The following is a 69,113-nucleotide window of genomic DNA, read 5'->3' as shown; positions in this document are numbered from 1 at the left end:
AAAAAGCAAGAAGTGGGGCTGTGGCTCAGGGGTAGGGCAGTAGCCTTGAGTGAAGGACTCAGGGACAACGCTCAGGCCCAGAGTTCAAGCCCCACAACCCACACACACACAAAATAAGTAATGTCCCCACTACCTGATGAATGTAATTGCAACCCCTCTGTATATCACCCTAACAATAAAATAAAATTTAAAAAAGAAAAAGATATAAGATATATAAATTTCAAATATAAAAATAAATGTGTCTGTTCCCAGTGTCATGATTATCTAATAGGAAATTCGGTGCTTGGTTTACCCCCGTAATCCTCAGTGAATGGGACCAGATATTAGAAGGTTGGTGTTCTGAGGCTGTCTCAGTTTTAAAAAAAAAAAAAAAGAGGCAGCAAAAAGGACTGGAGATACAATTCAAATGGGTGAGTGCTTGACTAACCCTGAATTCAAATCCTAAAGAAACAAAATGAAAAAGTACCAACAACAACAACAGAGAAAGAAGGAAAAGAAACCCTCCCAAATCATTAATAGTGTAAAAAAAAGCTAGAAATAATTTTAAGTATGAGGTTAAAATACAAAAATACACCTGTTTCCTATGCATTCTAACAAGAGATAACTGAGAATTTGAAATAAAAGTATAGTATCTTTTATAATAACATCCAAAATAATTAACATCAGAGGTTTATGTTTCATGAGTAGTACATCATCTGTATGCTTAAAAATATAAAACTTTGATAAAAGATATTGTTTAAGGGAGTGTTAAAATACAAAACTAGGCACTTTAAAATTTTTAAGCTGTGTATTTGAAAAGACAGCAGTTTATGAACTGAATAGTTTGTGCCCACCAGAGATTCACAAAGGGAAGTCTCAGTGGAGTAAATATCATGTTAGGACCAAAAAAAAAAAAAAAAAAAAAAAAAGAGCAAGCTGCATTGAATGAGGAAGAGCAGGATCTGAGAAGCTTAAAAATTAGAGTGCCGGGCCGAGAGTTTGGCCTAGTGGTTAAAGTGCTTGTCTAGCTTGCATGAAGACCCGGGTTTGATTCCTCGGTACCACATACATAGAAAAAAAAAAGCCAGAAGTGGTGCTGAGGCTCAAGTGGTAGAGCTCTAGCCTTGAGAAAGTCCAAGGACAGTGCTCAGGCCCTGAGCTCAAGCCCAGGACTGGCAAAAAAAAAAAAAATTAGAGTGCCAGCGATACACACCCATAATCCTAGCTACTTAAGGAGCAGAGATCCGAAGCCAGCTTTGAAGCCAGCCCAGGCAAGAAAGTCCACAGACTTATCTCCAATCAATCCCCCAAGAGCTGGAAGTGGAGCTGTGGCTCAAGTGGTAGAATGCTAGCCTCTGAGAAAAAGAAAAAAAGCTCAGGGACCCCACCAAGGTCCCGAGTTCAAGCCCTAGGACCGGCACGCATAACCTTAACACCTTGACAGGACCAGTCTGCCATCCCTCTCCATTTTTTTATTGTGTTTTATTGTCGGCATAATGTATGCAAGGGTTCCAGTTACATTCATCGGGTCATGGGTACATTACTTCTTAAACCTTGATATCCCTTCTCATGTTTTTGTCCCCTCCTTCCCTCCCCTCCCCCCTCCCAATTCCATTGTTTTTCCCCCTCCCTTCCCTATCTAAAATAAACGCATAAATGGATACACAATATACCAGGTAACAAAGTCAGATACAGTAACCACATGAGATTACTCGTAAGTGGGTCAGCCATTCCTCTTAAGACAAGGGTGGAGCAGGGCGGCCAGCAGAATGTTCTGCTGTTGTACCTGTGCCCTGGGAAGACAAATGGCATTCTTTTTACACGAGAGAGGAGGCCCACTGAGGTGCCTCTCCACACCTTTTGTAAGGGATGTGAGAGGAGACGAAGGCTCTATGACGGAGTCTTCTCTTAACACCATTAAATGGGATTCGCTTTAGACACAAACTTGGAAGTGTCCCATCAGTGCACAGGGTGACACTGCACCATCAGTGCACGGGGTGACACTACACCATCAGTGCACGGGGTGACACTACACCATCAGTGCACGCGGTGACACTGCACCATCAGGTCAGAGGTTAATCTGCCAGCCAGTGCAAGAAAAAGTAAAAGGAGTTTGGGGATACGATCTGGGCGCTACTGAGCATCATAGGGTTGTTTACAAGCCTTCTACTATGAGCAAATTTAATCTCAGCAGTGTGGGTAGCAGGCAACCCATAAGAAAGGCTCCATTGGTCCACTTAAAGGTATGGAATAAAGACAATTAATGTAGACACATGTGTGACACATGGAAGTTTGACATTTGTCTATCCATCTATTCATATATCTTCCTGTCATTTATATTTCTATTGTCTATTGTCCATCTCAGTTATTACTACTATATCTAGTTACCTGCTTACCCTTTTTTTTACTTTGCTGGCCATGGAGCTCAAACTCAGGACCTGGGTGTGTCCCTGAGCTTCTTTTGCTCAAGGCTAGTGCTCTGCCACTTGAGCCACAGCTATACTCCCAGACTTTTCGGAGTAGCTTATTGGAGATAAAAGTACAAAAAGTGACTTTATGTAAATTACCTTCCCACAAAATTTTTTTTTTGCCAGTCATGGGGCTTGAACTCAGGGCCTGAGCACTGTCCTTGAACTTTCTCAAGGCTAGAGCTCCACCACTTGAGCCACAGCACCACTTCCAGCTTTTTTCTATGTATGTGGTACCGAGGAATCAAACCTGGGTCTTCGTGCACGCTAGGCAAGCACTCTACCACTAGGCCAAACTCCTGCCCCCCCCAAAAAAAATATTTTTTAAATAAGGTAAACCAAGAAGCCCTCAACACTGGCTAGAACAAGTCATTTATTTCTATTAATGCGTATATTCAACACCAAATGCCAGAGGGAAAAGAAGCTGTGTCGTTCGACGTCTCCGGAAGCCCCGTCTCCAGTCTCCACCACCGATGGGCCATCACTCGTAGTCATTCACCCCACAGGGCTCGATTGTCACACAGCATTTCAAGCCCCTCTGGCAGAGACCAGTGAGCTCTTCATTTTTGTAGCAATAATTCCCACATCTTCCACTAAGTCTGAGGCATTTCTCATCAAAAAATGCATTCTTGGCTACACCAGGGAAAGGATCCGTGCAGGGGTTAGGCGGGATGTGCTCTGGGGACGCTGTCTTCCGTGGGCAAGTGCACCCCCCCACTCCAGACCCAGCTTGCCAGTACCTACCCGGAGTCCCCTCCACGCACCCCAAACACCTACTCTGAGGAGAAGCTCATGTCATTACCTGGGGCCAGAAGGAAGAGGACAGCTAAGAGAAAGAGGAAAGTCTTCATGACCTGGAGACGTGTCCGCACGATACCCTGGGGGAAGCCAGCGACACCCACATTTATACATTTCTCCAGACAAACGATCTGGACCAGTGAGGCTTGTCCGAAACAAGCGTGTGTCCACGCTGCCCTGCGTAACACCCAGGCTCCTCTGTGAGTGCCAGCCCACAATTCCATTTCTGACCCTGGAAATCACCCAAGGAGGAAGACGGGTATGAGAGACCAGAGAAGGGCAGGGACAGATGTATTTACTTACTCAAGAGGGAAAAAATAAATAAATAAACATCTCGCTAATGGTTTGGGGAAGTCTTGACAGTGCGTCTCCTCACGGTAAAGAAGACATTTCTTTTGGACAATGTCACCCTTGGTCTCTCCCTGTTTTTCTCTCCGATCCCCACCTACAAGTGGTAGAGTTCATTTTTGACATAGCATCCAGTGAGTATCACCCCTGCATTTGTTCAGCCTTGATTCCTCCATGTCTGTGCACCCCCTTTCCTTCCCAAAGACAGATAAATGAACAAACACACCCGGGGGGGGGAGGGAAACAACAAAAAATAAACCTTTTGTTTTTATTTCCTGGAGTTCATTTCAATAAATATTATTCTGGTTGATCAAAGGCACACCGACCTTTTTCCTCTCTTCAGACCAGATTCGCTCTGTGAGCAGTGTACAACAGTGCTTCAATGCTTCACCTGAACCTACATGTCACTGCAAACTCTGCAACTTGCTGTGTGCTTTCCCAAAGTACGACACGTACTATGTTCTTTAATCCTAGATTGTTTTCAGCTTTGGGGATGTTTGGTAAGATTTGGTACGCGCTTGGTGTGTTCTTTTAAGAATTAAATTTGTGCAGAACTCGCATACCTCAGAAAAATCCTAAGTAAAACCCAGGAGAAAAGCACACAGAAGTCCCAGGGCCCCGTGGAGTCCTGGGCTAAATCCGCACCACATCAGCTCCACATCAACCACTTGGATTCCTCTCTTTTGTGGGACAAGGCATGAGATGCACTTCTCTTGGAACCCGGGAGATGAGGAGAAGTGCATTCTGCTTCTCCTGTGGTATAGTCCCCCAGCAATGGTTAAAATGCAAAGGCAAATGAGCAAACAAATGCAATGTCCTAAAATACAACTAATCACCGTTCTTGCAAACTCGGTTTTCATGTGTGATCTGAGGAGCTCGTCAGCCTGCCTCTGCCTGTCACATATCCCATCGACAGCCATTGAAGAAACATATAAATGTAGGGGAGAAAGGGGGAGCTTTAGCAGCGGCATTTCAATTGGCATACAACGACAGCATTGAATTCTCCTCAACCTACCTGAAAATGGCCTGCCTCTCCAGAACTGGGTGTGGAAGAAGAAAATGAAATCAGCAGCTGACAGCAGAGAAACTTGGCAGTATCACTTAACCCTCCAAAGTCAAGAATGAGAGTGTGGGCTCTGTGTAGGAATAAGATCCTCAGACATCCCTGGAACACGGACGAAATGGAACATTTCAACCGCGCTTTTCCTTTCTTGAACCCCAGCCCCCTAGTACAATCATGTGACCAACAATTATGTTTGAACATGTCTGGGCTTTTATAAATGCATCTCGTGGGTACACAGGTGTAAACATAAGGGAGAGAGAGCACGTGGAAGGGTATATGAAAATGCTGTAGTATCTTAGGAATTTTCAATGTCTCTAAAATACTCAAACATCAACCTTTCATTTAAAGAATGACGAAAGAGCATCTCTATTTATTCCTTGTCTCCAGGATCATGTTTCCTATTTTTAATAATTCAGTTGAAAATAATAGATGGAAAGCATAAATATTCTTTTTAATTTAATTTAATTGTAAAGGTGATGTACAGAGAGGTAACAGTTATATAATGTAATGAGTACACTTCCTTTTTTTTGTGGGTCCTGGAGCTTGAACTAGGCCTGGGTGCCGTCCCTGAGCTCTTCAGCTCAAGGCTACTGCCCTACCCTTGAGCCAAGCCTCACTTTCCATTTTCTAGAGGTTAGTTGGAGATAAGAGTCTCAGGTACTTTTGTGACCAAGCTGGCTTTGAACCCTGATTTTCAGATCCCAGCCTCCTGAGTAGCTAGGGTTACAGGCGTGAGCCACCGCGCCCGGCTATGAGTATATTTTTTATTCAACATTTTTACCTTTCCCTGCTTTTCCTCTCACTTTCCCTTCCCCACCCAGAAAGTATAAATATTCTTGATTCTCATTCAAAACTCACTTAAAAAGAGAGTCCTAAGAAAATGTCAATTTTGAGGGCTGGGAGTTTGGCCTAGTGGTAGAGTGCTTGCTTAGCATGCACAAAGACCGGGGTTCAATTCCTCGGTACCACATACATAGAAAAAGCAAGAAGTGGTGCTGTGGCTCAAGTGGTACACTCTAGCTTTAAGAAAGCCCAGGGACAGTGCTCAGGCCTTGAGTTCAAGCCCCAGGACTGGCAAAAAAAAAAAAGTCAATTTTGAGGCATTTTTCCTTACACGATATTTCATCTTAATTTTTCCTAATACCTTCTTTTCATTCTTGTTATTGTTAGCAATGAGTCTGATTTGCCAGAAAATTGAACTTACAAACCTAAGGAAGTCCTGTGATAGGAAAAGTCAGTGGAAATTCCACTTCAGGTCCTGTTTTCAAGCGGCTTCACCTTTAAACTCAAAGCAGACTCTAACTCACAGGACGTGCGCCTCCTTAGGTTGTATCAACCTTAGCTATTACTGAGGGGACAACTCGAGTCTGGAGCCCGGGAGCGGGGAGCTAAGGAAGTAAAGGCAATACCGCCAAAACCAAGGGCCATGAGGACCCAGGTAGGTAGCGAAAAGGCCCGAGACTCCTCACGAGCAGACAGTGCTCTCGTGTCCACAGGAGCAACCATCATTTCAGAAATATGCAAAACAACAGGAAGGGGGTGCATTCAAATGACTAAAATTGTCTTTTACCTTTGGACATGGTATGGTTTCTTTTTGTCCCGTTCCTTAGGGTACAGAGCCCTTCCAGCGGCAATGGATGCCTACTGCAGACAGGCATTCGGTACGTTCACGTGTGGCTCATTCAGTGCCATTATCTCTCCCCTCCAGCCTCTGCCCCTGTGGACCGCACCAGGCCTGACCCAGCCATCGTCTCTCCACTGAGGCTGGGGGGTTTGCAGGGCTTTGCTGCCTTGGTCTGAGATGCACGAGGCACTGAATTTGGAGTAAGTGAGAAGTTTGTGCCTTCCAGGCACCCAGACACTGCCAGCCATCATGATGTCTTATCTGAGAAACCCAGGATGAAGAATCTCAACTGTAAAGCTGGGTATGGCTCACGGCTGTAATCCTAGCTACACAGGAGGCTGAGATCTGAGGACAGTGGTTCAAAGCCAGCCTGGGCACTGAGGTCGATGAGACTCTATTCTCCAATTAACCACCAGAAAAACCAGAAGTGGAGTTGTGGCTTCAGGGGTAGAATGGTAGCCTTGAGCTGAAGAGCTCAGGGACAGTGCCCAGGCCCAGAGTTCAAGCCCCACAGCAGAAGAGGAAGAAGAAGAAGAAGAAGAAGAAGAAGAAGAAGAAGAAGAAGAAGAAGAAGAAGAAGAAGAAGAAGAAGGAGGAGGAGGAGGAGGAGGAGGAGGAGGAGGAGGAGGAGGAGGAGGAGGAGGAGGAGGAGGAGGAGGGGGAGGAGGAGGAGGGGGAGGAGGAGGAGGAGGAGGAGGAGGAGGAGGAGAAGAAGAAGAAGAAGAAGAAGAAGAAGAAGAAGAAGAAGAAGAAGAAGAAGAAGAAGAAGAAGAAGAAGGAAGAGGAGGAAGAAGAAGAAGGAAGAGGAGGAAGAAGAAAGAAGAAGAACAAGAAAGAAGAGGTGGTGGAGGAGATGTTCAAGAAAACCCGATAACCTGATGAGACAAGCAGTCCATCTGCGGTGGTCCTTGTTTTCTCCCCCAGATAACTGGAGGTGGAAAAGATGATCCTCAATCACTGGATCAGAACTGTGCCTTCCTGCCAAGTTCTCCTATTCCTAGACGACGCTTCATGCCATTAGACGGTCAGACAGTCCGACGCTCCAGAATGCAAGGCTTTAGGGATGCCAAGGTTATTATCTGTGAGAGCAGCTCTTGATCCTGGGAAGTGGAGCATGCAATCATGTTTTCTTGATTCACTCCACTGACCAAGAACATACCCCGTTACATCCAAATATAAATGAGCCCCTGTCCTTCCAAACAAACGTGGAGTCTCCCTTCAGATATGGTCCCAAGCAGCCAGGTGTTTTATCTACTCCTCAGTTTGTTCTTCATCGTGGCTCAAATGCCGTCAGGTAAATGAGAATGGATGGAGTCCACGGGGTCAAATCACGGTGCCAATGGTTCTTCTGGGCACCAACTAAAATTAAGAGTCCTGGTCCGCTAACCCCAGGGCTTCTCCTGGGAATTGCTCAGACCTGCGCTGGCATTGTCTAAGAGCCAGCAGTTGTATGTGGTCCATTTTCTTCCTTTTCTTTTAACTTTGTCTTCCAAATTGCCAAGACACCTGGCGTTGAAAAACAGATTTTATCCAGTATTGTTCGTATGCCATTTTTTGCATTGGTATTCTTTTCTAAAATGTGTTTTGCTTTAAATTTTAGGATGTGAGGCAGGACTTGAGTATTCTCAGTCATTTCCTGGAGGTGAGTTCAGCTGGCTCAATTGATTTTCTTCTTGGGAACTCTGGCCCATGCTGTGTATGTCTGATGAGTCAAAAAAGGAAAATAATAGTGAATGTAAAATGGACTGAATTGCAGCCCGTGAATGCCTGTCCTTTCTTCCTCATGGTGACAGAATCATACTTGGATTTTCCATTTACAGAGAAATATCTTGGCTGTGGGTATATAACTCTGGCCATCGGGATTGGGCTCCACTTTCCCCACTGGCGTCCAGCACGCAGGTTCAGGTTCACTGTCGTACCAGCTGGTCTTCATGGCCGCAGGACCCAGGAGCATGTCTGTTCCTCACAGACTAAGCCGAATGGGGTCCATCCAGACTGCGTGCACCTGGCTTACACCAAGTCATCTGAGTGAGTGACGAGAGCTCGGGGAGACCTAACTCCTCATTGAGGAAAGCTGTCTGGTGGACTGCGTTATGCCTCCCCTTCTCACAGATTGCCCGCCAAGGGGTCTGAGCCACTTTTTCTTGGCACAGGTGAGTTTGCTGTGTGTGAGACGTGCAGACTCGGTCGGGGTAAATGCAGAAAGTCATGTATGGAGGACGAGACAGTGGATGGAAACTGCAAGCTGAACATTTTCTGTTGCCGACGGAGGATCTGACTATCAGACTGTCCCTCTCCTGGCCTAAGAGCTGGGGGCAACAGATCTCTAGGGAAGACCAAGAGAAGATCACACATGGAGTTTCCATTCTCTCTTTGGTTTTGTATCTTTGCCTCGTTTTAGTTTTAAGATGATCTCTTCTTCAACAACCAAGACATGAGTAAATATCTAAGGACAACTCAGTCGAGGACTGCTGTATATTTGTAGAGTGCCTTATATTTTATTCTTTAGCAGTACTTTTCTCCTGTCTCAAGATTGTCTGAGAGGATAGGTATTGTTATCTTCCAATCTAGTGAAAGGAATTGAGATCCATGAGCTTTCTATTTTCTCAGAATGACAACTGGCAGACAAAGAAGGATGTGCATAGAACTGTAATATTCTTTGCATCTATCTTCATGCACCGATTCTTATAGAACACAGAGAGAGACAGAAGTAATATCTCATCTGTGTGATTGGAGTAATGAAACAGGACCCAGAAAATGGATTTAATCCACTTGATTTCTCTCTATAGTAATAAATTGCCAGGTACTGATCCCAGTACTCACTGTATATTTTATTAACCACTCAGTGAATGTCTATGACACTGATTTTGCATCTCTACTTCCCTTTAAGGAAAATGGTTGGGTATTAATTTAAAATACTTGTCACTAAATGTAAACAAATGATTGTGTTACTTTTTCTATTTAAGGAATATTTTGTAGCTTCTCAAAATAAAGGACAGTCATAAAACTCAAAAACGTGGTCTCTGCCAGGTGCAGTGGCTCACGCCTGTAATCTTAGCTACTCAGGAGGCTGAGATCTGAGGATCACGGTTCAAAGCCAGCCCGGGCACAAAAGGACCTGAAACTCTTATCTCCAATTAACCTCTAGAAAACGGGAAGCAAGGTTTGGCTCAAGGGTAGGGCGGTAGCCTTGAGCTGAAGAGCTCAGGGACGGCACCCAGGCCTAGTTAAGCCCCAGGATCCACCACAACTGCCCCAAAAAACAAAAAACTTGATTTCTTCATTTTAACATCATTTATCTTTTGTGTCCCAATTCACTTCTTATTCTTTTACTTTTCTCTAACCAATTCGCCATGGTTCTCAAGTTCTGGATGACAGTCAATAAAATGTCTGATAGTGAAGTAGTTACAGGAGAGAAAGGAGGAACTCAGGGTGCACCTCCGAGGTTATGTGCGAGAAAGGAGGAACTCGGGGTGCACCCCCTCCCCACCAGGTGCATGACCCATGACCAACAAAAAAATAAAAATAAAAAATAAGTAAAGCCACCTCCACAACCACGTTCCTTGCTGCACGATTTACCATATGGTAAAAGGTATGGAAGAGCTGGAAGTAGAGCTGTGACTCAAGTGGTAGAATACTTACTTAGAGTTCATAAACTGATAAACTGACTTGTAACCCCTTGTCCAACTGCTTAGAGATAACAAAATTTTAATTAAATGAAAAGAATCCAGGCCAAGAGTTTGGCCTAGTGGTAGAGTGCTTCCCTAGCATGCATGAAGGCCCGGGGTCAATTCCTTGGTACCACATAGGTAGAAAAAAAGCCGGAAGTGATGCTGTAACTCAAGTGGTAGAACGCTAGCCTTGAGAAAGTCCAAGGACAGTGCTCAGGCTCTGAGCGCAAGCCCAGGACTGGAGAAAAAGAAAATCCTATCCCTGAGTTCAAACCCTAAGAGCAGCACTAAAAAGAAAAGAAAATGGGATATATATATATATATATACATGGAATTTTACTTATCCATCAGAAAGAATATTTCATCACTTGCAAAGAAATGTATGGACCTCTACTCAGGAGGCTGAGATCTGAGAATGAATTTCAAAGCTAGCCCGGGCACAAAAGGACCTGAGACCCTTATCTCCAATTAACCTCTAGAAAATGAGAAGTGGGGCCGAGAGTTTGGCCTAGTGGTTAAAGTGCTTGCCTAACATGCATGAAGACCAGAGTTCGATACCTTGATACCACATACATAGAAAAAAGCCAGAAATGGTTCTGTGGCTCAAGTGGTAGAGCTCTAGCCTCGAGAAAGTACAAAGACAGTGGTCAGGCCCTGAGTTCAAGGCCCAGGACTGGCAAAAATGAAGGGAAAAAAAGAAAAAAGAAAAGAAAATGGTAAGTGGGTCTTGGATCAAGGGTAGGGTGGTAGCCTTGAGCTAAGGAACTCAGGGACAGCACCCAGGCCAAGTTCAAGCCCCATGACCCACAAAGAGAGAGAGAGAGAGAGAGAGAGAGAGAGAGAGAGAGAGAGAGAGAGAGAGAGAGAGAGAGAGAGAGAGAGAAGGAAGGAAGGAAGGAAGGAAGGAAGGAAAGAAAGAAAGAAAGAAAGAAAGAAAGAGTGTATGGATTAGCAGGGTACCCATGGCTCACACCTGTAATACTAATTACTCAGGAGACTGAGATCTGAGGATTGCAGTTCAAAGCCAGTCAGAGCTGAAAAGTCTGTGAGACTCTTATCTCCAATTAAACACCAGAAAATGGGAAGTGGATTAAAATGGTAGAGAATTAGCTTTAAGCAAAAAAAGCTCAGGGACAGCACCAGACCCTGAGTTCAAGTCCCACAACACACACACACACACACACACACACACACACACACACACACCAAGCACAGGTGCATGCATGCCTGGGGGGGAGGGGAGGGAAGAAATGGATAGACCTGGAAGAAATTAAGTAAAGTAAAGCCAGAGAGACCATGTTTTCTCTCATATGTGGCAGTTATAAACATATGCAGGGTCATATGCACATGTATACCAACATATTAGCTGAAGTAGGGTATATTCAGGGAGAATGCAATGGCACAAACTTACATCCTAACAAAATCAATACCAGGAAGCTGGTTCTTGAGGATTGTGCAAGGGAGGCCAAGGAGGGCGAGATAAACAAGTGAAAAGAAGAAGCAGCGAGAATCTGGTCATAGTATTCCATGCACACACTACAAAACTAGGAGAGTTGCGTGGAGGGGTGAGGTGGGGAGGTCGGGGAGACTGAGGAAGGAGGTGGAACAACGAGACACAGAATGGAGCACTCCAGACAGGAAGGCAGGATTCTTTCTCGGCCTTATCCTCTCACACATGCTATTTATTTACACTCAGCCTTGATTAGCCCACACACATCCGGTGGAGCGTGGAAAATTACGACCTTTTAGTGAACATTACGAAGCAAAATGGGATTTCAGGCGTGGCCAATTCCAAGCAGTCGGCTTCTCTTGATAAAGGAGCAGAGACTCCACCACTTCTTCTTCATCTCCTCCCAGGTGTCCGGAGCCATGAGAATCTTTTCCTTCATTTTTATTGGCCTCATTCTTCTTCAGCTTTTCCCAGGTAAGAGGACATCCTTAGAGACATAAGGCTGGAAATCCATCTAGAATCTGTATTTCAAGAACTTAAAAAAAAAAGTCAAACTTGTAACTCATTTTTGTTAACGAAATAGGCCAAATCAGTCACCAGAGTGTTTCTTCTGATCTGAGAAATAAAAGAATGAGGGCACACCCATCCAGCTCACCTTTGACTGGAAGGGAATCTTTAAAGTGAGATGGCTTATTTTTTAGATGACTGATTAAAGGCAACATCAAGCCCATTTGTTAATTTAGGGAAGGAAGCCCTTTGCAGCGTAGATTAAAGTGTATAGGTTTGTGATGAGCTATCTTTCTGCTTCATCGCAGTGAACACCAATCACTTATCCTTAAATTATTTCAGCTACTGAAATATATTTCACCTAGTGAAGGAAAATTGTATCATTGAAACCATGAAGATCTCGGTTTGTTTGATGTTGAAATTCCTTAAACTGAGCTCTCCTTGCTGAGTACAGCCAGGATCCCATTCTGCAAAGGTCTTCGCAGCCAGTTCTCCATGCGAGCAAAATTCCTTTCCTCTTCCTCAGGACTGCAGAATTTTCACTCTTTGAAGTTTTCCTGGGTAGTCTCAGCAAGCCAACAAATACTGGATGTGTTCTCGCCACCCACAAGAAATTGTTCTGGGGCTAGTGAGTCAGATGAAATGACCAGACAGAAATAAAATTCAAGTCTTTGCCCCTAATTGCTTAAGGTTAATGACACTGGTAAGAAAAAACGGGTTTGAAGAGAAAACACATTCAATAAGTTTGAAATGTATACAATGAGATACCAATCCTTTCATGCAACCTAATTTTCATAACAGATACAAAGCGTAAAGAAAAGCCACAGAAATGGGAGCTTGGTTCTAAGAGTTCTGGAAAGTTGTCCTGAGCAGCGGTATTTGCACTGAACTTTTGAAAACCGCAAGGACAAAGTATTAAAGAAGAGCCTGAGAAGAATGCCTCATGCTTGGAGCACTCACTTAGAAAACCAGTGACTGTCTCTAGTCTCTTCCCACAGGTGTTGGACAGTGGGTTAAGGCAAGAGAAAGACTTTTTAGGCCGTCTTCTCCATTCCTTCCTTACAGGACTACAGATTTTGGAGAGAAGTAGATGTTTAATCACATGCTTTCTTCAAAACTGCTCGTCACTGGCCGCTCGTTACCGTCATCGCTGCCCTGACGGTCAGAGAGGCTCAGAGCTGGAAATAAATTGGATGACCAATAAAAGGAGACACAAGTTATTAGGGCACATCACTTGGTTTGAATCCTAAGGCTAATCCTCACGACCTGAACGTTGTCTTGCAATTTCCTCGCCCTAAATTGGAGTGATAATATGGCTGTGGTAAAGACTAGGAGAGCTATTCATTAGAATAAAGAAGAGAGAAGCTAAGGTATTATGGTAAGGATACTGAAGAGCAGAAGTGACTGAAACGAGGTTGAAGTCTGTTTTTTTTTAAATATTAGAGTCAAAAAGGCAAAGCCAGTTGATTGTGCTGTGTCAAAAACTCTTCATCAAGTCATGGTGGGACAAAGTCTACGAAGGTCCCTGGAGTGGCCATTTTCTGGGTTCCCAGGGACTCCAGTGGGGGCTCAGAAGATGCGGGACGTGACTGCAGAACAGAGTGAGGGAGACTAGCGTGTATTTATTTTTGCTTTGTAGAGAAAAATTATAAAACTCCACGAACACAGACAATGTGCGTGATCTATCACTTATCTACCTATAATGTAAATTGCACACCGTTACATCTTCCTCTGTATCAGACACTAAATGTGTAAATATGTGCAATGTGTTGGAATAGACTGTTCATTCAAATTAGAAACTATGTGGCCAGTGTTACAGCAAGAAGCGCGCTATTTCTATCACACAGCTAGTATTCTATATGTTTGCATTGCATAGCTTTGATTTATTTGGAAATTAAAATTTTCTAACTTTTCCCAATTGACTAGTAAGGGTATTGCAATACATACTTTTCTGATCTTTTGGTTCATATTCTGTGCGAGGAACTGTGATTGGGGACTGGTGCCAGAGGCTGGCTTCCCTGTCTACTACCTACTAACCAGCTGTTTCCTTGACATAGCCAGGGAAGGAGCCTACCGAAGGATACGTTGTATAAAAATGGGTGGTCGGTGTGAAGTTGAATGTCTTACCTTTGAAGTGAAGCTTGGAGGCTGCAGATCTGACTGGACTCCGGTTTGCTGTAAGAAAAGGTCACTCCTGGAAAACTAAGTACTTGCTGCAAGAACGAAACAAGCGAAGACACTATGAAGATACTGGCAGCATCCGTGGAGCGAACCCCTCTGGATCCTCTCCTTGACCACAGAAATCTGAGTTGCTTGATGTTGTGTCAATCCAGACTTGACCGTGGCAGGGAGATACTCCTCCTCAGCCACGAGCTTCTCCAGGATGGAGACGCTGACTTGTCTCGTGTCCTGTCTCTGTCACAGAACCTCATTACTTGCTTACCTAAGTAAGAAAACACATCAAAGGAATAGGATAGAAAAGCTAGACTGGAATTCAGGCAGTGAGTTCGAGAGTTGTAAAGACCTGGCTTTAAACAGGGTTTGCCTTCTTTGGGGCCAAACTTTGGTGCCAAATTCTTATGTGTGCAATAGAAAGAGGTTGACCTGCATAACAAATGGATTCCCTGCTAGACACTAACTGCTCCTGCCCCAAACATAGCCCTGCCCTCTTACCTCTCTCTTTCTCTCTTGCTCTCACAGCTAGGAAATACTGAGAATTTCTCCCATCTCCAGTATGATCTATAATATCAAGTTTCACCAAGAAAGAGTGCATATCAAAATTCCGGTTGGTTACATAGCGAGTAACATTGCACGTTCCTGCTGGTCTTGTGGCATCAATGCAGGGCTTATTCAAGCAGCCAAGTGCCCGAAAGTCACAAAATTCAACATCTTCACGACAGATGTCTGATGAAAAATGTCAGGCAGTTACTGCGTGAGTTATCCCCATATTGTGTCTCAGGTTTTAGTCTCATGTTCTCAGCACATCTGTAAACCCAGATAGAACGGAGTCCAGTCCTACAGATAGAAGTCTAACTTAGGTGAGCATCTGGATGAAGAGACACCTACACAAACCCTCTCCTAATGCTGTGGTTCTATCCTTTTGAGGGTATAACGATTTGGAACTTGTTCTTTGTGCTACTTTTGTCCAGGCTCCGAGTCCACGTTTCCAAACACAGCACAGTATCTTTCCCAGACCATTCTCATCACCAGCCATCTGCTTCTCCTATAGCAGAAGTCCCCAGCTCTCCTGGAGAGGAATTCCTTTCCCAACCTGCCAGGTGGAACCTGCTTGCTATAGAGTTGTAAAGACATCCAAAGGAAACAATTTTTGGAAGCACATCAATCTGTATGATGTTTTAAAATTAAAAATATGAAGAAAATTTTCAAAGATTACTTTAGCACTGGTCTGATGTTGTGATTAATTTTGTTTTCTTGTGTGTGTGTGTGTGTGTGTGTGTACATGCATGCGTGTGCCTCTGTGTGTGTCCACACATGTGTGAGTGAATGTATGCCCGTGCACGTGCTGGTTCTGGAGCTGAAATCTGTGCCTGGGCCCTGTTCCTCTGCTTTGTCACACAAAGATGAAACACAGCTCCAGTTCTGGCTTGTTTCTGGTTAACCCGAGATCCGAGTGAAAGGGTAGACGCCAGGAGCAAGACACAGGCAGTGGAAAATCAGTGAGGTCTCCAAGTTCACATGGGCTCAGATGCCCGACCTGGCACATGACTGTACACATACAGAAATATGTACACGCTTACAATGCAATTGTATTAGCCCTTAACATTGTGTGCCCCGAGCCATCTGAACATCCTGGGATACAGTGAGCCTGACCAATCACCCCATCATGCCTCCCATCTGCTCATGTATTCCACAACACTTTGTATACCTCCAAATCTACAGCAGAAACGTAGAGTTGGAGCACCACCTACTGTCAAGAGAGTGGAACAAAACTTCAAATGCTACTACAAACTGACAGTAATAAAATAATAATAATAATAATAATAATAATAATAATAATAATAATAATAAACAGCCTGGTACTGGCACAAGAACAGGCCCCAGGACCAATGGAATAGAAGTGAAGACCTAGAAATCAACCCACACACCTATGGCCACCTAATCTTCAATAAGGGAGCCAAAAATACTGGCTGGAAGAAAGGTGGCCTCTTCAACAAATAGTGCTAGCAGAACCAGCTAAACACCTGTAGAGAACTAACGCTGAATCCTTATTTGTCACCTTGCACCAGAATCCCATGTTCTGAAAATTTTACAGGAAAGAATAGGAAGTGCACTTGGGCTACTCGGGTCGAAACTTTCTTTTAGGTCCAGAAAAACAACAAATCAAAGAACGTTTGGACAAATGGGACTGTATTCCATTGGAAAGCTTCTGTATGGAAAGTTAAAAAGAAAGCATACAGAGTGGGAGAAGATCTTCACTAGCCACACAACAGGCAAGGGCCCCCTAGCTAAACTACACCTACAGCTCAAGAAATTAAATCCCTCAAAAACAAAGACACAAAGAAACAACCATGCCTTTAAAAGGTGGGCTAAAGACTTAGAGTCTTCTCTGAAGAAGAAACAAAAATGGCCTATAGACACATGAAGAAATGCTCGACATCTCTGGCCATAAAAGAAATGCAAATCAAAACCACTCTGAGATTCCACCTCACTCCACTTAGAATGGCCAGGATTAAGAATACTAATAACAACAGATGCTGGAGGGGATGTGGCCAGGAGGGATCACTACTACACTGTTGGTGGAAGTGCAAACTCGTTCAACCACTATGGAAAGCAGTATGGCAGTTCCTCAAAAGACTAAACATAGAGCTCCCCTATGACCCAGCAATTCCACTCCTAGGCCTTTACCCAAATGTCCAAAAACAAGGACATACTAAATCCACTAGCACAACGATGTTCATTGCAGCATTATTCACCATAGCAAAGATATGGAACCAACCCAGATGTCCCTCAATAGATGATTGGATCAAGAAGATGTGGTATTTATACACAATGGAATTCTATGCTCCCATCAGAAAGAATGACGTTGCCCCATTTGTAAGAAAATAGAAAGACTTGGGAAAAAATCGTATTAAGTGAAGTAAGCCAGACCCAAAGGAACATAGGCTCCATGGTTTTCCTCATTTGTAATAATTAGAATACGTCTAGGACTCTCGTAGCAGAGGATCACAATAGCTCAAAAGCTATGTACACATGGCCATGTAGGATGAGGCTAAGTGAAATGAACTCCAGGATATGGAAAGAAGGGCTTTATCTTTATGATTGTTATTTTAATGTACTATGTGAAGTTATTTCTTTTCTCCTTTATTTCCCCTAATGGTTTATCTCGTGTTGTTACTGTATCTGCTTTAGTACCTATTATACTATATATACGTTTATTTGTTTATTTGAAATAGGGAAGGGAAGGGGAAAACCAGATGAGTGGGAGGGGTGGGGGAGGGAAAGTGGGAGGAAAAACATGGGAAGGGGATGAATGTTCAAGAAGTAATGTCCCCACTACTATATATCTATATATCACCCCAACAATAAAAATACAAGCAACAAAAAAAGAGTGGACCAATTTCCAGCTTCTCTGTATTCCCACCGTACAATTCCCATCAAATTATATGTTCTCTATTGAGAGTTTTGACCCACTGAGTGGCTGAGATGCGCGCATGCATGCACACGTGTGTGTGTTATGGAAACCAGGGATGCTGTTGCTATAAGAGCCCTCAGCCCTTTCCCCAAGTTACATGGCGTGGCTGGTGCTGGCCCACCCCTGAAACTGCATGCACCGCTGGCCTCCAGAATGCTGTCTGCCAGGTCTGATCAGAGTTGTTGACCCCTCCCCACCCGGAGCTATGTGTGACCTCTGAGGTCCCGCAACAGCTGCAGAAGTGCCCCCTCCCCCAACGGCTCCAGCTGGTGACCTCATGAAATTGTTTAGGAAAATTGCCCAAACTGCTTATGAGAAGGCTAACTGCAAACTTTGCTTCTGTAACACTGCTTGCTCGCTTGCACGCACCCACAATGTGCATGTGGATTGTTATTTGTAAACCGTGCCCTTCTAGAGGACAGGTCTGCTCGTTGTTGCGAGACTCCCCGAGGAGTCCAGGACAGGACAGTCCCTGGCCGGCAGTGCTGGTGAAAGGCATGGAACAGTTCTCAAATCTGTGTAGAGGAATTTCCTGCGGCACAATGCTTTCTGGCCAGAACCATCGGACCACATCTCCTAGGCCCTGAGGGGTCCATCAAGCAGGTACTCTCAGTTCTCCCACAGAGGCTGGTCAGCACACCAAGAGCACCTCTGTCCCCAAGGGTCCCTACGTGAGGTACAGAAGGACTCTCTCAGCCCAGACAAGGACATTCTGCTCATTCTAGACAGCCGCAGACAGAAGAAGCAAATGAGCTTCTTCTTTCCACCGCCATGAAGACGGCCACTCTCCTTTTCACCATTCTCTGCCAAGTTCTACCAGGTAATTAAACGAGGTCTGCAGGAGCCCAGGCAAAAGTAGAGGGCCAGTGGCCTGGAAGGATTTCAGGAGGGAACAACTCCCACCACCTGGGCCATGAAAGGGGAGGGGGTATCCCCAGAAATTCGGAAGGCCCGTTGACTACAGTGGCAGTTTTACCCACGTCAACAGACAGGTCTGAAAGTTTCCCACAGAAGGTGTGATCTGAAGCATGACTATTCTTTGTGAGTCCAAGGTTCTTCCTCAGTGTGTGCAACTCTGATTCCCTCCTGTCACTGAGTAAATAACGCTTCTGGTCAGTAACAAGGGGCAGTTTCAAAGGCAATTCTGATTTTGCAAATGGAAAAGGCAAAAGAGGTACTGAGTAGGAGAATGTCGTCAGGAAGCTAATGTCTACTACAAAATTAACAAGTGAGTGGGGAGGGGCAGGATGGCTAAGAATGTTGAAAGGGTAACATTGATCAACATACATTGTTTTCTTTTTTTTTTTTCCCAGTCCAGGGCTTGAGCTCAGGGCCTGAGCACTGTCCTTGGGCTTTCTCAATGCTATCGTTCTACCACTTGAGCCACAGCACCACTTCTAGCTTTTTTCTATGTCTGTGGTACAGAGGAATCGACCCCAGGTCTTCATGCATGCTAGGCAAGCACTTTAACCACTAGGCCAAACTCCCGGCCCCTCATATATTATATTCTTAAATTGCTCTGTTAGGCAGCAACTCCTTTACCATTTAAAGATAATTAGATAATTATAATGATATACTGAAATGTAGAGAGAATGGAGATGGAAAGCCAGTTTTGTTTATCAGATATTTGTTAAATATCTACTATAGGTTAGAAAGCAGGTGCATCAAGAACAAACCCATATGATGATTTTGATTTCTATGAAGCGATAGTCCAATCACTTTGCTTATAATCCAGGTAGAAGTTGACACACTTCTAAAACAGGGCACTAGAAAAGGAAGAGAGAATTTCTCTGGTAAGATTTGTGGAAGAACTAGCACATGACTGCCAAACTGGAGTAAATCTAGCTACTCAGGAGGCTGAAATCTGAGGATCATGGTTCAAAGTTAACCTGGGCAGGAAATTCTGTGAGACTCTTATCTCCAATTAACCACCAGAAAACCAGAAGTAGTACGGTGGATCAAAGTGGTAGCTCTCTGGACTTGAGCTGAATCGCTCAGGGACAGCACCCAGGCCCCTAATTCAAGCCCCACTAGAAACAAAAAGAACAGGAAAAGGAGGGAGGCAGGGAGGGAGAAAGGGAGGGAAGGAGGAAGAAAGGAAAGAAGGAGAGAATGACCACATGACGAAAATAGAAAAAAAAAACAGAAGGAACATAGGATTTGAAAGACTAAAACTAAGTTGAAAAGATCTTGTAGGTACAGGCTTCTTGTAGGTACAGAATCATGCTGATTAACTTTTAGCGCTATGAGTATCATATTTGCACTTTAATGTGTTTGTGTGTGTGTGTGTGTGTTTGCACATGTGTGAAGTACATCTTAGTCTGTTACGTCACGTGGGTTTTAAGATATATATATAGAGAGAGATATATAGATATATATATGGTGACCTATTATATAAGAGAGGAGGGAGTGTGGACTGAATTTCTCTTCTCCAAAGGGGGAAGAAAAACAACATTCTACTCTAGGAAACTCAAAAGTAGCAAATGATACTAAACTAATCCCTCTTCCATCAGTCTGAAGAGATAGTAGGGGCAAAGAAAACAAATAGAATGTAAAATAAGTACAGAATATGAATATAAAGTAACATTCATCCTAAGCCTGGGGGAAGGGCAGAGGGCCCGGGGTGCAGGGGTCCTCCGTTTACCCCCCACACCACTCCACCCCCTCCGCCCCCTCCACTCCAGCTTTTTGTTACTTAAGAGCACCCAGTCTCGCTGGGTTTTTTTTTTCATGAAAATATAAAGTTTTTAAAGAATTGGTATAAGAAATCTAAAACAAGGGACAGGAGTTTGGTCTAGTGGTGGAGTGCTTGCCTAGCATGCACGAAGACCCGGGATCCATTCCTTGGCACCACATGCATAGGAGAAAGAAAGAAAGAAAGAAAGAAAGAAAGAAAGAAAGAAAGAAAGAAAGAAAGAAAGAAAGAAAGAAAGAAAGAAAGAAAGAAAGAAAGAAAGAAAGAAAGAAAGAAAGAAAGAAAGAAAGAAAGAAAGAAAGAAAGAAAGGAAGGAAAGAAAGAAAGAAGAGAAAGAAAGAAGAGAAAGAAAGAAGAGAAAGTAAAGAAAGAAAATCCAGAAGTGGTGCTGAGGCTCCAGTGGTAGAGCTCTAGCCTTGAGAAAGTCCAGGGACAGGGCTCAGGGCCTGAGCTCAAGCCCCAGGACTGGCAAAAAAAAAAAAAAAAAAAAAATTACAAGGGCTGGGAGTTTGGCCTAGTGGTAGAGTGCTTGCCTAGCATGCACGAAGACCCAGGTTCAATTCCTCAGTACCACATACATAGAAAAAAGCTGGACGTGGTGCTGAGGCTCCAGTGGTAGAGCTCTAGCCTTGAGAAAGTCCAAGGACAGTGCTCAGGCCCTGAGTTCAAGCCCAGGACTGGCAAAAAAAAAATCAAGCATGCATACAAAATTGTTTCCGAGTATAAAGTAAACCTGCGCAGAGACTGACACGTGGCTCCCCACGGCTCTTCTGTCAGTCAGAGGCAGGCTCAGGGAGATCTGCGAACCCCCGAACGGCACCTGCCACAGATACTGCATCGAAACGGAAATCTACGTGGGGAGATGTCTGGATAACAGGTTCTGCTGCCTGCCCCTGGGCAAGCACCCCAGAATGGAGAACACCACGCCCGGGAGGGACTGAAGCTCTTCCCTCCCACGCCTGCCCAGCTTGCCTCCTTCCCCTCTTCCCTTCTCTCCCCCCTGTCTTTTTTCACTAATAATTCCTCAATAAGCAATAAAGAAAAACCCAACAGAAACCTTCGGTAAAATTCATGCTTTAACTCCAGTGCTCACTTCCATCTTGAGAGCCCTGCGGCCACGCCCAGTCCAGCTGGGCCATCCTACTCTGCTTCCTGTCTACTGCTTAGCCAGGGGAGTCAGGCACCATCCTAGCTGCTGCAGGCCCAGTTCTAAGAGCCTCCATTCCAAGCCAGTCCAGGCCACAGAGTCTGTGAGACTGTTATCTCCACTTAGCCAGCAAAAAGCCAGAAGCCATTCCGTGGCCCATGTAGAAGAACACCGGCCTTGATCTTGTGGACTTTGTACTCACAGTAAGCTAGATATTCTCCACACCTGATATACTTGAAAAACCCCAATGGTTATTGCAACACTGTGCACAAGAGTTAAGACAAGGAATGCATCCAGCGTCTACAATGGATATACATTTAGAATGAAACACTGCTCTACCCATTCAAAAGGATAAAATCCTGTCACTTTTCAAGAGTATGAATGGAACTGGAGAATATACAATTAAGTGGAATAAACCAATCGCAGGGAGACAATACTACAGGAGTTCAATCCACTCGGTTAGGTTCTTTTAATGAATTAGCTACTTTATAGCAAACTAACAACTCTATAATTAATTCTTGTCCCATGGTGCTTTGCCGAGGTTTCTGAACACTGTTTTCACTTGAGAGAGCATAGATAGAACTTGAGAATGTGATCAGTGAAAACAACCAGGTACATAAAGATAAATGTGGTTATTGCCCCTCGTTGGCTCAAGCTAAAATCATTGATCACAGTGTTCGTGTGCCACACAGGTCACTGGAGGTTAGGAAGAGAGTGAACAGTAAAGTGATATCAAAACGCAGTTCTGGGGAGAAGTCATTCTAATGTTATACATCACAAAAGAGTACTTGCTTTAAACAACTCATTATACGTCTCAAAAAAAAACTGGAAAAGCGCCAGGTGCCCAGTAGCTTAGACGTGTAATCCTAGCTACTCAGGAGGCTGAGATCTGAGGATCCTGATTCAGAGCCAGCCCGGGTAAGAAAGTCTGTGAGACTCCTATCTCTAATAAATTACCAAAAAGCTGGAAGTTGAACTGAGGCTTAAATGGTAGAGTGCTAGCCTTGAGCACGAAAGCTTAGGGATAATGCCCAAGTTGAGAGGTCAAGCCCCAGCACCCATGCCAACCCCTCCCACCGTCAACAACAAAAGAATATTGACAAAATTGATTCTTCCCAAGATAGAAGGGGTAGTATGTGAAGAAACGGAAATGATAATTGCCTTGGTTACCCTGATTTTATCATTACTCATTGTATACTTGTACCAAATTGCAACACTCTCATTATAGCATGTCAGATAAAATAAAATAAAATTGGGAAGAAGATATAATTTGAATTATATTTAGACGTTTCACAAAAAAAAAAAAGAAAACTGGTAATACTACTGACCTCTGGTTACATTAACAGTCCATAAGAAAGGAAGTGATATACCCATTTGGTTTCCTGTAATTAGGTTAATTTGTCACCAAGTTTCAGGACTCTAGAATTTGGAAGCATTCCAGCAGACGTGGTTTCACCTTTTTATGTGTTCAGCTTCACTGACCAAGAGGAAGTTGAGCCCCTGGAAGTGAATAAAAGCTCATGGTCCCCTCGAGGTCACTGGCCGCTCCTCTGGGCGCCTGACCATGAGGCTCCATCCCCTTCTACCCATCCTTCTCCTCTTTGTGACCATAGCACCCAGAGGTAAGCAGGTGGGCGGACGCCAGACTGTGGAGGGGGGTCCTGGGTGCCGCGCTCTACACATCATACTCCGAGGGCCTCCGACGGCCCATGGTTCATAAACGTCTCCTTTAGAATGGAAAAAGACAAAAGCAAGCAGCAGGGCAGGGAGTTCTGCCAACAGAAAATAGGATTCGGGATCTCTGTGAGTAGGAAAAGGGAGCCAAGTAGAAAAATGGGTGTGCAGAAGCCTTGACAAGAATTCTTGAGGCTTAGTGTATAAAGCAATAGCCATTGCTAGGGTCCCAGTTCCCCAGAAAAGAGCAAACAAGGGTCTCTTAACCAGTGTTGTGTGTGTGTGCGTGTGTGTGTGTGTGTGTGTGTGTGGTGGGACCTGAACTCTGGGCCTGGGCCCTGTCCCTGAGCTCTTCAGCTCGAGGCTAGCTCCCTACCCCTTGGGCCACGGCACCCACTTCCAGTTTTCTAGTGATTAATTGGAGATAAGAGTCTCACAGACTTCAGTGCCCAGACTGGCCTTGAACTTCAATCCTCTGATCTCAGCCTCCTGAGTAACTAAGCTTACAGGTATAAGCTACCAGTGCCCAGGGGGTCTTCACTTTTGATTGATGAGTGAAAATAAAAAGAAGATCCTCACGGGACATGAGCAATAAATGTAAAGCTGTCCATGAGGCAAATGAGAAAACTATTGCACTGAGTTATAAAACACAAACAGAAATTTGGGAGCAGAGGAAATGTGAGATAATTGTAAACAGTAGATAGAGACTTTAATGGCAAAAATTATAAAGTAAATAATGTAGGAAGCATTTAAAACATCTTACTTTTACCTTAGGCCCATAATCAAACGTTTGAATTTTCAAGTGCAGAATCAAAATGAAGAGTTACTATATCGTTACCTTGTGTCTGCTTCATACAGAGCCTAGTAGGAACTGATAAAATTCTTGTATTCTGAAATAAACACAGCTCGCAGAATACCATCTGCGATCACGAAACATCCATGTCCTCCTTTGTTCATCTCTTAAATGATTTCAGTACTATCGCTTATTAGCTCTTGGTCTCGGCTCTGCTTGACATAATTGTCATTTCCTAAATGAACTATATCCGTGTCTCAGCTTACTTCTCAGAATTAGACAGAAGAAACAACTATGGGATTGACATACACTTGAAGCAACATCTCATGTAAAATTATAATGATAATTATTTCGATATAAGAAGGCACTTTAATGATCAAATTATTTTAGATAAAAAATGGTCATCAGGCCAGGAGTTTGGCCTAGTGGTAGAATGCTCACCTAGCATGCATGAAGCCTGGGTTAAACTCCTTGGTATCACATACACAGAAAAAGGCAGAAGTGGCACTGTGGCTCAAGTGGCACTGTGGCTAGCCTTGAGCAAAAAGTGTCCAAGGACAGTACCCAGGCCCTGAGTTCTATCTCCAGGACTGGCAAAGATTAAAAAAAGAAGAAGAATGATCACACCTCTTAATGAATCTTGCTGAGATTATACAAGTGGTAGCAACATGGCAAACTGAGTCAATTCTCTCTCATCCACATCAATGATGTGTTCATCAATCCACAGATTGGGACATGGCCATAAAAATGTTATCTGAGTCCTGTTCAGGTGACTCACACCTGTAAGCCTAACTGCTCAGGAGGCTGGGATCTGACAATCAGAGTTCAAAGCCAGCCTGGGCAGGAAAATCCCTAAGACTCTTATCTCCAATGAACTACCAGAAAACCAAAAGTGGTACTGTGGCTCAAGTGATAGTGTGCTAGCCTTGAGATGAAGAGCTCAGAGATAATACCCATGCCCAGAGTTCAAGCCCTATAACAAAGAAGAAAGAAAGAAAGAAAAAAAAGAAAGAAAGACAGAGAGACAGAAAGAGAGAGAGAGAGAAAGAGAGAGAGAGAGAGAGAGAGAGAGAGAGAGAGAGAGAGAGAGAGAGAGAGAGAGAGAGAGAAGGAAGGAAGGAAGGAAGGAAGGAAGGAAGGAAGGAAGGAAGGAAGGAAGGAAGGAAAAGGAAAGAGAAAAGAAAAAGAAAGAAAGGAAAGAGAAAAGGAAAGGAAAGAAAGAAAAGGGGAACATGTGGAGCCAGGCACAGGTGGCTCAAAGCTGTCATCCTAGCAACTCGGGAGGCTGAGATCTGAGGATCACAATTCAAAGCCAGCCCATGTAGACAGATTTGTGAGACTTTTATCTACAATTAGCCAGCAAAAAGCCAGAAATAGAGGTACACGTAGTTGAGTGCCAACCTTGAACAGGAACGCTAAAAAGAACATGAGTCCTGAGTTCAAGCCCCAGTATGAGGGAAAAACATGTATGGATACATTTAAGGAATAATAACTTCCATCTCTGAGAAGCATTCTCTTCATCCATCTCTAGACATGGGGAACTGAATAACTAAGGACATTGTTTTTTTAATATGAGTTTATTGTTATTACTAATGTGTTGTACAGAAGGTTCACAACTCCCTAAGCCAGGTAATGAGTATAATTCTTTTCAGGCAATGTCACCCCCTCCATTCCATTCCCCAGTTTTCCCTTCCTGTCCCTGCCCACAAGTTGCATAATTCAATTTTTACATAGTGATATTGAATAACACAACTGCAATTGTTCACCTCCCTCCCTCCATTTCTGTGCCCACCCTTTGCCCACCCTCCTAAAGACAAAACAAAACAAAGTCACACAATAGCAGCAACAACAAAAACCTCATATTCCCATCAATTGGAATTTGTTTTGAGAATCAGTATGTTAGATATTCAGAGGAGTTGTGCCTTTGGGATCGGCCTTAAGAGTATCCTCCTTTAAGCTGGGTGTAGTGGCTCTTGCTTATAATCCTGGCTACTCAGGAGGCTGAGATCTGAGGATCAAGGTTCAGAGCCAGCCCAAGCACTAAAGACTGTGAGACTCTTATTTCTAATGAATCACTAGAAAAGTGGAAGCGGTGCTGTGGCTCAAGAGATAGGACAGCAGCCTTGAGCTGAAGAGCTCAGGGACAGCGCCCAGACCCAGGTTTCAAACCCCATGACCCACACAAAAGAGCACCGTCTGTAGTCTATACGTAAATTCATAGGCTCCCGTGTTAGTTTCCATGACCACGTGTAGTTTAGACCTAGCTTCTACATATAGGAGAAACTGCGTGATGTTTTCTCTCTGAGCCTGGCTTACTTTATTCAACTTGATTCATTCTCCGTCATCTCCCTGCCGATGACATAAGCTTATGCTTTCTTATGGATGAGTAAAATCCCATCGTGTATGATTAGCACTTTCTTTGACCCACTCCTCTGTTGTAGGGCATCTGGGCTGTCCCCCTACTTGGCTATTGTGACTAGTGTGGCGGTGAACATGGGTGTGTAAGTGTCTTCACTGTATGGTGACCTGTGCTGTTCTGGGAAGATGGAACAGCAGGGAATTTGTTTCTGAAATAGCTGTGACTTGGGGAAAGGAATGCAGGCGTCTCTGAATGGCTGGTGAGGTTTCCTGAGAAGGAGATGAAGATGGCACAAGAACCCTGAGAGAAAGAAGGACGATGATTACATTCAAAACAGCACCTCCTACATCGTCGTAGGATTGGATGCACTGCACAGGAAATTTAGCCCTGCCATGCCCTCCCTCGTGAATCTCGAAACCACCTCTAGTCCTGGCAGCAGCCAGTGGTGTCCCAGGTGAAGGTCAGATCACACCTCTTTACCATTTTAGAAGTCAGCCGGCTTCTCCAGGGTGTGAGGAGCCGCTCCTGGCCCCATCTCCACACAGAGCCCTGCTCTTGTGTCTGCATCTGGTCCTTTCGCCTGGGGACTATTACGTTCAGATCATTCTTCCTGGGAGGGAGGAACGGGCTTTGTGATTATTTCCAGTGTGTGGATGGTGAATGAACAATGCCCCATCTCCTCCTGCACAGGAAACGCCGGTATGGTCCCAGGGACAAAGAGATGTGCCCAGTTGAGAGGAGACTGCGTTAGCGTAGCATGCACGAGCACGGAATATAAGATGGGTGTCTGCGACAAATCCACTGTGTGCTGTCGGAAGTGGTGGATAAGTCATCCCTACCCAACACCAGTGCCCAAGGCAAAACCTCTCTAGACCCGGCAAACAGGGACGACGCGGCTCCAGAACATACAGACACATTTTGTAGACTTCAGTTAAGCCAAACTTCCTCTTAGACTGGAAATAAAAATGTTATCCTAATTTTATAAGTACTGGTCCCTGGGATATTATTTCTTCTTCTTCTTCTTCTTCTTCTTCTTCTTCTTCTTCTTCTTCTTCTTCTTCTTCTTCTTCTTCTTCTCCTCCTCCTCCTCCTCCTCCTCCTCCTCCTCCTCCTCCTCCTTCTTCTTCAGCTTTGGCTTCAGCTTCTTCTTCTTCTCCCAGTCCTAGGGCTCGAGCTCAGGGTCTAAGCACTGTCCTTGAGCTTTCTCAAGGCTAGAGCTCTACCACGTGGGCCACAGCACCGCTTCTGGGCTTTTCTGTGTGTGTGGTACCGAGGAATCAAACCCAGGGCTTCACGCATGCTAGGCAAGCACTCTACCACTAGGCCAGGCTCCAGACTATGAGGCATTTCTTGCTAATGCATACACTGGCCTCTTCAAAACTGTAAGATTACTCTGAGTCATACACTATCACCTCATATCCTGAAAATATGTTTACAAAGTATGAATAACTAAGAAAAAAGACAAAAACTAAACTGTACAAAAATAATGAGTATAAGATAACAATAGGTAGTATCTGATTATTTGACATCAACACTGTTCCTTAAGTGGTTCTGGAAAAGCGCCATTGTTAGAGCTGAGGGGACAGCTTGGTGACAAAGCATCTACCTAGCATGCACAAACCATGAATAAAGCACATAAATCGGGGCCACGATCCCAAAATACACAACCCCAAATGACAGAATTGCACTTGTTAAAATCAAAAAAGAAGCTGGGTACAGTGGTTCACGCCTGTAATCCTAGCTACTCGGGGTGGGGGTTGGGGGGTGAGATCTGAGGATCTCGGTTCAAAGCAAGCCCAGGCACTAAAGTCTTCGAGACTCTTGTCTCCAGGTAACCACTAAAAAACTGGATGTGGTGCTGAGGCTCAAGTGCTAGAGGGCTAGCCTGGAGCTGAAACGCTCAGGGACAGAGCCCAAGCCCAGAGTCCAAGCCCCACGACTGACCAAATAAAAAAGTAATTAAATCAAAAAAGATTAAAATTCCTGCAAAAGGAGTTTGTTTACACAAGACAGAATTTATTTGGAAAACACAAAAGCATGGCAGAACACCTGACAGGGCACTGCACAATAAAATAGCAAGGGTGTTTGCAGGCATAAACGGATACACTGACGGCAGCTGCATGGACATAGCACCAATGGACAAACGAATAATATTCATGGAGATAGAAGTCAAAAATGGAATTTATAAATGTGTATCATTGTTGCTGAGAATCGTGTGCAAGCAGCTTTGTCACCGCAGCCATCGGAAGCATCCTGTCGCTCCTCTGTCTGCCACATGGTCTTGATCACCTGGCGGCTCTCCTGCAATGCCGCTGTGTGGGGAGTGGAGCTCAGCCTTAAGGCTGGCCTAAGGGAAACAAAATATTTGCAAGACTCCATCTCAACAAATAAGCTGGGTTGGCGTGCCCACCTGCTGTCCCTGCTGCACAGATTTAGGTAAGAGGATCGCAGGTTTAGGCTAGCCCTATGCCCAGACATAAGACCCGATCTGAAAAATAATGAAAGGAAGAGCAAAGAGCGGAGGTATGACAGCCGTGACCCTGGTGGCCTGGCCAAGGCAGGAGGGAGGGGAAAGCAGCAGAGCGGAGCAATTCTAGCTACAGGGGAATCGGTCCTCCATAGGCTAGCTTCCCAGTGAAGGGGGCTGGGGTCTGCACACATCTCTGCCTCAGAGAAGGTCCTTGCTGGCGTGGGACAGTGCCATCCTGAGAGCGGTCACTGTTCAGGTCCCACACTACCACAGGACCTCACGAGACTTGCAACATGCCTGGGACCCCAGTGCCCTCCAGAACAAGGGGAAAACACAGCTCTAAGTCAGTTCGTGAGGACAACACATCTAAACCATTGTCACCCCTTCCCTTCCACAGTTTCCCACGTCCCTCCAGCCTGTCCCCTCCCTCAGCTATCCTGGCTTCCCAGGATATGCCCTGCATATTGTGGTTGCATTCTCCACCCCTGATTTTCCTCTTCATTCATCTTCCTAATTCTCTTTTGTTCTCTTAGTTTTATTAGCACAATTTCTCATTTTTATACTCCCTTTTCCAAACCAATCTGTATTAACATTCTCCTGTCAACAAAAGGCCTACAGACTAAAGGGCCACTCATTCTATTTAAGCATGGTACTTCAGCTCCAGGAGCCACGTGTCAGGGTACACTCAGAGCAACGCCAACTATATGAGAAGGATTACACCGATTATGGGATACCCATTACATAAGTTATTACGTAGAAATTAAAATAACCACTTTACAGTATTCAGAAGGGCGGAAATGATCAAAGCAGGATATACTCATGGATAAAATTATGTGGGAAGCCCCTTATTTTGTACAATCAATAGGCATTAATCATTATAATTTCAAAGTACCATGCAGGGAAAAATGACATGGGAAAATAATAAAGTGGTATACACAAAGCAACAAGTGAATTATGAGAGAGAAAAAAAGGTTAGAATAAATAAAGCAAAATAGTAAGGATTATTTAAGTGGTAGAGCAATACATTACATTTATTTATTTATTTATTTATTTATCTATTTATTTATTTAGTCGGTCATGAGATTTGAACTCTAAGTCTGGGCACAGTCCCTGAGCTCTTCAGCTCAAGACTACCACCCTACCCCTTTGAGCCTCAGCACCATTTCCGGATTTCTACTGGTTAATTGGAGATAAAAGTCTCACATTCGTTAGTGCCCAGGTTGGCTTTGAACCTCAATCCTCAGACCTCAGCCTCCTGAGTAGATAGGATTACAGGTGTGAGCCACCGTACCCAGCAATACACTGTATTTATTATCATGCAGATTTAATGGCTTTCTGACTTTAAAATAAAAATATGTATTTAGAAATGGAATAAAAATATTGAATACATGATTTATCTATGTCTATTTATGTTATACAGATAAAAATTTACTACAGATTTAGCAAAACTGTAATTGATAAAAAGGTAAGGGAAGCCGGGCCTGGTGGCTCACGCCTGTCATCCTAGCTACTCAGGAAGCTGAGATCTGAGGATCAAGGTACAAAGCCAGCCAGGGCACAAAAGGACCTGAGACTCTTATTTCCAATTAGCCTCTAGAAAATGGGAAGTGGAGCTTGGCTCAAGGGTAGGGTGGTAGCCTTGAGCTGAAGAGCTCAGGGACAGTGCCCAGGCTGAGTTCAAGCCCTGTGACCCACAAAAAAAAAAAAAAAAAAAATAAGGGAAGCTATAGGTACAGGTCAAGTGGTAGAGCTACTTGCTGAATAAATCAGGAGGCCCTGGGTTCAATCCCTAGCAATACAATAGAAGCAAAGAGGGAGGGAGGGAGAGGGAGAGAGGAGAACAATGAATACTTGATTATAAATGGTTAATTGACTAGTGCCTCTGTGGCAAGCTAATCTCAGTGAAACTCAAAATTCTTAGGTCAAATACATTATCTGATGGTGAATGAACTCCTGTCGCCTTTGTTGTAACAACTTGTACTGAAGAGTTTGGTCGCTGTCTTTCCCCTGCGTCGTCCACCACTGAAGCCCTGTACAGTGTGAGGGAAAGCACGTTTCAACACTCACAGGGTTCCAGCCTGGGCTAGGTACCAGCCTACCCCAGGGTCAGTGGCTGCCATCCCTCCCTTCTTCCCGGCTCCAATCACTGTTCTCAGGCTTCCTAGGAAGCGGGCCGCCTGCCTCTAACTCTACACCCATCAGACCCCAAAGCAAATGTTTGCAGATGTCAAAAGATCCTTGAAGATTTTGCTCTTCCTGTTCCATGAAGGACTTCAGTGATTTTGTCTCAGAAATGTTACTGCCTCACAATATAAACGAAACTTCCTAAATCTTCCTTAAATAGCTAAGAGCTCACAGACACGTAAGAAAAACTGGAAACGGCGGGGTGAGGTGGCTCAGGCCTGTAATCCTAACTACTCAGGAGGCTGAGATCTGAGGATCGAGGTTCAAAGCCAGCTGGGCACTAGAGACTCTTATCTTACAATTAATGACTAGAAAACCAGAAGTGGTGCTGAGGCTTACAGGGATAGGGTGGTAGCCTTGAACTGAAGAGCTCAGGGACAGCGCCCAGGCCCAGAGTCCAAGCCCCACAACTGACAGAGAGAGAGAGAGAGAGAGAGAAAGAGAGAGAGAGAGAGAGAGAGAGAGAGAGAGAGAGAGAGAGAGAGAGAGAGAGAGAGAGAGAGAGAGAGAGAGAGAGAGGGAGGGAGGAGGAAAAACTGGACAGTCTGCATTTGTATGCAGTGCTGGTGAAGATTCCAGATCAATTCTGGTGGCAGTGAATGAAACGATCTCCAACAAGTTTCCCACACTCTGTGGCCTTCAAGTCATCCTTTGTTCTTCTAGAGCCCTGGGGAGGCCAGGCCCAGGTGCCCTGGCCCTGTAACCTGATGTGGGGGGAAGGTGTCCAGGACCCAGGCTGGTGGCCCAGCATCTCCATTAACCTGTATAACTTCTTGCCGGGGCCTACCGGCAGCAAATTGGGGTTCCTGAAATAGGAGGCAGGGACTGGAAAAAATAGAAGAGAGACAAACACATCGGGTCCGGGAGGTCTGCAGCCCAGGCAAAAACTGCTGCTCCCCGTTTATTCTCAACTCAAAGCTTATATCCCTTCTTGAGACCAGGGCACTGCCAGGTGTTACATCCAGATGGTTAATCAGGGAACTGTTGGGGGTTACATTCATATGGTAAATCTCAGATCAATTGAACAGGAGAAGGCCAAAAAACAATAAGACAATCAAGCAATTATCTGATGCAAATCAAAGTACAGTTTGATTCCACTCTTGCTCCCAACAACTTCTAATTTAATCATTGTTTAATTATGTTCCCTTTTCCCAGGAGGAGGGAGGTGGTAAAGGAAATAAATACTTTGACTCTCTAGATGTTAACTTTCTCAGCTCCTCCTGAACCTACAAGGTGATGCTGATGTTTCAACAGAACAAATCTCCCAGCCTGCACCACATCTGCTTCTTCTAACTGTCTATGCTGAGTATTTCCAACCTTTGTCCAAACCCTGCCGGCATGTAATAAGTGTACCTGGAGTGACGGCTGGTCACATCCACAGCCTCTGCCTTCTGACACAGAGCTTCACTGGAACACAGAAATGTTCTTGCTACTGAAAGGTTCAATAAACATTCCGCTCCCGGCCTGGTGCGGATTGCCCGTTACGGACTAGCTCTCTGCATGGCACCTGCTGGCTCTGGAATCCATCCACTCGCCATGAGAGTCCTGCTTTCCTTCCTCAGGGTCCTCACCCTGTTATCTGTGCTTTCTCCAGGTAAGACAGCAGCTGTGCATTCCAGATTTAAGAAAACAGAGGGGAGAGAGAATGCAAGGTCTTCCAAGAGTCTGAAAATATAAGAAAAGGGCAGATTTTACTGTCCAAAGAAGGGCATATGAACAAAGGCTAGAGAGCTGCTATCAAAGACAGTATTTATCAGGTGGCTCTTTTTTTTGTCAGTTTAGCACAGGAACTTTGACTTGGAGTTTGTGTTTGACCTAAGGGAGGCTGGAGGACACACAGAGAGTCCAAGAAATTTGGGGAGATGAGGAAAGTGGGAGTTGGCAATGAGAAGAAGGCAGAGGGTGTGAGGAAGAGGTGGTGAGCTCACTGGAACTTCTAGAACTGGTGCCAAGTACATCGATGGGCCCTCAGAAAGAACTTTCACTGAGATTATAGGGGAGCATACAGCAGATATTAATTCATATGAAAAGAATCGTAGATTGCAGTGTAGTACAGGAGGGGATTGATATTTCAAGCAGTGGACAGATACAAATTCAATGAGAGAGCAGTGCACGGGAACCATAGTTTAGAGGAAAAAGCTCAAAAGCTCATGTGTAAAACAACCCCTCCAACAGCAGAAACACGCACTGTCCGCGAGTGCACCTGGGTCATGAGCCAAGCCACAGCACATGTGAGGAGACACATCACACCAGGCACGTTTTCCAATCGCAGCGATATGAAACTATAAATCATGTAGGAAGAACTTCAGAAACGTTACAAACTCATGGGAAGTGAACACCATGCTCTTAAGCAGCCGCTAGGTCCAAGAGAAACTGAACCAGCAATGGTAAAGGCTCTTCAGCCCTCACGCCACAAACACTGCAGCCAGTCAGGAGGCTGAGATTGAAGGGTAGTGTGAGGCTGCTGCCGTTTCTGAAATCCAGCTTCTTTCCTGCATCATGAATCTCCAACTTCCAACCCAATCATTCGTTTCAGCAGAACTAGGTAGGGGCAGTGTTCATGAGAACCACTCCTTAGCCTGGGGTCGGGGCTCACACCTGCCCGCCCAGCTACTCAGGAAGCTAGGATCTGAGCATGTCAGTTCAAAGCCAGGCATCAGTCTGGAGACTCAGCTCCAGCAGAAAACCGGAAGTGGTGCTGGGGCTCACAGGAGGAGAGCACTCGCTTTGAGGGAAAGAGCTCAGAAACAGTGCTCAGGCTCTGACTTCAATCCCCAAGCAACAATGAAAAGATGGGCCCGTCTCAGTATCACCTCATTCCTCCTCCTCCTCCTCCTCCTCCTTCTTCTTCCTCTCTCTCTCTCTCTCTCTCTCTCTCTCTCTCTCTCTCTCTCTCTCTCTCTCTCTCTCTCTCACTGGTTCACTCTCTCACTCTCTCATCCTGGAGCTTGAACTCAGGGCTTGGGCACTATGCTTGGACATTGTCTGCTCAAACCTAGCACTCTACCACTAGGCTAGGCTCCCGGCCCTCCTCTCTTCTCTTCATGGAAGAATCATTACCTGTCTGTACTCCATGTCCCCACTTTCTCGAGTGGATTTGTTTTATCTTTTTTTTTTGTAGGTCATGGGGCTTGAACTTGGCCTGGACGCTGTCCCTGACTGAGCTCTTCAGCTCAAGGCTACTGCCCTATCCTTGAGCCACGCCTCACTTCCCATTTTCTAGAGGTTAATTGGAGAGAAGAGTCTTAGGTCCTTTTGTGCCTGGGCTGGCTTTGAATCTTGATCCTCAGATCTCAGCCTCCTGAGTGGCTAGGATGACAGGTGTGAGCCACCCAGCCGGGCTTCAGGAGAGTTAGTTCTTTGTTGTAGCTGTTTTTTGGCAGAAGCATTGCAGAGATCAAAGCAATATAGTATAACACAACTTGTCTTCTTTTTTCAAAGCCACAACCTTCATTTTTAATGTTGGCTGCTCCACAAGATACTACAGCTGCAGGATGAAGTGCAATGCTGATGAGTATTCAGTTAGATATTGTGAAGACTGGAGCATCTGCTGCAAGACAAAGAAATCAGAAATTAAGAGGAAAAAGAAATGGTGAAACGTCTAATGATATTCTCTTGGGATTCCAGGAAAATAAACAAAAGGTGACCAAAATGCCCTTATCTATCCACTAATGGTTAATATGATGGGTATAATAAATGTCCCAATAACTGCATGTCTAAACAATCAGGATAAAATAAACACACATTTTACAAAACCTCACCACTCTATTTTCATATGTACATCTTTACATTTACTTCCCTCACGTCCACGGCACATTATGTCTTAACCTAGCCTACTATGTCTCAGGCCATTAGCAAAATGAACTGGGCGTCCTCTCTGGGGAAGGTAAGATCAGCCTGAAGACCCAAACCATCTTGGAAAGTATCTCTTGAATCGGGCAGCATTCATTATGCAAAGGTATCACTTTGGTTCGGGTTGGAATGTGGAAATGACTATTTGCTTTGTGAATATACCAGACTGTGTAAAACTTAGGGCTAGCAAACAAAAACAGAAAGACTGCTGCTGACAGAAGCAGGCTGGTCTCGAAAGAGCAACATGTCTAGAGTCTGCTGTGGAATTCTACCCTTGTGGTTGTAACTAGAAAACACCATATATGGGGGAATATACTATATGAGTCTATTGCATTATTCTTTCACTTTTGTGCATCCTGTTAGTCTTTTTGTTTCTGTGAGAATCTCCTTTTCAATTTAAAAACTAGTGACGGTTCATATTTATAGGGTACAGAATGTTGGGATACATATATACATGGTGCAAACTAACACAGCCATCACCTCATGTGCCTCTCTTCATGGCAAGAGCATTCTTAAAAAGTTGAAATCGTGGAAGTAGAAACAGAGTGTGTGGCAGTAGGCAAACAGAGACATTGGTCCAAGGGTGCAGACTACAAACTAGGCACAGGGGAAGCTTTCTGAAGAAACACAGCCCCGTCCCTGGGGGCGGGGAGTCAGGGGTCATGTGTCCTTTCTAATATTTTATGGGTTTTCTTGACAGACTCCTAATTTACATTGTCACATAAAAACTAAACATATGAATTTCACTCATCTGTGAATGTAAAGGCACATTGGCCTCTGGCCTCCCTCCCCCACACCCCCACATCTGCAGAGTGGGAGGAGCTGTCAGACAGGATGGCACCTGCCCAACAGGGAGCAGGGAGCGTGCCTGCCCAGTGCTCAGTGCCCCCAGGCCTGAGAGGTCTGAGAGTATGCACAAAGCCACCCAAGCCCACTGCCAGGAAGCCTCTCCTCCCTGCATAGCCCTCCCTCCAGTGTGAGCAGTAGGAGGAGAATCACCCTGAAGAAGCGCCATCTAGACAAGCAATTCTTCACTCACCCCCGAAGACTCTTTAGTTTTCAAAACAGAAAAGGCAACACTCCGCTGTGATGTCAGCAAGACCTAAGCTTATGTCTTGGCTCTCTAACTTGCTCATTGAACAAAGCTAAGCTTCTGTGATTGTTTCTTCAGTTTAAAAGAGAAAAAGAAATTTTGATTACATTCTAGAAATTAAGAGCCTGTGATTGTATATAGAGATTCCCTTCTTGAATACTTGTTTGCTAAACATGTCATTTGAAATATGATGTAAAAAATCAATGTTAATAAATTCTTTAATTAAAAAATGAGAAAAAGGGAACTAATACTAAACACAAGGCTTTGCAATGGTTAAAGGACACCACTGTAGAACGTGCCAGAGTATAATGTGGAAAGGCGCCTGACTCGTGAGAGCTGGCACTATACATGTCCTTCCCAAAGTCCTATGCTGCTGTCGCTATCCATTTATCTCTAATCTACGAATATAACTATATATAATAGCCAAAATCAACAAAATCATGAGAAAACAAAGGAAGCTTTTAAAGACTGCTTGCATTCTTAGACGTGAGCTTATAGTTGGTTTCTAACTGGTGAATCCCATATTAACAAGAGAAAACACATTTGGACATCCTTGAGCTTCCATGATGATTTATAGCCAATGATTCACAGCCTGAGACAATCAACACATTCTCTTGAGTCCCTGACATGTTCTCATGGCTTGTCATTGGCCGAGGAACTTCTGATTCGTTGTAGAGCTATTAGGCTTTAGCTTCCCAGAGTGCTTCCGTGCCCCTGGCCTTCCATCTTGCCAAGTAACCACACATATAAGATGTAAAGTGCCTGGCTCATGACAGCTGCCTCCCCACTCTCATTAGTAAAGCCCCATCCTGTAGACAGTGTCCATTCATTTACTAAATAATCATTCACTCTCTTTACTTATTAATTGACAGACCACTGTACATCAATCCTGTGCCTTGGGGATTGCTAAGGTACATATATGTGCGTATGATACAAGCTTGACTCCAGCTTCAGCCTGGAGGACAGTCGTTTTCCTCGAAGGTCAGTTCTCCAGGACTTGATGACTTGGATTCAGCGTGTGTTGACTCAGAGCGTCTATGAACAGGCAAATCCTGTGGCTATTTTCTAACACTGTCTCATATATGAAAATAGAGAAACATTAAGATTTGTTCACTCTGAAGCTTGTCTCCAAGCTTGTGGGCCTAACTCAAAGGCATTGAGTTACAGTGAGACTTCTCACCTGCTTGCAAATTTACAAGAGCATTTCATGTTACAAAGATGTAGTAATATTTGTCTGTTTCTACTCTCAGGGACATTTTATGCTTCCTTTATTTGTTTTGTCTAGGCTAGAAATTCATCATAGTTAATATCTTTACCATACTCAAATCAGTACCTCTGCAGTCTGAGTTACAGAATTTATAGAAACTGGCCTGAGAGCTGGGAGTTTGGCCTAGTGGTAGAGTGCTTGCCTAGCATGCACAAAGACCCGGGTTCGATTCCTTGGTACCACACACTTAGAAAAAGTCAGAAGTGGTGCTGAGGCTCAAGTGGTAGAGCTCTAGCCTTGAGAAAAATCCAGGGACAGTGCTCAGGCCCTGATCTTAAGCCCAGGACTGGCAAAAAAAAAAAAAAAAGAGAAAGAAACTGGCCAGAGAATAAATGACTAATCAAACAAATAACTAGTGAGCAACTGTCTGTACGCACTCATTGGATTATACTATACTAATCGAACTATTCAGACCAACATTGGAGTTACTTAGCCCAGAGTGTGATAATGAAATACTATAGACTGTATGGTTCCAATAAGTTTTATATCCTCAAAATTATGAAAATGAGGAAAGCCACCACGTGTCCACTGATGCTCCTGATTCCTCTTTTTGACCATTATGATTGAGTTGTACAAAGGAGTCACCATTCCTAAGTCAGGTGATGAGGGTGGGGCATCTTGAACAAGGTCACCGCTTGCTTCACTTTCCTCCCACTTTCCCCCTGTGTCCCTGCCCACAAGTTGCATCAGCTCCATCCCTGGAGGTCCTTGTACATGTTGGATATTAGGCCTTTGCCAGATGGATTGAGACCTGCTGAGAGCCAGGTCAGCAGAAAGCACAGGAGCAGAGAGGAAGAAGAAGAAGAAGAAGAAGAAGAAGAAGAAGAAGAAGAAGAAGAAGAAGAAGAAGAAGAAGAAGAAGAAGAAGAAGAAGAAGAAGACGAAGAAGACGACAACAGACGTGTTCCCCGATGGCACTTACCCTGGAGAGTGCCTCAGCCAGAAGACCCGCACCAGATCAGAGACTGGTGATGAACAGCGATGCTGGAGGAAGGAGGGGTCCAAGAGAAGGAGGACCTTGAGTGTGTGACTTTGTCACAAGAAAGAATGTGAGGAGACAGCAAGGTGGACACCAAGAAAGTTTATTAGTAAAGCAAAGTCAGGGAAAGGCAGAATAGCAAGGGTGTGGGCACAGCTGACAGCAGGCATGATGTGGAATCAACATAATGGATATAGATGAGGAAAAGTGGGTTGGGGGTTGGGTCAGATTCACCCTGGAGAAGTGTTTTCCCTTTTTTCTAACTCTGGGTGCATTTCGTTGTTCTTACTGCTGCTTTTTAAAATTTTGATAATCAAATGAGCTCAAAGTTGACCCGCTAAATTTTGACCACTGATGTCTGGATTTTCTTTTAAACTAGAAATGTATGGTGTCACATGCTCCTTCAGAAAGAGTTGTCCATCCGCGTGTGTGTGTGTGTGTTTTGCGAACACCTTTTTGTGTCCAAAGAAGTCACTTTCCCAGAATAAGTACATATTTTTAAGACTTTCTTGCTCTGTCCCATAGCCCAAGAATCAGTCAGGCATGCGGGTTAGATCACAAAGAGAAAACTATTCTATTCCCACCCCTCCCCCCAAACACACACAGTGTTGCAACTGATAAGAGCATGTAAGACTTAAAACACAAAGGGTGCGTGTAGCGTTTTAATCAAGCTAGTTACAACACAGCACTTAACCATTCTGCACCTGACTTCATCGATCTAAGATGTCGGGATCCGTCAGAAGAGGTAAATCTGCTGTTTTTATGCAGCACAGGTCTACATCATCACAGAGAATATGAAAGAGTTCACCTGTCGAACATGTTTTCTTGCAAGAACCCCTTTCTGCCCAGCACAAATGGTACATTCGTCTGATGTCATTATTAATTCCGCTTCTAACTGCCAAGAGAAATAAAGGTGAATTTACAGTGAGCATTGTGCTGGATCAGGTGGTCAGGGTCAGGTTAGACTCAGGGCTATCTGCACCCACGCTCCACAATGGCACCAGTCACAAATCCAGTCCACACAGGGGTACCAGAGGGCTGGATGCTTCCTTGGTGGTGGAAAGGCCATTCAGATGTGGGTCAGCAGAGCCTCATGCAGCAGGCATGCCTCGTCTGAGTGAGCAATTTCCAAAGCATGGGCATAGAGAAAGAAAGACCGCTGGACTACCATTGCAGAAGCTTCTGGTTCTATCTAGAGTTCCTTAGCCTATGTTGTACAATGTTTTGCTAAGTGCCTCACTGTCTTCCCAGCTCAGGGACTCAGAAGAGTTCTAGGGGATGAAAGAATGAGACGGTTTCAGATATCGGAAACCCACACATCAATCTCATTGGTAATTCTCAGGCGTGAAGACCTGAGTGCCCTGGAAACCCAGGAGTAAGACGGGGACAGTGGGAGGGCATGCTGTGAGGATGTGGGGGCAGGGGGACAGTGGGAGGGCATGCTGTGAGGATGTGGGGGCGGGGGACAGTGGGAGGGCATGCTGTGAGGATGTGGGGGCAGGGGGACAGTGGGAGGGCAAGCTGTGAGGATGTGGGGGCAGGGGGACAGTGGGAGGGCATGCTGTGAGGATGTGGGGGCGGGGGACAGTGGGAGGGCATGCTGTGAGGATGTGGGGGCAGGGGGACAGTGGGAGGGCATGCTGTGAGGATGTGGGGGCAGGGGGACAGTGGGAGGGCATGCTGTGAGGATGTGGGGGCGGGGGACAGTGGGAGGGCATGCTGTGAGGATGTGGGGGCGGGGGACAGTGGGAGGGCAAGCTGTGAGGATGTGGGGGCGGGGGGACAGTGGGAGGGCATGCTGTGAGGATGTGGGGGCGGGGGACAGTGGGAGGGCATGCTGTGAGGATGTGGGGGCGGGGGGACAGTGGGAGGGCAAGCTGTGAGGATGTGGGGGCGGGGGGACAGTGGGAGGGCATGCTGTGAGGATGTGGGGGGGGGGACAGTGGGAGGGCATGCTGTGAGGATGTGGGGGTGGGAACCCTGAGTCACACCAGCCTTGTGGGGCTGTATCTTATTATTTTCCCCACTGGCTGTTTCCATACATGAATTGGGCCTGTGTAGTAGAATGGTCACTATGTGAAAATAATCGTGTCAAATTTGTCCCGCATGCTCTCTGGGGAAGCAGGTAGTGCTCTCATCACTCGCTGCCTTCTACAGATGTCATACCTGGCCATTAAGTGACATCATAATTCGAATGTCTAAGTCTGGGGAGGAAGGTAGGAGCCGTCTGCCAAAACCCACAAGCAGCGCCATTTTGAAACCCCTCATGCTAGGACCGTAAGTCAGCTCTTGGTTTCTGTCCAGTTACTTGCTTCTGTCCACAGAACAGAAATGCTGAAAAGTAATAACAGTGCCAGATGTTTGTTGAATGCTTTGTATCTTCTGCTCAGGACATTTTCCCTAGAAAAGATTCCATAGCTAGCTGACTTGAGGAGGGGAAAGTTCTGAGAGTCCTCAAGAAAAAGTATCCACAACTCCATCAAACCTACCGGTCCTGTTTGGTTGGTTGGTTTTTTTGTTTTTGTCTTTGATTTTTCCCTCAGTTCTAGGGCTTGACCACGGGGTCTGAGTGCTATCCTTGAGCTTCTTTATGCTTAAAACTAGCGCTCTACCACTTGAACCACAGCTCCACTTCCTGGGTTTTTTTCTGGGTTGTTTATTGGAGGTAACAGTCTCACAGGCTTTCCTGCCCCGGCTGGCTTCAAAGAACGACCCTTAGATCTCAGCCTCCTGAGCAGCCGGGATTAGAGGCATGAGCCACCCTGGCTAAAGGGTCTCATCTGCTCTGCTCCCTCTGTGCCAATATCAACCTGACCTTTCCCACAAGCTTAATAGACTCTCCAGATGAAAATCCAGTGTCTTCTCAGAAGAGATCCATCTTCTGTTGCTGTAGCCTTAGCAAACTGTCTCCAGAGCCTCTGCTGCCCCCCCCCTTTGTCTCTCCCAGCGTCCCTGTCTCCCCCCTCCCCCCGGGGGGAACTCTCTCGCTCTCTGTCCCGTCGCTGTCCTTCATCCCTAGGGAGAGGCATCTACTTTACCTGCTGGAACAGAGGAGAGCAGCGCAAGGACGGCGAGGACCAGGGGCAGGCTCGTCATGGCAGAGCCGTCTGCATAGGTCAGCCGAGATGCCAGCTGGGCCCGCTCTATGTACTCTCGCGGGCGGGGGAGACACATGGCTAATGAGCCTTGGCGAACAAGAACAGCTGCGTGCTCCACTGAGCAGCCCAATGAGCAGAAGGCCCCACTTTGAAGACGGTATTTCATGGCGAACACACACTTGCTGGTGCCAGCTGTGTGCTGGGAACTGCATCCCCAGAGGGGCGTCCCACCGCCCTTTTCAGGCAACACGCCGCCCGTGTGCACAAGCACAGCAGCTACTTTAAGTCTCACACACACGAAACTTGTTGGTACACATGCACAAACATTCATCTGTAAAAGGCAGAACTGCAATTCTCAGTGGAGCTAGAAAATCAGTAAGTAAAAGAGGATGTGAGTTTGGAGGAACCCAGACGGAAGGATCAGGGCACACGAGGGTTCTAAACAACACTTGCGGAGTTAGTGAAGCTCACACCCACCCATTTCTCCACCACTGCTGCCCAGTGAAACCCACCAGCTCACTCAATAGGCAAAGTCACTGTCTCTCCTAAATGTTTACATCTTAACCATTAACCACCACTCACTAATCAATACAGCCCTCAAAAAACTCAAACCTCAAAATGGGACCTTGCATTTTCCTTACAGAGAACCCTTTAGTGATCTCACCATAATCACCATTAATTTGCTAATTAACACAGTCTAGTCATTAAAATAATTTGAAGACCCTCCCTGGCTTTCTTTGGAGTTACAGTATGCGATCAGCCTGGGCTCTGGTCTCTTCTAACCCAGTTTCTTCCATTCATTCTCTCTCTTTACTGAAAATTAGCAACTAATTCTATTCTCAAACATTCTTCCCTCAAGGCTTTCACATGCTCTTCCTGTGCCCTGCAAATCTTTATCACTCTCCCCTCCATCTTCCAAAAAATAGATAATTAAGTAGTTGGGGTTTTGTTGTCGTTGTTGTTTGGGGTTGGTTTGTTGTCAAGTCTTGAGGCTTCAACTCCGGGCCGGGTGCTGTCCCTGCGCTCTTTTGCTCAGTGCTGGTGTTCTATCACTTGGAGCCACAGCACCACTTCCGAAACAGTAGATAGTTTTAAAACGTCATCATCTACTTCCCAAATTCAGCTTCTCTTTTGTAGCTTTTTCTTATAGACCCCCTTCTCGTGACCGGCATATAAAGTATTTCATGTATTCGTGGTTTCTGTATTTCTTGTTCTCTCCACCTGAGTGCAACAAATCCCAAACTCGTAGGGATCCTCATTTTCTAGGATCGCTAGGGCAGCATGCCACCAATTCATGGTTCAAACAGAAATGTGGGCTCACAGTTCCAAGCTGGCACAGGGGTGGCTTCTCCTGAGAGCTGCTTGAAGGATCCGGTTCAGACTCCATGCCCCACATTCGGTGGCCTCGGGCACTCCTTTGGCCTGCAGCCGGTGCTCCTCGAGTCCTCAGATCATCCTCACGCTAGGGTGAGTTTGTGCCCAGTTCTGCCTTTCTCGGCAGAACACTGTCATATCAGGCGAGGGAGCAGCCTAAGGCTCATCTTCACCTGATCATTTGTTCAGACCCTGTCATCAACCAAGCTCCCAGTCACAGGGAGGGGAGGGGAGGTGGCAGCATCTTTTTCAAGCCATAAGCCAACTCGTGACAAATATGAAGGCTCAGCCTCCTCAGGTAATACGTATCTATTTGGCTATTTTTCCTCTTCTGTAACTTATCTATTGGAGAACCTAGAGCGCTAGTTCTGCAGTTTCCCACAACATGTTTTCTGATGACTGTATATTCACTCAGGATGCCTTGGACTATGAAACTCTGTCCTCCTGTTTGTTGGAAACTAGCAGGTAGATCTAGAAGCTTGTTGAGACTCAGGTTCAATCCCTTGGACTTGGTTGTCATTTCATGTGTCTTCTCAATAGAGACTTAGAATATATATATTGTCAGCTTGAACTCTGGGCCTGGGTGCTGTCCCTGTGCACTTCAGCTCAAGGCTACCACTCTATACCTTAAGCCACAGAGCCACTTCTGGTTTTCTAGTGGTTAACTGGAGATGCCCTGGCTGGCTTTGAACCGAGATCCTCAGATCTCAGCCTCCTGGGTAGGTAGCTAGGATTATAGGCATGAGCCACCGAGACCGACCTAGAATATACTTTTGATTAATTAAAGTTAAGAATCTCACAGTGTTTCCTACCCAGGCTGGCTTCGAACCATCATCCTCAAATCTCAGCTTCCCGAGTAGCTAGGATTACAGGCGTGAGCCACCAATGCCTGTCTTGCTGTTTGATTTTTATCTACTTGGATTTGGGTGTCTGTCACCCATCAATGGTCACCAAATCCCAAGTTTACCTAATTCACAGGCCCAGGAAAGCCCCTTTTAGGGGGCTTTTTACAGAGAGCTGGCTATGATTAACAAGACATACAAGGAAATCTAAAATGGGGGATAAATAAGGTCACACAGTTTTGGAAAAACAACATTGTCTTGTTTCTTAAGCTCAATAGCTCTGTCCAGAAGAGAGACGTGCCTGGGTCCCCACTTGGCTCGCTCCCTGTGGCCTCATCTGTACCACAGGCCCCATTCTAATAACACACCAGAATGCAATCACACACATGAGCTCCTGCATCTCTTTGTTGATGTGGATTTATTAATGGCTCTAGGACTCATCTTTCCTGCGTAATGTCTGTTTAGCCCTGAACATAATCGTCCAGGAATCTTCCCTGCCGCCATACCAGCCATTGTGGTTCTCTGCCACGCCCTCAGTGATCCTGGCCTTTGAAGTGTGTCCACGCTGGCCACGAACCTTAGGCTGGGAAGAGTAGCAGCTAGAAGTGAGTACTCAGGCTTGTCACGGCTAGATCCACCACGGGCACTTCAGAACTTCCTGCCTCCCACGGTCCCCTGAGCTGTGACAACTGCGGTAGAAACCTGAAGAGGAAAGAGATCACTAAGTAAGTTCAGTGGCCAAAGAATCATGTTCTTATAGGATTCTGGCAGAAGCAAGAAAGAATGTCTAGGTGCCTTGGGCACTTAGTACAAGGCCATTAAATCTTGAGAGCAATTGTTCAGGCACAGCCAGCAACCCGAGACTATTTGTCTTGACACAATGTTCTCAACCCTCCAGTATCCTCAAATCTTATCCAAGGCAATAAAAATGGTGCACCTGGCTCTTGAGGGCCTCTCAGGTGTGTGTGTGTGTGTGTGTGTGTGTGTGTGTGTGTGTGTGTGTGTGAGAGAGAGAGAGAGAGAGAGAGAGAGAGAGAGAGAGAGAGAGAGAGAACATGTTGTGTTTTTTCAATCACTTGGGACAGTCAGATCTCACTTCTCCCTCCAGCCTGTGCAAGCACAGACAGTGATTTTCTCTTGTTTTTGTGTCTTGGTGATTGCCGTGCAGATGCAGCTCAATTCTTGCCATTTGTGTGAAGGTCAAAGTTGTCTCTCTTTGACTACAGCGCCTCAAAGACACTGAAAATGTGGTCTTCACCCTCACTCTCAGTCATATTGCCAAATACATTAGACAAACACCAGTGGAGGGTTCTGTGTGAGATCTCAGAAAAGCCAGAGTCTTACCTAGCTTTGTCTGAACCAGAGGAGGCCTTTTATTCCTGTCCTGCAGAAAAGGGGGTGACTTTTCTGCCCAGGCTGGCTTGGAGCTCCCATCCTCAGCTCTCAGCCTCCTGAGCAGCAAGGATGGCAGGCGTGAGCCACTGCCATAGCTCTTGTAGCTTGTTGGGATGCTGGCCGTGTTATTCTTACCTAGCAACGTCCTGCTACTGGCGAACTATAACTTAGAACCCATGAACCAACCTTTCTGCACCCTCCCCACCCTGCGCCCATGAGCCCCTCTCACCGACCCTCTTCCCTCACCCTGCCATCTCAACTTCTATGAGCTCCATGCCCTCAGGCCCCACCTACAGATGAAACCATGTGCTACTTGTCTTTCTGTGCCTGGATTATTTTGCTTTAACACATGGTTTGCAATTCCATTCACGTTGTGACAAATGGCAGAATACCATTTTATCTGTCTGAATAAAATTCCATTATGTACATGTACCACGGTTTCCTTACCCATTCAGCCATTTCCCCAGCGCCAGGTTTTGGAAGCACTGTCCTTTCTCCAGAATGTTCTGAGTACCTTCGTCAAAAATCTGTTGTCGGGGGCTGGGTTGTAGCTCAGTGGCAAAGCACTTGTCTAGCAAGTGCAACGTCCTGGGTTTGATCTCCAGTACCAAAAAAGAGAAGACAAAGAAAAAAAAAATCTGTTGTCGGGGCCAGGAGTTTGACCTAGTTGTAGAGTGTTTGCCTAGCATGCACGGAGACCCGGGTTTAAATTCTTGTATCACATACATAGAAAAAGGCGGAAGTGGTGCTGTGGCTCAAGTGGTAGAAAGCCCAAGGACAGTGCTCAGACTCTGAGTTCAAGCCCCAGGACTGGCAAAAAAAAAAAAAAATCTGTTATCTGTAGATGCATGGGTTTGTTTCTAGGCTCTCTCTTCTGCTCCATTGATCTGTGTCTTTTTCTGTGGATACCATGATGTTTTGATTACTACCATTTGTGGTGTGTGCTAGGATTCCCGGTACTACACCGAACGAGAACAGTATAAACATGCATTCTTGTCTTGCCCTACATATTAGAGAGAAAACTTTTGGCTTTTCCCTGGTTCATATAACATGAAGTGCTGGTTTATAAGTGACTTTTGTTTCACTGAGGCATGAATGGTTGGCTTCTTTCTAAGCCTAGTCTGTTTCACATTTTTGAGTGTGAAAGGATGTTGAATTCAACTACATTTTATTGAATTTGTTTTCGGTATTGACTAAGATGGCCGTGTGGTTTTCGTTGGCCCGGCACCTCATGCGTGGACACAGAGCGAGAAGCCAGTGGGGACTCCTTCAGAAGGGAGGGAGAGTGACGGAGGAAGTGAGTCCAGGCAAGTTACACGGAATGCATATGTGAACACAGCAAAAATGAAACCCCCTCGCACAACAAGGCATGGCTTTCCTTGATCCCAAAGCATGGCTGACCAACGTGACATGAATGGAGGACCCAGAGACCCAGCACCACTCCTGAGCTTCTCTTCCTCTGTGCCAGTCCAGTCACCTCCCATGCCTGGAAGGACGAGAGAGCTGTGGATAGCCTCTGGCCATGGCTTGGTGGCCCAGGGGTCAGCATCAGAACCGAGCTCCGTGTGACCACAGTGCAGGTCTCCTGAGAACCCTCCAGGGGAGAGCGCTCCCCTCTAGAGGATTCTTCCTGAGAAGAACATGAGGCTCCAGATCAAACAGTGCCTCTCAGGACATGTGCCTGCAAATGGAGCGTAACCAATCAAACTGTGCTCTGCCCACACACTACACACTCACATTCCACTCGCTGTGGGTGGCGTCCAAGCTCGCCTCAAGGGGCAGAAGAAAATCCAAGATAAGATCTTCCTGTGATCCCTCACCCGTGGTTGCCCACGCTTGGCAGGCCAAATAGCCTGTCCCTAGAGCTGTGTCTCTGGGGAGTCTGGCCCAGCTCTACTGGCTTCTGACTCCGTACCCACCTAGCCTCCTGGGCAAGAGACTAGGAAGTGGTCCAGCAATCCACTCCCAAATGGGACCTTTTCCCCATCATTCCATGCCATCCATCATTCCATGCCATCCTCTGCCTCTAGTCAGGTGACCAAAAAGAGCACTGGAAGACAAAAATCCTCATCTCCAACTTCTGACAGCGGGACCCAGTTAGAACATTGAAATCTCTTGCTTCTTAAAACTCTGCGAACAGCTCTGCCTGTAATCCTAGTTCCTCCGAGGCTGAGATCTGGGGATCCCTGTTTAAAGCCCTCCAGGGAAGGAAAGTCCATGAGACTCTGATTTCCAATCAATCAAAAAAAAAAATGCTGGGAGTGGCACTGTGGCTCAAGTGGTAAGGCACTGGCCTTGAGCAAAAGAGCTCCAGATAGTGCCCAGCCTCAGAGTTCAAGCCCCAGGGCCAGCAAAACAAAAACAAACCAAAAAAAAAAATCTGCAAACAGTTCTTGCTTACAGCCTACGAAGTCTTGAATTAAGCTGTGTTCTGAGCAGGGAGTTTGGCCTAGTGGTAGAGTGCTTACCTAGCATGCAGGAAGACCCAGGTTCAATTCCTTGGTACTACAGACATAGAAAAGGCTGGAGGTGCTGCTGTGGCTCAAGTGGTAGAGCTCTGGCCTTGGGAAAGCCCAACAACAGTGTTCAGGCCATGAGTTCAAGCCCCAGGACTGGGGGAAAAAAAAAAGTGTGTTCTTTTACACACCTTCTCTGGGCTCTGGACTCTCAGTGAGACTCTGGAAGCACTTCCCCTGCCTGTAGTGAGGGAACACACGTCCAGGCCTGGCACAAGCAGCCTGGGCTGTGGCCTCCCGTTAGTAAATCCCTTCCCCTCCTGCAGTATGTGGGAAAGCTTGGCACAAGGACTCCTCCTGGTCTAATCCTGCAGAAGCTGTGATGGTCGCAGTCTGTCCTTCCAGGAAGAGGCCAGCGTCCAGCCCCACCCCTTCTACACCAGCTCTATAAAGGCAGTCCTCCACACACCCACTCCGGAGCATCTGAGTCCGTGCCCTCCACAGCCATGGGCCTGTGTGTGTGGGGTTCAATCTTCTTCCTGGTCATCTCACTGCCCTCAGGTAAGAGGGCTGTGTGCCTGAACTCGAAAGGGGTGGAGGTTTCTCCAGAGCTGGTACCCTTAAAAATTCCTCTATACCTACCAACGGGGCTGCCAACGTGAGATGAAGCCGCAGGCTAACGATGGCGGGCCAATGCCTGATCTCCAGACTCCATGCTCATCTTCCCCTCCCACCCAAGCTCCTCGGAACATGAGGCACAGGTCTGTGTGCCGCCACTCAGACGCCTGTTTGCTCTCAGCTTGTTCCAGATAGCCTTAGACTCAGCACCTCCCCGAGAGGTGAAGGGACGTGAGAGCAGGGCTCGGGGAAGTGAGTCACAGAGCAGCTCTCCACCCACAAGGAGGACTGACCCAGGGTCGCATCAGGCTACCTGCACACTGATGGCTCTTCTCCATTTTCCCCCCAGGGAGTTGTTTCTACGGTAATGACGGCATTAAAATCCGGACTTGCGATGCCCTGGATGGTTTATGCTTCTTCGGCTGTCAGCCAGGCTGGACGTGGATTGCATTCTGTCACAACATGATGTCTTGTTGTATGAAACAGAAAAGATTCATTCCCCCCCAAGCCAAGGAAAAATGACCAACACCTCTGAGTCCACCGAAAAGCACCTGAAAGCAGGCAGACCAGCCTGCTTTTACGTAGTAAATAAATACATGCTGAGGGAAAAGACATGTTGTGTGGAAATGGATATCAGGAAGCTGAACTACATGTTGTTGGGCGGAGTGGTGGGGCCTCAGGAGAGGGGCATGGACTCACGAAGTCAGGAAGGGTGGGCAGATGCGGTCATAACACTCAATGGACGTGGGAGAAATGTGCGGGGACAAGTGGGGCTGGGAGAGATGACAGAATGAAAGACACGGGCCAAGACACGTTATACACAGACACTGACGTGTTCCATTGGGACCATTCCCTATAACCACGTCAAGATAATGTTAAAAACATGAATAGGGTTTGGCCTAGTGGTAGAGTGCTTGCCTAGCATGCATAAAGACCCAGGTACGATTCCTCTGTACCACATGCATAGAAAAAAGCTGGAAGTGGTGCTGTGGCTCAAGTGGTAGACTCTAGCCTTGAGAAAGTCCAAGGACAGGGCTCAGGCCCTGAGCTCAAGCCCAGGACTGGCAAAAGAAAAAAAAACAGGAATAAACAAAAATAAAGTGTAATTAAGGGAAGAATACGTGAAATGGACATAATGGTGCACACTTATCATCTCCGCGTTTGGGAGGCAGAAGCAGGAGTACTGCAAGTTCAAGGACAGCTTAAGCTACATTGAGAGACTGTCATATAAATAAATTAAAAAATACACTCCCAATTTATACAAAATTATAAGAACTTCTTCATGAGCTATGGGTGGCAGAGTAGGGGCAAGATTCCACCTGCTTCACTAAAAAGAAAAAATTTCAACAGTCTTCTTTAAAGGAGGTCTTGTGGTGAAATGCATTTCCTGTTCTGTTATCTGCCTCTCATCTCCAATTACCAACTCCTGTTCCAATTCAAATTCACCTCATTAATAACACAAGTTCACAAGCCCAGAAGTAGGACTTTTTTGAGCATTAAGACAATCAATTACCATGGGTGGTAGCGGCTTGAAGTGGCTTACATTTTAAAAAAAAAAAAAAAAAGACTTCATCCTCACAATAAAACCTGTGATTTTCCATTTGTCCAAGTGAAGACTCTTTTCCAAAGATTCTATAAGTAGTAGCAGTGACTTCGTGGAGACCCAGACAGTCTCCATCCAGCTCTGTTGCTTTTGAGAGGCACCACTTCTCAGCTGGGAATGAGAACAAGAGCAACTACAGTTTCCATGTGGCTCACACACAGCTGTCATCCTAACTACAGAGGAGACTGTGATTTGAGGGTCAAGGTTCAAAAACATCCAGAGCAGATGAATCTCAGATGCTTATCTCCAATGAAACCACCGCACAATAGAAGTAGAGGCGAGAGGAAAGCAATAGAGTACCAGCCTTTAATGAAAAAGTCAAGCAAGTGTAAGAGGCCATGAGTTCAGGTTCCAGTACTGGCATGAACACATATATAATACAAGGTCGGTGGGGGGGGAGAGTCAAGCTACTATGAACATTCGTGTTCCTCGATTTTCCTTTTCAACACAAGCAGTGGCTTTTGAAGAAATAATAAGCTCCTGACTGGTCCCACTGGTTAACTCCTGGTTAATTCCTAGCAGCAACCAGTGAGAGTCATGGTTACCTAGTTAGAGCCTTTGAGAGGGCTGCACAGTGGCAGGCATGTGTCATTCCCCTGACCAGCGCAGACCTGAGCAGGCATCCACAAGCTTTGATCCTGAAAATGCCTCCTCCTGGGTTTTACTCCCGCCCCTTTATTTTTTTGGTCAGTCATGGGACTTGAACTCTGGGCCTGGGCGTTGTCCCTGAGCTCTTCAGCTCAAGGCTACCGCCCTACCCTTGAGCCAAGCCCCACTTCCCATTTTTTCTAGAGGTTAATTAGAGATAAGAGTCTCAGGTCCTTTTGTGCTCAGGCTGGCTTTGAACCGAGATCCTCAGATCTCAGCCTCCTGAGTAGCAAGGATTAAAGACGTGAGCCACTGTGCCCGCCTGATGTGGCGTTTGTCTCTCAATCATTGGCTTCTGTCATTGGTTTCCACCATCTCCAAGTCTCCAGCTACACCTGCAGTAACCACGTGGTCATCATCTAATTCACTTTTTATCATATTCCCACCACCCTCGCTCTAGCAGAAGAAAATGGTGGGGGGTGAGGGTCTCCTGACCTCCCCATCCCCGCCACTGCTTCCCCAAATCTCTAACACATATGGGCCAATGGCAAGATGGGGAAGGAACTGGAGAAAAACAAATGCCACAGGTATGTTTTAATTGGTCAACTTTTTAAAAATTTATTTATATATTTATTTATTGCCTTCCTGGGGCTTGAGCTCAGGGCCTGAGCTCTGTCCTTGGGCTTTTTCTTCAAGGCTAGAGCTCTGCCACTTGAGCAACAGCACCACTTCCGGCTTTTTTCTATGTATGTGGTACTGAGGAATCGAACCTTGGTCTTTGTGCATGCTAGGCAAGCACTCCACCACTAGGCCAAACTCTTGATCCCAATTGTTCAACTTTTTAAAGTGTATTCGACCAGAGTCTGAATGCAGGGACTGGTACTCACTGGGCAGGGCCTCTACCACTTGAGCCATGCTCCAATATCCATCTTTTCTTTAAAGGTACAAGCAGCTGAGCTGTTGCTTTGTACCAAGCCATGGAAAAAAGTACTTTCCAGCCATATTATCTTTCTTGATTAAAGGAAGGAAGGAATGAGCAATCAGGTCCTGTCATAAAGGTCCAGGTGGAATGATTATGAGGCTGGAGAAACCCATCCACATGGAGGCGAGCACACGCTAGTCCTGGGTGCCTTGGGACCAAGGCCACCCACACACACTGTTGTGTCCTCTGCGCAGTGCACCTGTCTGGCCACCAGGAGGCAGACAGATGCACAGCTTTGTGTGTGTTGCTCCAGCGTCTCATTGTGATGGCTCAGGGTGCATGGCAGACAACAGCTGGGGGGATCGTCCTCTCCTAAACTCCTGCTGACTGCCATTCCTTTTTTTCTTCAAGGTTTTCCTGGTCAGCACAGTGCTGGGCATTTGACAGCAAAGACTTTCAATAGAGTTGTAGAGACCTGTTACATAGCAATATGTATGCATTTAACACCAAGAACTATCCCCCCCCCCCGCAAAAAAATAGGGGGATAGGATGATATTTTGTGCCACAATTAAAAGGAAAATAAGCATGCCAAACCTTTCTTTACCCAGACTTCACTTCCAGGCAACACCACACTGTGCCTTATGTCCCTTCTGTAATCGTCATCTACCAACAACAGTAATAAAACAAAATAAAAAAGAAAAGTAGGAAGTGGTGCTGTGGTTCAAGTGGTAGAGAGCTAGCCTTGAGCTGAAGAGCTCAGGACAGTGCCCAGGCCAGAGTTCAAGCTCCACGACCAACAAAAAAAAAAAAACAACAACTTTTTTAAAAGCAGACCAGGCCAGGAGTTTGGCCTAGTGGTAGAGTGCTTGCTTAGCATGCACAAAGACCCAGGTTCGATTCCTCAGTACCGAATACATAGGAAAAAAGCTGGAAGTGATGCTGAGACTCAAGTGATAGAGCTCCAGCCTTGAGAAAGTCCAAGGACAGTGCTCAGGCCCTGAGCTCAAGCCCAGGACTCGCAAAGAAAAAGAAACAAATGAAAAAAGACCAGTAAGAGTCAGGCCTCTGTGCTACAATGTCTCTAAATGACTGTCCATCTTGCAGGAACATGTGGCAAGCACAAGGTCCTGAAATATAGAAACAGAAATAAAGCACATGAGTGTTAGTGGCTCATGCCTGTAATCCGACCCGCTCAAGAGATTGAGGTCTGGGGATCATGGTTTGAAGCCAGCCTGAACATAAGAATCTAGGAAACTCTTTTCTCCAATAAACTTCTCAGAAAAAGCCAGAAGTAGAGCCATGGCTCACTGTGGTAGAGCATTAGCCTTGAGTACCAGGAGGCGAGTCATTCTTGCATGAAAACAGAGGGAAATAATTAGAAAGCATAATAAAAATGAATTTTTAGAAGCTATCATTGAGTTTCCAATGAAATAAATTAATAAAACTTCTCTGGATGCCATTTTTCACCTCTGGGGCTCCAGTAACGGATGTGCAACGAATTGCCCAGAAATCTTTATGGTGACCCAACTGCCACCCGCAGCCATGCGTACAAGGTAGAGCCAGGGAGGCAAGAAGGACAAGCCAGATTCAAAGCACAGGGTGGTGGGCAGCGGGCGGGGCCCTGAGGCCCCGGTGGTTCTCGAGTGCAGCGGGTCTGCAGTGAACTCACACACTGCACACACGGGACTGAACACCAACCCTAGGTTAGAGCTCAGCGGACCTACGAGCAAGTCACGTCTCCTCAGAAGATCTGCAAGCCACACTTCGCCAGGGTCCCTGCAGAAACCTTGCAAACTGCAGGGGAGGGGAGATTGTTTGCAGAGAGAGTCTCGAACCCCAGGCACCGGGACAAGGCAGTGCTGGCCTCTGCAGAGTGGAACTTGGTGGCAGGCCCCGAGGAAAGGCCTCCTTCGAAGGCCAGGGAAACAGCAGATGCAGAGATTACGCCAGTCCACCCCAGCTCTCTCTTCTCTTCCTGACCCATGGCCCTGCCCAGTCCAGGGCCCGGCCTCCCACACACCACGGCGGGGCACTTCCCACACGAGCCTTGAAGCGCCAGCCTGGCCCTGGCCTCTGCTCCTGACAGCTGCTCTGCCCAGCCATCCCTGGCCCCCAAACAGATGGTCTCATGGTGGGACCAGCGCCTCAGGTGAGCGACGGCACCCCGGGAGCAGAGGCTGTTGGCGCAGGAGCAGGGGCAGCTGGCATGGGAGCGGAGGCAGGGCTGCTTCTTTGGCACCAGCCAGGGTTCTACGGATTGTCAGTGAGCGGAGCCCGGCTTCGTTCTGCGTCCTGCGCCCGTCAGCTCTGCCTTGGCACACTGCCTCCTCTGCCAACCTGGCCCCAGCCCTTCTGGCTAGGCTGTAAATCACAGGAGGAGGCGCCATTGAGCGAGCGAGCCAGTGAGTGCTACTACCACGGGGACTTGAACTCAGGACTGAGCCTTTGTTATCCAGGCACTGCACGGGTGCCTTGTCCTGGGCCAGGACAGCAGGCTGCAGGCCCAGACGCCTGAGCACTTCCTTCCTTCCCAACTGGACAACCTCGGAACAGCCACTCCCTGCTGCTCCTCTCCCAAGGTCGGGGAAGGTCTCGCTCCTTCCCAGATTCTCAGGTGCAAACAAGGTCACCCACCTGCCCCCTCCAGAGCTCCACAAAGCACCCAGGTCTACGGGAAGAGTCTCCTCTGCCACCTCTCCCTGGCCTGGCTGTGGGGACAAAGAGCCAACCCCTCCCCTGCCCACCCCCAGGGTGGGAAGGACAGAAGGACCTGCCACCTTCAGAGAAGGGGAGCCCCGCCCCACCCCACTAGGCAGACTTCCCTTCCCCTGCCTTCCCTGAATGGGAGCAAGGACGACACAACCCAGAGTGGTGGAGGCCAGCTCTCAATACCAGCAGTGGCGATGAGACAGGGAAAGGAGGCCAGGTCAATTACGATCCTGACTGGAGTCGGAAGTTTCCCTTCCCACGGGGCAGGCCTCTGCTCTTTGTATTTATGCTCCAGGATGGGTACCATTCCTGGCAGCCACTGGACTGTTAGAGGACCCCCAGCATAAAGCCGGGGTGGTGCAGGAGAGAGGCTGCCGTGGGGGAGAGGCGCACTGTGTTTAGGCCCCCATCCCAAGCCACATGAAGGCACGGAAAGGGGGGGACCGTGTACTGTTCCCACTAATATTCTCGTCTAGACCAGGGGGCAGACTGTGTGTGTACGCCGCCCGGCCCGACCTCCAGACTCACGGTGTCTGTCTAGTGCTCCCCCTGCATGACTTCTGAGCATGTGGACCCAGATGTGCCACCTGGACACAAGGCAGCAGTGTGTGCAAGCTGTCCGCGTGTGCTGTGTTGTAACAGACGACAAGGAAGGAAGCAAGCATTCCATACTGAGAAACAGGCTGGCCGCCAGCAGATCACGCCTGCAAGTCTAGCTGCTTAGGAGGAAAAGCCCACAAGACTCTTACTTCCAATTAACCACCAAAAATCTGGAAGTGGAGCTGTGACACACGTGATGGAGGTCTAGCCTTGAGCACCAAAGCTGAGGGCCAGCACCCAGGCCTTGAGTTCACCCCCGGACTATCACACACACAAAATTGAAAACAACCAGCTTTTTAAATCAGCTGACAAACTGAGACCTGGAGAGATGCAGTACGGCACGGAGTTGGTACTCTATATGAATGACTCCATATGACTAGAATGAAGCGTTCACAGGACAAACTTATGCCTCACATCATGGTAAATGGGGCGCATCTAGAACCATTTCCTGTAACGTCAAGAACCTGACAAAGGTGCCCACTCTGCTATTATTTAATACAGTACTGGAAATCCTAGCCAGAGCAATAAAGTAAGAAAATAAAAGGGATCCAAATATAGGTTTGCAGAGGACATGATCCAAAAGACCGAAAGAATGCACCCCCAAAAAAGTATATATTGAAATAACTTCAGACATACATAAAATTTGCTAATAAAAGTAATTCTTGATTATGATACTTTTAACATTTTATTATGTTTAATATCTGTCTTAACTCATTAAGCCACTGTGAAAGACTGCCATTTTCTTTTGTTTCTTTTTAATTATTCTTTTTATTATTATTATTATTGTAAAAGTGATGCACAGAGGGGTTACAGTTACACAAATCAGGTAAAATGAGTATATTTCTTTTTGAACAATGTCACTTCTTCCTTTTGTTTCTCCCAGTTTTCCCTTCTAGACTGCCATTTTTCTTATAATAATAAGGAGGGTGCTGTGCACTGAATATTTGTTTACACTATGATTCATGTTGAAAAAAAAAGAATGCACCCTCAACCTCCTAGGGCTCATAAACACATTCAGTAATGTAGCAAGATGCAAAAATCATTATTTAAAAAAAATCAGCATTTGGGCAGGAAATGTGGCTTAGTGGTAGAGTGCTTGCCTCTCATGCATGAAGCCCTGGGTTCAATTCCTCTGTACCACATATACAGAAAAAGCCCAAGTAGTGCTTTGGCTCAAGTGGTAGAGAACTAGCCTTGAGCAAAAAGAAGCTCAAAGACAGTGCCTAGGCCCTGAGTTCAAGCCCAGGACTGGCAGAAGAAAGAAAGAAAGAAAGAAAGAAAGAAAGAAAGAAAGAAAGAAAGAAAGAAAGAAAGAAAGAAAGAAAGAAAGAAGAAAGAAAGAGAAAGAAAGAGAGAGAAAGAGAGAAAAAAGAAAGAAAGAGAGAAAGAGAGAGAAAAAGAAAGAAAGAAAGAAAGGCAAGCAAATCCCAATACAATCACCTATAGGATTTCATAGCTGCTCCTAATTCATCATAGTGGCTTCAGATTGCTGAAGAAAAAGGCAGGACACTAAAGTTTCCACCCAGAGCCTTGCCTGGACCTCTGGCACTGGCACTTGTGGTTTACATGAGTCTGAGGAATGATTTCCACATGAGTATGGATTAAAAATAGCACGTTGAGCTGCATACCTTTAAATGCTTTGTACAGATTATCCTGTATTAGGAAGAAGGGTCTGACTAGCTGCCCATACACACAAGGCGTCCAGCAGGTGTCACTAAAGTCCTGGTCAGTGAGGAATCTGGTCCTGGGATGGCAAACCAGGACCCCTGGCCACTAGTTGTCTTTTGAATCTATCTGTACAATGCCAGAGCTTTAATTCTCAAACATTAAATGAAGGAGGGGCCGGGAGTTTGGCCGAATGGTGGAGTGCTTGCCTAGTATGCATAAAGCACTGGATTTGATTCCTCAGTACCACATACATAGAAAAAAGCTGGAAGTGGTGCTGAGGCTCAAGGGGTAGAGCTCTAGCCTTGAGAAAGTCCAAGGGCAGTGCTCAGGCCCTGAGCTCAAGCCCAGGACTGGAAAAAATAAATAAATAAGGAAGGAAGGAAGGAAGGAAGGAAGGAAGAAAGAAAGAAAGAAAGAAAGAAAGAAAGAAAGAAAGAAAGGAAGGAAGGAAAGGGATAAGGGAACAATGAATCCTCCGCTCATTTCTTTCCTTCTTTCCCCAGAAGGAAGGCTAGTGTGGAACAGGCCTGCTGTTCCTCTTAGGCCCTAACTGGGTACTGAGCTGACAGGCCCTCTGCTCCCCAGGCCTCCTCTGAGACACAGAAGGGGGCAGCTGACTCTATCTTTTTCTGTTTTCTTTTTTTTTTTTTTTGAGGGGGGGGCAGCTGACTCTTGCCCATTAAGAGAGGCTCCCTGGAACCAACTCTGAAGGCTTCCTAGCCTGAAACCCACCTTCTCTCCTGGTACACAAGGTGGTTGCCCCAGAGAGCCACAGCCCAGGCTGGGAGCCTCGCCCACCGGGGGTCTACATGCACCACGCTGTGTTTAAGATGAAGTGAATTTAAGATAAGGTAACTTGGACCTTGAGTGTGGCCTAGTGGTAGAGCGCTTGCCTAGCGTGCACGAAGCCCTGGGTTCAATTCCTTGGTACCACATACACATAAAAAGCCAAAAGTGGTGCTGTGGCTCAAGGGGTAGAATTCTAGCTTTGAGAAAGCCCAAGAACAAAGCCGGGCAAGTTGGCTCATGCCTGCAATCCTAGCTACTCAGGAAGCTGAGATCTGAGGATTTCGGTTCAAAGCCAATTCGGGCACTAAAGACCATGAGACTCTTATTTCCAATTAACATTAGAAAATGGGAAGTTGGGCTGTGGCTCCAGGGGTAGGGTGGTAACCTTGACTTGAAAAGCTCAGGAACAATGCCCAAACCAAGGGGTAGAGTAGTATTCTTAAGCTGAAGAGCTCAGGGACAGTGCCCAGGCCCAGAGTTCAAGCCCCATGACTCACAAAAACAACAACAACAAAAAAAACCCGAGGATTGTGCTTAGGCCCTGAGCTCAAGCTCCAAGAGTGGCTATATATATTATTATATGTAATATATTATTATATACAATTAATATATTATATAATATGTGTGTATCTATGTATATATGAGGTATACACACACACATATGAGGAAACTTGAAGACACATACAGGCACAGTTATGTGAGACCTTGAAAGTGGCAGACTTGAGGGCAGAGGGCACAGTGGCTGAGGGACTTTCAGGGATATCTGGAATCTGACCAAGCTCTTGCTTTTCCTGCTTGAAAACCCAAGCAGATTATCCCATATCCCCAGACCCATGGCAGCCTGAACACGCACACCACGTCTTCCCCACTAGCTAGGACTTTCCAGCAGACACAGCAACAGCGATGGAAACAAAACACAGTCCAGGAAGGAAGTGGTGCCACCTTGATAGGCAGCCGGCGTGGTCCCTAGATCTCCTCTGTCCTATCAGCCTGAGGCCTCAGGCCCCAATGACAGCCACCAGAGGCTGACACGTGGCCTGGCAGTGGCCCAGCGTCCCTGCCCACTCTGCACGGGCCCCTCCTTCCCTGCCCTCTCTCTGGCCTTGGGCCCGGGGAGGCCGGGGAGGCCGTGGGAGTGTAGCTGCCATGATCCGGCCCTTATCTCGGCTAGCGTTCAGGCTGACACGGAGCCGTTCAGTTCAATGACTGGGGCCAGCCTGCAGCCGCGCCCATCTCCAGAGAGCCCTGAGCGCCCTGCTATCTCGGTGACCCACAGAAACCTTGGCATGAGCTCATGTTCTCTGACGACAGAGGGTCGCTGCCCTATCGCCGTCCTGCACCCCCACCCCAGCGTCTGGCCTGAGCCCGGCGAAGGCTCCTTGGGGCCCCACCAAAATAGCAACACTGATAACGGCAGCGGATGGAGTCCATGGATGGATTCCATTCAGAAAACACTGCCTCCCCCCCTGCGTCCCCCACTCCCCGCAAACGCAAGCACGTGGGACAGAGCCTGGCTCAGACACAGCCCCTCAAAACTCACCACCCTCACCCCAGCTCCAGGAAGCAATGGCGTATCCTAAGCTCTAGAGAAGAACATGGCCACAGAGTTCATGCTAAAACCCCTTCTCCTGTCTCAAAAGTGCCTTTAGACTTGGGGTTTGGTTTGTTCATAGGTCTCTAAGATCTGATGACCCCTGACAAGCAGTCAGGTCTGATAAGAGGGACAGGGTGGGATGGATGAGTGTGGCGGGCAGAACAAGGGAGTGGGGGCCCGCCGCAGGGTGTGGGGGCACCGGTGAGTGGTGGGTGGGGGCCAGCCGCAGGGTGTGGGGGCACCGGTGAGTGGTGGGTGGGGGCCTGCCGCAGGGTGTGGGGGCACCGGTGAGTGGTGCGTGCATCTGCAGATCTTCTTTTGTGGGTTGGCTCTGCAGGCTCTCCCCCATACTCCCATACCCCAACCTGCCATTGTATGTGCGAAACCATGTCCCCAAACAGTGTCAGACCTGAGAGGACACTCACTCCTTCCAAAGAGGGTTTTATTTGCATTTGTCACATTTCAGTGGCCACCTTAGTCCAAGCGGAAGTTTTCCTGCTCCTTTGGCACCCCTAGGCCTGTGGGGGAGACTGGCACACAGCCGCTTCCGCCCCACACTGAAGAGGTGGGATTTTTGTTTGCTTCCTCTTAGACTTCTCCATTTCCATGGCATAGGCCTTTATTTCCGCTTCCTGTCATCTGCCGGCTGTCAGTCATCCATTCACAGGCTGCCAAAGGAAAGTTCACGCCTGCCAGGGTCCACAAACACCTGCAGGCAGAGGCGGCTTTTCAATTCTGCTTTTCAATTCCAGTTTGGGCCTGATAACTTGGTACTGTTAGATCCATACTTAGTGTCCATATTTAAGTGCTTTTAGGAGCTTTTTTTAAAATTGGCAATTTGTCGTTTTCAAACCTATCCAGCCAGGACCTATCTCTCAAACTTACTTATTTAACTAATAATGGTTTAGTGGCTTAGTGGCTTACCTTGGTGGCCAGGTATCCGAGGCCTCACCTATAATCACTGCCCTCGGGAGGGGGAGAATTGATTCTTTCAAGGTCAGCCTGAGTTACATAGTGAAACCCTGTTGAAGGAGGGGGAGAAGAAGGTGAGGAGGAAGAAGAGGAGGAGGAGGAGGAGGAGGAGGAGGTGGTGGCAGGGGAAGGAGAAGGAGCATTCCAACTACAACATCTGTCGAGGAAGAAAGTTTTAAAGACTTAACTATAATTTTGAAAAGATAGCTTTTGTGACTTCTAGGTCTCAAACTCCAAATGAATCTTTCATCTGTCGCTTATCTGGACAATAAAAATTCTGCTAGTGCTTCACACGAAGTGTACCTGTGCTACCCAGAGCCGTGGAATCAAGCCCCACAAGCTTAGAGACCTCAAAGGACTCCGTTTCTTGTCTCACAGCCTCCGTGGGCTGGGTGTCGAGGTGTAACTGGCAGGGCGCTCTCTCAGGGCCTGGCCCTAGAAATGTCACCTTTCCCCCTGGGGAATACTGTGTTTCAAAGTCAGCCAGGATGTGTGCTGGACGGATTTACTAGCTGTCAGAAAAAAATGTATTTTTCACTTAAAAAAAAATAATTCATGAGGCCAGGAGTTTGGCCTAGTGGTTAAAGTGCTTGCCTAGCATGCACGAAGACCCGGGTTCGATTCCTCAGTACCACATACATAGAAAATAAGCCAGAAGTGGTGCTGAGGCTCAAGTGATAGAGCTCTAGCCTTGAGAAGGTCCAAGGACAGTGCTCAGGCCCTGAGATTAAGCCCAGGACTGGCAAAAAAAAAAAAAGGAAAAAAAATTCATTCAGCCGGGCACGATGGCTCACACCTGTAATCCTAGCTACTCAGGAGGCTGAGATCTGAGGATCAAGATTCAAAGCCAGCCCAGGCACAAAAGGCAGGAAATAGGGCTTGGCTCAAGGGTAGGGTGGTAGCCTTGAGCTGAAGAGCTCAGGGACAGCGCCCAGGCCAAGTTCAAGCCCCATGACCCACCAAAAAATAAAAATAAAAATTCATTCAACATCCTGAACAAATGACTTGGAAGGTACGGGGAGGCTTGCCCATTATCTTGTCCACTCCAGAAGTGGGGGCCGAGGAGCCAGGTAAGAGTAGTAAAGCTCCATCTCAGAAACAAAGCCCACACAGAGGGGTGGGTGCGGCTGGAGGGTCAGAGCACCTGCCTGACACGTGAGGCCCTGATGCAATCCTGAGTCTTGAAAACAAAGCAAAAACAAGAACAAAAAACCCACACTCAACACTTTCCATCTCAGCTTTCTAAGCTTTAAATGAGAAAAATATATGTTCTCAATGAGCCTGTGCGCCAGCGCGGGCCTGCTGTGTTGGAACAGGAAGCTCTCCTAACTGGGCCACCCTGGCCACTGTCCCCGTCCCTCTCAAGGGTCCCTGGGACCCTCCAGAGCCCCCATACATCCCACAACCTCGGTATGGCAGAGGACTCAGGGCCTCCCCAGGGCCAGGTGGCCACTTGGTGCTGGAGTGTCCTCATGTAAAATGTGCTTTATGACACCATTGGAAATGGTGCAAATGTTAACGCAAGGCAACACTCAGTAAACAAAAGGGCACTTTCCTGTGTGCCTGTGGGGTGTGTAGGGTGTGTGTGTGTGTGTGTGTGTGTGTGTGTGTGTGTGTGTGTGTCTCCAGCCTCTCCTTTCTGATTCATACACCACCATGGCAGCAGTTAATTTGCTGCTGTTCCCCAAGTTGTCCACCTGGGGGCACTGTGAGACTTAAAGGACCAAGCCAGGGTCCAGGCCAGGGTCCAGGCCGACAGTCAGGAGGTATGGGTGGACTGGGAGAAAGGCTCTATGTGCCCTGAACAACCCAGCCTGTTTCCAGGCCTGAATCAGAACACACACAGGCTGAGGAGGGCCTGACAGATACCTGCACGAGAGGCCGCTCAGGAACACGACCTGCATTCTGGGATCACAATCTCCCGAGGAACAGGATCGATTCATTTATTCCTTCCTTTGGCTCTGCTGCTTGGGGATGTGACTCAAATGTCAGGCCCAGGGAAATGCTTAGAAAATGCTGGCTCTCCTCTCTCACCGCACTGTCCACTCCGGCTGGCCCCCTTCAACAATCTTCCCATCTGTAAAATGGACTAGAAATGCCAAGCCTCAGGTGTCTGAAACGGGTCAAAAGAGAGTTCATAAAGTCTATAGGACCAAACAAATGCTGCTCCCAGAGTTGTGTGTGCGTGCGTGTGTGTGTGTGTGTGTGTGTGTGTGTACACCTGTGCACATGTGTCAGGAGCTGCCTGGCACGGCGGCCAGTCAGTAAGGGGTCCCCTCCCTCAGCACTGGGCCCACGCAGCCAGAGTGGAGAGCAGAGGTTGAACCACTTCCCCTGCTCAGGCCAGAGCTGCCAGATGGAAAGTTCGAGGTTCAGAGCAGAGCGGGGAGCACGTGATTGCAGCCAGGAGAGGCCCAGGTCACTGTGCACTAGACTGAGGCGAGGCGAAGCCAGGCAAAAGCCAAAGCTCCTTCATAATGACTGAGAAGAAATACGTGGAGTTCGGCTGCGTTGAGAAGTCTGTGCCTTCTCCTGGCCTCTGGACCAAACAGTCCAACCTCTGCATTCACAGTGGTTCCTCCTGCCCCAAGGCCTTCTGGGACAGAAAGGCAGGAGGGGATCAGCCCTGAGTAGCTTAGAGCTACTCAAACGGCAGACAGAAAGCAAGGAAGGAGCAACCACGACTCCACCAAATGATGCCCCTCGTCCCCACTGATGGAAATTATGACTAAAAATCTGAATGTTGGGGCCGGGAGTTTGGCCTAGTGGTTAAAGTGCTTGCCTAGCATGCATGAAGACCCGGGTTCGATTCCTCGGTACCACATACATAGAAAAAAGCCGGAAGTGGTGCTGAGGCTCAAGTGGTAGAGCTCTAGCCTTGAGAAAGTCCAAGGACAGTGCTCAGGCCCTGAGCTCAAGCCCAGGACTGGCAAAAAAAAAAAAAAAATCTGAATGTTCACATCCAGTCTTGCTATAATATGTTCCATAAAACTGACTATAAATACATAAATTATTTTGGAAAAAATAAAAACAGGAAGCACTTTCCCAACATAGGCAAGGTCTATTTGATACCCAGCAGAAAAAGCTAATTTAATTCAATTTAATATGAAAGTGAAGAAATGCACAGATTTAACTGTCCTGTACATATTTCTAGCTTCATCTTCCTTTTCCTATGCAGATATTTGGGGGGGGCTGTTTGTTATTATTTTTTTCCAGGCCTGGGGCTTGAATTCCAGGTCCGTGTGCTGTCCCTGAGCTTTTGTGCTCCAGGCTAATGCTTTACTACTTGAGCCATAGCTCAAGCTGGGACTTACGGACCAGTTTTTGTCTTAAAAGCCAGCACTCAGCAGGGCAGCAGGTCTGAAAAGTACACAGTGTCCTGAAAGCAGCCCGTCCAGCTCTGTTGATATGGGGCAATTTAAAAGATGGATTTGCAGAACCTGGAATGGAACTAGGAGCTGGACCCAGGAGCTTACCCACTTCCATCTGACTGCCCCTCTGCTGTCTCACTTTACAACCACCTTGGCCTCCAGAGGTCAGTATTCATTGGTATCATGTGACTGGAAGCCAGTAGCCCCTCAAATAAGCAAGATCATCTTCTTTTCACTGTAAACATAAGCTCATGAGACCCACCAGCCAGCCCGTTTCCTGCTGTGCATGGTAAGCTGAGTTCCTCCAGAGACAATGATATCATGACCTGTCAGGCCAGATGGACCAACTCGTTCCTCCCCAGAGTCGTCCCTAATCTTAAACTTATGATTTTCCCCCAATATACTGAAGACAATCTTGGGGTCCTTGAGTCCCTTTGTCTTCCCAACTCAGCTGCTTTGATTAAACCTTCTCTCTCTACTCAGTCACTCGGATTGGTGTCTGGGGAACCAGTGGCTCTGTCCAGGCAGATCCAGAGCCCAGGACCTAGTGTTTTGTTGGTTTTGGTTTTGGTTTTTGGTTTTGGTTTTTTTTCACTGGAAATTCTGGGAGCATCTGTGGGGGTCTGGCCGCACCAGCTTCCTCCTCTCTCTGTCTGGGGGCCAGGCAGAGAAAGGGGAATCTGGACAGGGACTGTCGGCTCAAGACACACATCGAGCTCTTAGAAACCCATTAATCATTTAGAACAGGGCCTCAGCTCAACCAGATTGCCAGAGCCAGCGGCATTTTTCTAAGCAGGCAGCTATGATGGACTATGCCGATAGAGGGGAAGAGAGATGGGGATGCATGTGTCACAGTGTGGAGGTGGACGGGGTCTGTGCATGATGAATGTGATGTTGGCGAATCTGAGGTGGGTGAATCTGATGCTGCTCCTGGGGATGCAGTGCTCAGAACCCTGAGAGAACCGCGTCGGCCACCACACTCACTCTCCAAGGCTGGGCCATTCTAGAAGCAGGGGCTCTTAGGAAGGCAGAGCCACGTGGAAAGTAACCAAGGTAATGTGAGGTCTGGCATGAATCCCAGGAATCTAAGTGCACAGACCAAAGCTGTATCCCCCTCCTCCCAGGATGAGACAGCTTTGCCCTGCTGAGAGTGACATCAGACACTGGAGCATTCTGGGCATCGGTGACTCACACCTGCAATCCTAGCTATCAAGGGTGAGATTTGAGGGCTGTGCTTTAAAGTCAAGTATGAAAATCTGTGAGACTCTTTTTTTCTTTCTTTTTTTTTTGCCAGTCCTGGGCTTGAGCTCAGGGCCTGAGCACTGTCCTTGGGCTTTCTCAAGGCTAGAGGTCTACCACTTGAGCCTCAGCACCACTTCCAGCTTTTTTCTAGGTATGTGGTACCGAGGAATTGAACCCGGGTCTTCGTGCATGCTAGGCAAGCACTTTAACCACTAGGCCAAACTCCCGGTCCCTCCTACTCTCTAGTTAATCACTAAAAAGCCAAGTTGTAAAGTGCTAGCTTAGAGTGGAAAAGCTCAGGGACAATGCCCAGACATGAGTTCAAGCCCCAGTCAGTACACACACACACACACACACACACACACACACACACACACACACACCATGAAGCTGGAATAACTGGAGACAAGATTCTGGATAAGCTTTCCTGGGGTCTGACAGCTGTCTGGAGGTATCGAGCCCCTGGCCCCAGGCACACATTACAACATAAATCGCATTGTGCTGTGAAGCCCTGGGAATGAATTCTGAGATGAATTCTGGAGGGTGATCACATGGGAGTGGAGCTGGAGTGTGGACGCAGCTCCAGACTGCAGGGCTCACACAGCTCGTCAGCCACTCTCCCCAAAATGCCCTCCAAAGTGACACACCATGGTGACGCGAGGAGAAAGTGGGTCATGGCACAGCCCAGGAGCATGGGGTAAGGGGGACTTGGGGTACAGACACAGCCTTAGGTTTAAATGGGAAAAGAAGCCGGGCAGAGGGTGAGGAGGAAGGGGCAGCGGGCTGGCACAGTGGGCGCTGCCCCTTCCTGGAGGGGAAGAGGCGGCTTCACGTCACAGCTACTTGTGCTCAGCATCTCGTGAGCTAACTGGAAGTCCTCTCAGTGTCTCTGTGCCCTTTGACCCGAGCTATTTCTGCTGCACCATCACTTTGTTTTTAAGGGGAAAGAAAAGACTCCAATAACATCTTGGTGGAAGGCACATTGACCCTGAAATAGGCTAGGGCGCCTTCTCATCCTCTTAAACTCAGAGGGCCCCTGGGTCCTGCTCTGTGCCAGTAAACAGGGGATAGCCCTGCTCCAGACCTCTCCGGGACAAGGGCTGAACCAGTGGTCCACCAGCCCACGCCAGCGCAGTCGCCTTGGTCTAGCCTGGGACCTAACTGCACAGCTGGCTCAGCCCCAACCCCAGCTCTCCCTAGTTAACCTGAATTCAATGTCTGCACCTTTGAAGATGGCTGAAGAACTTCTGACTTCTGTCTCCCGTGGCCACCAGGGGTAAAGCACCACTTTGTCGCTTTATTTGGCATATGGTGGTGCATGGCCAAATAAACTTGGGACTCCCTGGACTTTGGGCCTGGGGCCATAATGACCGAGGGGGTCAATGGTCTCTGTGGAACAGCGTCCTGCAGCAGCTCTGCTGTCCTCCTCCCTTCACCCCGCCTGGTGAACATGTCCTGCATCGGCCCTGTCCTTCTGATCCCAACATGGCGGCCAGGTAAAAAGCAGAGAGCAGCGGGCGAGGTGGCTCAGGCCTGTCATCCTACCTACTCAGGAGGCTGCGATCTGAGGATCCATGTTCAAAGCCAGCCCAGGCACTAAAGAACGCGAAACTCTTATCTCCAATTCATCCCTAGAAAATGGGAAATGGGGCTGTGGATCAAGGGGTAGGGTGGTAGCCTTGAGCTGAAATGCCCAGGGACAATGCCCAGGCCCAAAGTTCAAGCCCCAAGACATAAGCCCATGCACGTACATGCACGAGCGAGTGTGCACGCGTGCACACACACACACAAAGCTGAGTAGTAAAAAAAACAACAACAACAACAACAAAAAAAAAACCCTGAAGTGCTTGTCTGGCAAATAGAAACCGTGGTCACTCTAGATCTATCTCCATGCGTTTGAACAATAAACAGAGCCTACCTTGACCTCCCAGAGCCAGGATCTCTACCTCTAGAGGTGGGAGATTAGACCACTAGTACCCTGTCCCTTCAGCCAATTCAAATACCCTCGAGCTGGCCATCTCCCACCTGTTCTTTCCAACCCACCCCTCCATTTCTCCTTTATTTAGTGCCCTGAGGTACTAAAATAAATCCTTGCTAAAGCTTCCTCTTTGTAAGACCCTTTCATTTGTTTGTTTGTTTGTTTGTTTGTTTGCCAGTCCTGGCCTTGAGCTCAGGGCCTGAGCTCTGTCCTTGGGCTTTCTCAAGGCTAGAGCTCTACCACTGGAGCCTCAGCACCACTTCTGGCTAAGCTCTCTATGTATGTGGTACCAAGGAATCCAATGGGGGTCTTTGTGCATGCTTGGTAAGCACTCTACCACTAGGCCACACTCCTGGCCATGAGACCCTTTGAAATACAAACTTTTCACCACAGGGTTCTGTTGGGGACCGACTGTGGGGTCAATGACCTTGGACCTGACCTTGGACCTACACAACTGTATACACAAGGAAGTAACTCTTATCAGGATAACTTTAAGCAATGTCAATCAGTTCTTATCAGGATGACTGTAAGCAATGTTAATCCTTTCTCATTTATCCTATATGTGACTTGTTTACTATTTTGTATGAATGTAGCCTCTGGCAGTTCCCTAGTTTTAAGAAGAGTATTTAAGGTCGGAACTTAAAATAAACAGAAAGTCTTAGGCGGCAGTCTGAAGCTCACAGCCTTCTTGGACTGCTGACTTGGGCTGTAGTCCTCCCGAACTCCATCTGTTTGTCTCTCTTTTAATTTTTCCAAGTCCTTGCCGCTATTTCAGGAATCCCAATCTACGAACCCTGGTTTGCTGCCGGCTGGGCCTGGCAGGGTTCAAGATCTTGAGATCCTGTGTGGAAACAAAGAAGCTGGGAACCAGGAGCCCCACCCCGCATCTGGGAAGGAAATAACAATGCCGCTGAGGGACCTGCCGGGAGACATAACCACAACACTCATTTTTCAAAATCAGCAAACCCCAGCCCTGAAGAAGCACATGGCAGTGTTCCCTCTGCTGGCCATAGGGCAGGCCCCACACAAACCCTGACCACTGCAGCAGGGCTCGGGTCCACACGCTATCCCGCCTCCCCACTTCCACTTTGACCACAGCAACCACATCCCTAAAAATGTCCTCAACTCTTCTGCCAAAAGTGTCCAGCATGTGAGGTGACAATGACAGTGGCCTCTGTGCTTAAGGACAGTGCCACCACCTTCCCCAAAAGCAGTGAGGAGCTGGGAGAAGAACTGCAGAGGCAGCAGCCCGGGGTGCAGAGAGCAGCCCGGGTCCCAGCCAGTGCCGGAGTGGTCTCACCGGCTGGAGCACCTCCACCATGCAGAGGAGGTGAGCCCGGCCTGAGCTGCCGCATGCGCCCTTGAACACCAGGACTCTTCTGGCACTGCCTGGCTGCTGCATGCACCCTGCCATGGCTCTGTAGACGGGCCCACTGGGGCTGTCTTCCTGCCAGGCCTTGCCCAGTGCCAGCCATTGGTTCCCCCACCAGGTGAGGGGGTCGTGGGGGAGTCACACTGTGAGACTGATAAGACACTGCAGGGGTCCAGCTGGAGAAAGGCAACCCACAGACAGGATTTGGGGATGTGGTGGGTAAAAGTCTGAAAGGACTGGGCTTCCCAAGAGTAAGGACAGCTGCCCTGCGTGGGACAGAGAAGGAATGGGATTTGTGGTCACACAACACTGTATGGAGGCCCCTAATCCATGAAGGTAGGAAGGAAAATTCAAAAAGGCGAGGCCCAGACCATGAAATCCAGGACAGGGAGGCCACCAAAGAGCATTTTGAGAGAGAGGCTGCCTGGTTGTTCTGCAAGATTGAGCTCCCCATTCCTCCCTCTGACCCTCGACACCATCCTGGACCCCCAGAGAAGATTCTAGCCTCGTCATGATTCCAGTGTGTGTGGAAAGCAGGCAGAGGCTCAGAACTTCTCTCCTTCCCTGGAGGCTGGCACACATCCACCGACCAAACCAGAGGCTGCAGACACAGAAGAGTTCTCTCCATTTTACCTAGAGCTAAAGCCAGAAGCCAGCCCTTGCATGGAAAACCTGCAGTCCAAGCAGGAAAATTGGCAAAGCCTAAAAGGGATTGGTTTAACAGAGCTTCAGGGCTTCACTGGTTTCAAGACACTGATGTCCTTCCTGCCTCAGTTTCTACCTGAGGCACTGCCAAGGCTGGCTCTGTAGTTGGGCAGAGCTCAACCTCCTGCCTCTGCTTCCACACCTGCCTCTGGCTCTGCTATGGGGGCTGCACATCTGGGCATGCCAGAACCCTGCCTCCATAGCCCTCTGCCTCTGTTGAAGGGTGGACCCAGCCTTTCATGGGTTCGCTGGCCTGGACCATCTGCCAAACTTCCAGGGTCTGCAGAACACTGGAAGATGGCTAAAGGGCAGAACAGGAAGGAATCCCAGGCTGAGGGAGGGGCCTGCCCTTCCCATCCAACCACCACCAGCGGTGGCAAAATCCACCCAACTGGCCAAGTGTTCCTGATCCATGACCTCCTTACACACAAAGGAGAGGGCCAACAACAGAAAAATGCTTTCTTCGTGTGTCAGGAGCATGGGGCAATCGGCGGAAGTCTTTTTGCCTACACAGCACCCAAGATAAACAAACAACGATGAAAAAGCTTAGCGCACGAGCAGCTGGCCAAACAGATGATTTCATGCCTCCACACGGGGCTCAGATCTGAAGATGGCCTCCCATGGGGGCAGAATCTTCCAGGTGCTAGAGATGGAACCCGGGGCCTTGCTGTACCGCTGGGTTACAGCCCCAGCCCCGCAAGACCAATGAACTCCTGAAAATGATTTATTGGGCAGTTGTAGGGAATGTTCCAGTGATGACCCATTGACAAGGGTGGTCTGCGGCCCCCTCCTTGTAATAAGAAGAGCCCCAGTCTGACTCTCCCGTGTGGACCCTGTACTGAGCCAAAATGACAAAGAAACCCACAGGGGGTCTTTCACCAGTGCCACAGAAGCTGCTGACGTGAAGTCCACAGACCTGCGAAGTACCTAGAACATTCTGTGCGCAGCCCAGGTAGAGGAACAAAGCAACCAGCTCGGTTCCTGTAAGTTAGCCCTCCCTTGCCAGCTTCCCCATGCCTCAGAGCCGGTCCAGGGATCACGTCATGACGCCATGCTCAGGTGCAGCCGTGACTGTGACCTGAGCAGAAGATGGGAAGTCCTGGGCCGAGCCACCTGCCGGCCTCGATTCGGTGTTCTCATCTT

At 47.1% G+C, this 69,113-nt stretch overlaps 7 protein-coding genes across 7 annotated transcripts; 6 read left to right on the top strand and 1 right to left on the bottom strand.

The window, feature by feature from the left end:
• Window positions 1–2,928: 2,928 nt before the first annotated feature.
• Window positions 2,929–3,298, bottom strand: LOC150049496 (beta-defensin 15-like). The gene is made up of 2 exons (XM_090353736.1): window positions 3,250–3,298; window positions 2,929–3,080 (listed from the first exon to the last, which is right to left on the bottom strand). The coding sequence occupies exons 1-2, from the start codon at window positions 3,296–3,298 to the stop codon at window positions 2,929–2,931; spliced, it is 201 nt and encodes a 66-aa protein (XP_090209862.1).
• A 4,206-nt stretch (window positions 3,299–7,504) lies between these two features.
• On the top strand, window positions 7,505–8,558 carry LOC150049495 (beta-defensin 12-like). The gene is made up of 3 exons (XM_090353823.1): window positions 7,505–7,574; window positions 7,881–7,922; window positions 8,434–8,558. The coding sequence occupies exons 1-3, from the start codon at window positions 7,505–7,507 to the stop codon at window positions 8,556–8,558; spliced, it is 237 nt and encodes a 78-aa protein (XP_090209949.1).
• A 3,262-nt stretch (window positions 8,559–11,820) lies between these two features.
• Window positions 11,821–14,114, top strand: LOC150049494 (beta-defensin 107A-like). The gene is made up of 2 exons (XM_090353822.1): window positions 11,821–11,875; window positions 13,966–14,114. The coding sequence occupies exons 1-2, from the start codon at window positions 11,821–11,823 to the stop codon at window positions 14,112–14,114; spliced, it is 204 nt and encodes a 67-aa protein (XP_090209948.1).
• A 4,218-nt stretch (window positions 14,115–18,332) lies between these two features.
• Window positions 18,333–21,197, top strand: Defb108b (defensin beta 108B). The gene is made up of 2 exons (XM_090353821.1): window positions 18,333–18,381; window positions 21,034–21,197. Exons 1-2 carry the CDS (start codon window positions 18,333–18,335, stop codon window positions 21,195–21,197), a joined length of 213 nt encoding a protein of 70 aa, XP_090209947.1.
• Window positions 21,198–22,967: 1,770 nt separating this feature from the next.
• Window positions 22,968–27,101, top strand: Defb130b (defensin beta 130B). The gene is made up of 2 exons (XM_090353735.1): window positions 22,968–23,025; window positions 26,920–27,101. The coding sequence occupies exons 1-2, from the start codon at window positions 22,968–22,970 to the stop codon at window positions 27,099–27,101; spliced, it is 240 nt and encodes a 79-aa protein (XP_090209861.1).
• A 5,318-nt stretch (window positions 27,102–32,419) lies between these two features.
• On the top strand, window positions 32,420–34,479 carry LOC150049491 (beta-defensin 43-like). Its single transcript, XM_090353820.1, has 2 exons — window positions 32,420–32,477; window positions 34,325–34,479. The coding sequence occupies exons 1-2, from the start codon at window positions 32,420–32,422 to the stop codon at window positions 34,477–34,479; spliced, it is 213 nt and encodes a 70-aa protein (XP_090209946.1).
• Window positions 34,480–47,745: 13,266 nt separating this feature from the next.
• Defb136 (defensin beta 136) lies at window positions 47,746–48,379 on the top strand. The gene is made up of 2 exons (XM_090353734.1): window positions 47,746–47,800; window positions 48,207–48,379. Exons 1-2 carry the CDS (start codon window positions 47,746–47,748, stop codon window positions 48,377–48,379), a joined length of 228 nt encoding a protein of 75 aa, XP_090209860.1.
• Window positions 48,380–69,113: the final 20,734 nt, after the last annotated feature.

This window comes from Megascapheus bottae, chromosome 20, assembly GCF_031878675.1.
Source record: "Megascapheus bottae isolate mThoBot1 chromosome 20, mThoBot2.hap1, whole genome shotgun sequence".
In the NCBI taxonomy this organism is placed as follows: Eukaryota; Metazoa; Chordata; class Mammalia; order Rodentia; family Geomyidae; genus Megascapheus; species Megascapheus bottae.
Note: the sequence above shows the minus strand (reverse complement) of the source record. Positions and strands in the feature narration are given on the sequence as shown.

Bases quoted from the DNA above. Each gene is read 5' to 3' on its own strand.
- LOC150049494 (XM_090353822.1), top strand. From the start codon at position 11,821: ATGAGAATCTTTTCCTTCATTTTTATTGGCCTCATTCTTCTTCAGCTT. The intron at 11,876-13,965 runs GTAAGAGGACAT...TCCTTGACATAG, and splicing joins TCTTCTTCAGCTTTTCCCAG to CCAGGGAAGGAGCCTACCGA.
- LOC150049491 (XM_090353820.1), top strand. From the start codon at position 32,420: ATGAGAGTCCTGCTTTCCTTCCTCAGGGTCCTCACCCTGTTATCTGTG. The intron at 32,478-34,324 runs GTAAGACAGCAG...CTTTTTTCAAAG, and splicing joins GTTATCTGTGCTTTCTCCAG to CCACAACCTTCATTTTTAAT.
- Defb136 (XM_090353734.1), top strand. From the start codon at position 47,746: ATGGGCCTGTGTGTGTGGGGTTCAATCTTCTTCCTGGTCATCTCACTG. The intron at 47,801-48,206 runs GTAAGAGGGCTG...TTTTCCCCCCAG, and splicing joins GGTCATCTCACTGCCCTCAG to GGAGTTGTTTCTACGGTAAT.
- Defb130b (XM_090353735.1), top strand. From the start codon at position 22,968: ATGAGGCTCCATCCCCTTCTACCCATCCTTCTCCTCTTTGTGACCATA. The intron at 23,026-26,919 runs GTAAGCAGGTGG...CCTCCTGCACAG, and splicing joins TGTGACCATAGCACCCAGAG to GAAACGCCGGTATGGTCCCA.
- LOC150049496 (XM_090353736.1), bottom strand. From the start codon at position 3,298: ATGAAGACTTTCCTCTTTCTCTTAGCTGTCCTCTTCCTTCTGGCCCCA. The intron at 3,081-3,249 runs GTAATGACATGA...TCCCTGGTGTAG, and splicing joins CCTCTTCCTTCTGGCCCCAG to CCAAGAATGCATTTTTTGAT.
- Defb108b (XM_090353821.1), top strand. From the start codon at position 18,333: ATGAAGACGGCCACTCTCCTTTTCACCATTCTCTGCCAAGTTCTACCA. The intron at 18,382-21,033 runs GTAATTAAACGA...CTCTTCTGTCAG, and splicing joins TCTCTGCCAAGTTCTACCAG to TCAGAGGCAGGCTCAGGGAG.
- LOC150049495 (XM_090353823.1), top strand. From the start codon at position 7,505: ATGGTCCCAAGCAGCCAGGTGTTTTATCTACTCCTCAGTTTGTTCTTC. The intron at 7,575-7,880 runs GTAAATGAGAAT...TTTAAATTTTAG, and splicing joins CGTGGCTCAAATGCCGTCAG to GATGTGAGGCAGGACTTGAG. The intron at 7,923-8,433 runs GTGAGTTCAGCT...TTCTTGGCACAG, and splicing joins TTCTCAGTCATTTCCTGGAG to GTGAGTTTGCTGTGTGTGAG.